Source organism: Alexandromys fortis, unplaced genomic scaffold, assembly GCF_014885135.2.
Source record: "Alexandromys fortis isolate MF-2015 unplaced genomic scaffold, M_Fortis_MF-2015_v1.1 scaffold_26, whole genome shotgun sequence".
NCBI classification, from domain to species: Eukaryota; Metazoa; Chordata; class Mammalia; order Rodentia; family Cricetidae; genus Alexandromys; species Alexandromys fortis.
Genome location: NW_026067894.1, coordinates 11,493,627 through 11,557,243, shown reverse-complemented (window position 1 = coordinate 11,557,243; position 63,617 = coordinate 11,493,627). Strand labels below are relative to the sequence as shown.

General features: G+C 54.4%; 1 protein-coding gene across 6 annotated transcripts; it reads left to right on the top strand.

The window, feature by feature from the left end:
- The first annotated feature begins 15,323 nt into the window (after positions 1 to 15,323).
- Adgrb2 (adhesion G protein-coupled receptor B2) lies at positions 15,324 to 52,464 on the top strand. Of its 6 annotated transcripts, none has more exons than XM_050154385.1 (30): positions 15,324 to 15,475; positions 21,901 to 22,714; positions 34,891 to 34,974; positions 35,257 to 35,421; positions 36,604 to 36,768; positions 37,419 to 37,583; positions 37,667 to 37,834; positions 37,911 to 38,012; positions 38,151 to 38,257; positions 39,124 to 39,318; positions 39,395 to 39,463; positions 39,541 to 39,649; positions 39,988 to 40,321; positions 41,054 to 41,159; positions 41,332 to 41,375; positions 41,614 to 41,740; positions 42,215 to 42,318; positions 42,414 to 42,516; positions 43,389 to 43,539; positions 43,719 to 43,788; positions 44,155 to 44,221; positions 44,363 to 44,448; positions 44,748 to 44,846; positions 46,809 to 46,980; positions 47,280 to 47,375; positions 47,647 to 47,686; positions 48,358 to 48,977; positions 50,933 to 50,968; positions 51,344 to 51,439; positions 51,984 to 52,464. In XM_050154385.1, exons 2-30 carry the CDS (start codon positions 21,916 to 21,918, stop codon positions 52,167 to 52,169), a joined length of 4,665 nt encoding a protein of 1,554 aa, XP_050010342.1. In that variant the 5' UTR covers positions 15,324 to 15,475; positions 21,901 to 21,915; the 3' UTR covers positions 52,170 to 52,464. The 6 variants fall into 6 exon arrangements, with proteins under 6 accessions (XP_050010342.1, XP_050010332.1, XP_050010368.1 ...); XM_050154375.1 differs by having other exon boundaries at positions 51,341 to 51,439; XM_050154411.1 differs by lacking the exon at positions 36,604 to 36,768 and having other exon boundaries at positions 51,341 to 51,439.
- The last annotated feature ends 11,153 nt before the right edge of the window (positions 52,465 to 63,617 follow it).

Genomic DNA, 63,617 nt, shown 5'->3' with positions numbered 1-63,617 from the left:
AAAAAAAAAAAAAAAAAAAAGAAAAGAAAAAAGAAAAAAAGAAAGAAAGAAAGAAAAGAGAAAAAGAAAAAGAAAAAAGAAAGAGAAAGAAAGGAAAGGAAAGGAAAGGAACCACCCTTTCAGATCAGCTGAGTTTATTTCTCACAGACCAACTGGTACCCTTCCTTTCATGCAGTTTTGTTTCTCCTATACAGCAAGCCTTCCCCACCCCAGGTGATTAAAGATTCTTTGAGAACATGTCTTTTAATGTTTGCATAATATTCTCCTATATGGATGGATCCTAATTTATCTAACCTACCCTCCACCCCTAGACATTTTTGTCAGCTATGATTTTTCACAGTTATAAATACCAGCCCTGAATGTCCTTGTGCATGGCTCTCTCCTTTATTTTTTAAACATCTCTGGTTAGTTCTTAGATTGAGCCCCTAGAAGTAGACTAAGGGGGTGAAGAGGTCTGTGGGTTTTTAAAGCTCTGGATACCCACCGCCCAGTGACCTTCCAGGAAATCAGCTCTAGCTCCCCTTCGTCCACAGAGCCGGGATTTCAGTTCCCGTCAACACACCGCAGCCGTCTTTAAGAAAACAAAAAAAAGCAAAACAAAAACCTGTATTAATTTCAGTCGACGGAAACAGGTATTGTCCTGTTGTTTTAATTTGCATCTCTTTGGCTCCCGGTGAGATGAGCCCTTTGTACTCCTCCCTAGCAGGCGCGCGGAGCAGGAACTGTAATTACATCTGTACTCCCGGCCTCTGCCACGCCCTCCTCAGCTCGGAAGACTAGAGCAGGAGGGGGGACTGTGTTCCTGGATTACCTGGTGGAGGGGGATGACTGATACTCTGCCATCAGCCTGGCCTCCAGCCTAGCTTAGCTCTGAGACTCGAACCTAGAAGACTCCCCTCACCTTTGTGGGCCTGGGTTTCCTCACGGGTTTGAATGTGGCCTAACGTGATGTTGGAATAGGTGTGTGAACAGCAGCCAGTGTGTCAGGGAGAGACCACGTGAGCTACGGGCTTCCCCAGTGAGGAAGCAAGGTGTAAGAATAGCTAGTTCCTTCCTTCCAGAGACTGGAAGGTTCTCCAGTGCCTCTTGGTTCAGAGGCGGGCAGGCATATAGAGAAAAGGGCACAGGCGAGACTTGGAAAGGCTGTGGCAGCAGACGGGCCTCGGCTCAAATTCAGCCAAGACAAGGCGGTCTGTGTCTTTGTGTCGAGCCAGGCGCAGCTCTGTTCCGATCATCAAGCTTTGTGTGTTGTGTTCTTTTTAATCTATTGCCTTTGGCTGGAAGGATTTAATTACTATCTTTGGTGCCCATGGAACAGAGAAGGAGAGTATCTTTCCCTGGGTGGCACAGCATCTCTTCAGAAGCTGGCCCTCTGCCACAGGGAACATCTTGGAGGCAAACCTCGGCCGGGGTGCCCTCACCCGTTCTGGCTCAGGACATGTTCCAAGACAGACACGCACAATTTCTCTGCACATTACCAACCTAATGATACTGTCGTTTTGAGTCTGGGAATGAGGAGAAATCGGCTTTTCCTCGGTAATTAACGTGAGTGATGGGCCCTGAGATGGAGCGTTAGCCCCCCAAGTGAGAGAACGAAGATCTCAGGAAAGTCAGCTGGGTCATCCCCCTGCCTCAAGGAAGGTCTGTGTGCTAACTGTGGCCTCTTCCTGCACTCCGCCCCCCCTTGCTTTTTGGCCATCCCTCCAAGAATCACTAAATGCTAAGACAGCCCAGAGTTCTTCCTTAAGGCTGCCCACAGTCCTTCATGCTGGGGTTCACATTCTGCTACAGCCCCAGGGGAATTGCTGTTACTTTGGGGGAATCCTCAACTATAGAGATCCTGTGGGGGGGGGCTGCCACACCCACTCAATTTTCCTATGTGTTGAAGATCTGAACACCCTTCCATGGGCGGGTACCTTATTCAATGAGCCGTCTCCCCGGGCCCTGCAGGGATTGGTTTTTTTTTCCCCCTTCTATATTTACTGATGGCTGAGGTGAAATGCCTGGGAGGGAATGAGTGGAGGCGGCTCCTGCAGGCTTAGACAGTAGTGGGCAGGGGCTGGGAGCTGACCTGGCTTTTCTGAGAGAAACTTGGCTGTGCCATTTGCTCTGGAGTTCTGCCTCAGTGTCCCCACTGTCCTCAGGAGGATACTCGGAGACCCACTCACTGTTTTCTTCAGTCATTTGCTGTCCTCAGTGCTGGGTGGATCAGAGGTAATCACATCAGCTCCATACTTTGGCCCTGAACAGCTCAACTCCAGGGACTCGGGGAGCCCAGTGCACAGCTGCACAGTGACCAGGATCCAGTGGACCTTGAGGAGGATGGGGGGGCAGCTGGAGGAGGGGCCGGGAAGCTGCACTTGCTGGCGAGAAAGGGCTATTGGCAAACAGCCTGGGCATGGGGGAGCAGCAAGGGCTTGGAGGGGTACACAAGCCTGGCCCCATTTGTACATGGCATCCGGTTCCTGGAGCGCAAGGGAGGATGGGAGGAGGGACGAGAATGCTGTAAGTCCCCAGGGGTCAGATAGTGGAAATCAGCCATGCAGAGGGTGAGAACTTGAACTTTATTCTGACAGCACCGGGGAGCCATGGGGGATTTAAACCAAAGAAGAATACAGTTGGGTTTGGCACCAAAGTGTTTAGAAGAGACATGGGTAAGAATGGGTGTGGGGAGTGTGGGGTGGGGGTGGGGGCAGGGAAATGGCTCAATGGGTAAAAGTGCTTGCCATCCAAGCCTGACAACCTGAGTTTGGATTCCCAGAATCTATACAAAAAGCTCAATGCTATAGACCACATTTGTTGTTGTTGTTTTTTTAATTTTTATTTAATGTGCATTGATGCTTTGCCTGCATGTATATCATATCTCCGTGAGGGTGCCAGATCCCCTGGAACTGGAGTTACTGACAGTTGTGAGCTGCCATGTGGGTGCTGGGAATTGAACCCGGGACCTCTGGAAGAGCAGTCAGTGCTCTTAACTACTGAGCCATCATCTCTCCAGCCCATAGTTAACATTTGTAATTCCAGCATTCATGAGAGCTGGAGATAGGAGAATCTCCTGGAAGCTCACTGACTAGCTAGCCTGGATTATATGGTATAGCAGCAGAGACAAGAGAGACCTCAAAGAGGGGGAAGACGAGAATCGGCTTTGGAAAGTTGTCTTTGACCTCCACATGCCACGTGCACATTGTGGCAACACACAGACACACAGACACAGAGACACACAGACATAGACACAGACACACACACAGAGATACAGACACACACACAGGCTCACACACAGACACACACACACAAATACACACACAGACACACACAGAAACACACACATACACACAGACACACGTGCACACAGATACACACAGACAGACACACACACATACACACATACATACAGACACACATACATACAGACACACACACAGACACACACAGATATACACATAGATACACACAGACAGACAGACACACACACACGCACACACAGACACACACAGATACACACACACTCCAGTGTATAGTAGTAGAAGCACAGCTATGGTCTCCAGAGGTTGGGTTAAGAGTGGTAAGCTATGGGGCTGGTAAGATGGGAGACTAGACCACGATCCATGAATCTGAAGCTGGATCACCAGCAATCACATAGCCTAAGATGAGCCTCAGCAGCCCCTTCCTCCTCCTTTGGATCCTCAGTGGCTCCATAGGCCTCTAAGAAAAATGTCCTGTAACGATGATCTCCATCTTCCTCTAGACCTCTGATGTCTTGCCCCCTCCATCCTACACTCCGGTCAACTGTGCTTCCCATTAGTGTTGAGTGCTTTGGACCCACTTCAGGGTCCAGGCTTCTGCTCACATTCATTATTGTCCCCTCCCCCACCCTACCCAGCCCGTCTTCCCTCCTGCCTCCCCACCTCCTCCACGAAGCCTGCCCTGCCCGTTCAGTTCTTTCCGTATCACAGGCCTGGGTGGACAAGGAAGCCATCGCCAGCAGTTGCTTAAGGATCCTAAAAGAAGAGCCGAGTTCTTGTTCGGGGTGGGATAGAAAGCTCCAGGCTCCTGGGGTCTTGGGGGGCTGGGTGGGGTGAACACTTTCATCCGCTATCTTTCTCCCCAGCCAGTGGAGCTGTTGTTATTGCTCCAAATTAGGCACCAATTTGCCCGTGTAATTGTTTGCTAATTGGCATGAAATCCTGATGTAATTAGTTGGGCCCCTTATCTGGGAGCCTGGGGAGTCAGAGGCAGTGGGGGGCCCCTACAGCATGGAGGGTCTAAGAGACTGGGGACAAGTTTGAGAGAGGAGGCCCTGGGCTGCCTTCGGGGCCAATGCAAACAGTGACAGAAATGGTGAATCTCATAGATGAAAGGGCTTTGGAGAGGCCAGCACTTGGTGCCCGTCTCACAGATAGGGAAACTGAGGGCGAGGGAACCTCCCGGAAGCTGGTGGCAGAGCTGGGTCTGACATCCAGGTTATTTGTCTATAGTGACCATAGCTGAGGGGCAGGGTGGTAAGAACAAAGGCTTTTCTGGCCTCAGTTTCAAAGGCAGGGTCAGGTGGCCAGGGTAGGGACTCCACCCTCTGGGTAGGGACCCCACCCTCAGGGTAGGGACCCCACCCTCACTAATGTGCTGGATGCAGCGCTTGGCAAAGATGCTGAAGTTAGAACTGGAGGAGCAATTGGGCCCATGAGGTTCAGAGAGTTTCTCCCTAGGGTGTGAGTATTGAGAAGTTGGGGCCAGGAGCCTGCATTTCCTCTTCCCCTGCCAACTGGTGGATTCCCTGCCTAAACCCTAGGCTCCTGCCTCTCTCCACCTCTTTGGAAAGGGTCTTGGAGAAAGCTGGAGCTGGCTCCTCTCGGCCTGGCAGTGCCTGCTTTCCAGCATCTCTGGAGCTGTGCGGGCTGTTGGCTTCCCATTGGTAGTTCAAATTGTCTATCCTGGGAGCATCGACACCACGAGAACTGGCAGATGCTACAGAGCAGAGCTCCCAGCTGTCTGTATCGGCCCTGGACAGGTACCAGTGTCCTTCAGGACCAATCCGAACACGAGGACCTCTTCCCAGAGGTCCTGATCACACTCTGGCGGGAAGATCTGGCTTAGGTATCACCCCCAATCCCAACAGCAGGGAAAGCAGGCTCAGAGGTCACTCGGGGAGTCTTAACTCTTAGGTGGGCTCCCCAATCTAAGGTTTGATAACAACTGAAACATGAAGCATAGAGGATTCTGCTTCAGCTGGTGGGCAGACTGGCTCTGATGGCCGGATGAGGGCAGCAGGGAACTTCGAGGCCATCTAGAAAGGTCTGCTGTCAACAACTTGGCCTGCTTCTCTCTCTCTCTCTCTCTCTCTCTCTCTCTCTCTCTCTCTCTCTCTCTCTCACACACACACACACACACACACACACACACAGGAAGAGGCTGAGCTGGTCCTATCACTTTGTCCCCACCAAGCAACCCATCTTACAGTCGACTCTTCTGCCTACAGTCACTCCTGTCCCCAGAGGTCTCTGCATCCGTGCCCAGGAGCCCTTTTCTCTTTAAGTCCTATCTTTCCTACCTCTGCTGTTTCCCGGTCACTGTCCCTTCGATGTCCTGAAGATGCCTCGATGCAGCAAGTCCAAAATAGAAAGATCGACTTCCCAGAGCCTTTCCCCATCTGAGTAAATGGCACACTCCTCCCCAGGGCCTTTGCACCTGCAGTTTCCCTTATTTGGACAGCTCTTCCTCCCTCTCCTCCCTCAGGTGTCTGCTTAGATGTCACCTTCTTAGAAACAACTTCCTTAAGAACCTTCCCCAAGCAGCCCCCCCCCCACCGTGCGCCATCACTCCCGCCCGCCCCTCACCTGCTTCGTTCTTTTCCTTGGCCCTTATCACACGGGCTCCATTTGCGAGCCAGCCCTTTACCGCACCAGCGCTCCAGCCCCCCTTTTTGTTTGGTTTTGAGACAGAGCCTCACTCTGCCGCTCCTGTGGCCTAGACCTCTCTGTGTAGACCAGGCCGGCATGGATGTCCAAGAGATCTACCTGTCTCTGTCTTCTAAGTGCTGGGATTAAAAGGGGGCGCCACCACACCTAGCCCCTACTTGTTTCTTATGTCAGTGTGTGTGATGTGTGTGTAAGCATGTTTGGGTATGTGTGGGAACATATGTGCTTGTGGATGCATGTTTATCGTATGCATGGAGCAACCCGAGGCTGACAGCGGGGGTCTTCCTCAGTCACTCTCCACTTTACTCAATGAACCAAGGTTTCTCAGTTAACCCCAGAGCTCACGGAGGGCTACTGTACTCAGCCAGCTTACTCAGAGAAGCCTACCTCTGTTTTCCCCTGCTGCTGCAGTTACAGGCAGGCTCAGCACTTGCCTTGATGCTGGGGATCTGAGTGCTAGTCCTCACATTTGCAAGTGCCTTGTCTACTGAGCCATCTCAGAAAGAAATTCGGCTGTGATCCAAAACAGTTCAGAGTTCTCCTTTGCTTTCCGATAAAACCTAACCTTGGGTTTTGCTTATAAGTCTCTCCATGACGTCTCTCCTGCCGAACCTTGCTTCGTATAGACTTCTCCAAGTGGAGACTGGATTTAGGTCTGCCCTTGCTTCCTTCCCTTGTTTGAGTTCCCAAAGCCCAGTAGACCACATGACAGAGTAGAGGGGCCGCTGAGTGCCTCAAGGCTGCCCTGTGTGCTGAGACTTTGAGCCTTGGCCCTCTTCTTCCTCGGAGGGATCTTAGGACCCTGGGGTGGGGTAGGGTAATCAAATGACTGAAGTCTATACATAGTGTGGCCTGGGTCTTCTGGTGTGTGTGTGTCTGTGTGTCTGTGTGTTTGTTTGCACTCTTGTGTATTTTGGACTCTTGTGTGACCATACAAGATGTCAGCGGTGCTTGGGAATTCTGTGTGCTCTCTGGGCACATGCACACAGGTGATCAATGACACTACTCCATCCCACAGAGTGGTCCTTCCTGTGTTGTCTGTGCAGTCCCCAGCACAGTCAACGTCAGCAAAGATCTCACAGCAGTGAAGGCCCATTGCCGAAGACAGATGAGCTGCCCCATGCCCTCAGCCAGCAAGGTGGAGAAACGAGTGCCAGGCGCCCCTCTCACTAACAGCCCATCCTCTCCGGCTGTTGCCTCCCAAAAGCCCATTGAGCACCCATGGGTCAGTGCCCAGCCCCTGGAGGAGGGGTGTGCCTAGGGTTGCTTTCTATTTGATGCCCAAAGAGGGCAGTGGCGAGTGTGGCTCTGGCTGCTTCTTGCATTTGTTCCTGTACTTCCATGGGCTTCAAACCCATCGCACACTCACACTCACCAGCCCAAACACTCGAAGACATACTCAGTGCCACAGAGACCAAACACACTGGATCCGGGACCCATTCATACACACCCATGTCTATAGATGTGTGCCAGCACCAACTCAGGACTCGAAACAGGAATGTGTAAAGACACGGGCGCTCACGGAGACCGCATGCCCAGAATCACCGCTGACATGCCACAGACTGTCAGGGGCATCGATTCCGCAGCAGTCAAAAACTGAAGTCTCAGTGCAGTGCCACTCTGCTCCATGCAAACAGGGACACAGGGTCACAGAGGGACCGTCACAAAGCATGCTTTCACCCAGACACACACCACATTTGCACACGCACAGTTGTGGATACACAGTGGATCCACACAGCTAACCAGCATGCCCACCCAGCCTCCCTTGGAGTCCGTGCTGCCTTTGAAATTCAAATCCTCACTCTCTCCCTCCACCCTGTGGCCTTGCTGTTGGCCCCAGCACCCCTGCTGCCAACCCAACGAGCGACTCAGAGCTCACTGTGTCTGCCAGCCCTGAGCCAGTGGAAATTAAAATTCATTCCAGGGGAGATCCAGCACAGCACGGGGTGCTGGCAGCCTCAGGGGTGGGTCCCTTTATGAGCGGGCAGAGGTGCAGGACACCAGAGGAGAAGGTGTCCGTCTTTCCCAGTGTATGACCTTGACTCAATCTGGTGGCCAGTTGTGTGTCAGAGTTCCCACAGAAAAGGGACCTCTGGGGAAGGCAAGTGCAGAGCTAACTAGTCTAGCTGACAAGTCATGGCCGAGGTTTCAGCCCCAGGGGGAGGGTGCTTCCCAGAGAACTGTTCCACAGGTCCCTGAAGGGAAGAATCACAGGTCTACCCGGCACATCTACAGATGCGCATCGCACACGTACTCACGTCCCAGACCTTGGCACCTTCAGGCACATACCAAATAGTGTCTTATGTGAGCCCTACTGGAAGACTCTTGCTTGTGTCATGAGGCTCACACAGCGAGACTGGCAAAGATGTATACTGAACCCATTTGATACGTCGGATCCATGCCACACCCTGACTCACTAAACACACAAAGACCTGTAAAACGCTTTCTTCATACACGTGTATACACATCCAGAGAGAGACAGATAGACAGAGACAGAGAGACAGACAGAGGAAAGGGGCTGTGAGCATGCAAGGGGATGGAGGTGCCTGTGAAGAAGCTCCCAGATTCTGGTCCAGGCAAGGACTCCCTCTAGAAAGATGGGGACTCTAGGCAGGTCTGGAGGGCTGATGCATCCATCCATCTTGGCTTCCCTGGGTCCTCTCCCCTGGGCTTTGTACCTTCTGTATCCTGCCAAATGGGTTTGTGCCAAGCAGGACACAATGGGCAGAAAGGGAGGGTGGGGACACATAGGGAGTGAGGGCACTCACTCATGCTGCTGAGCCCCTGTGGGGCAGACACTATGCTGAGTACTTTTCATTTACCTTAAAAGAACCTGCAGAGCCACCCTAAAATCTCCATGGGTACCCCATATCACAGATGAGAAGACTGCCAGAGGCAGACAGGATCCACGTCTCTACCTCATCCAGGGTTTGCGCAAGACCTTGCTTCAGCCCTGCCCTGTCCTCATCCCTCCTTGTCACCTCCCCCAGAGGACAGACCAAGCACCAGCTGTGGAGAACGATTTATTTCGGGATTAGAGTTGATCTTCCCAAGAAGACCTGCTCCCTCAGGGTGACAGCCTTTGGAGGCCTTACTGGCACTGGATCCCGCAAGAAGAAGCTGGTGACTGGATTTGCGGACAGGTGATCAGAACTGGTGAGGGTTACTGAGGAACAAGGTACAGGAAGGACCACTGACACCCACACACGTCCCTGGCAAGTCAGACCACACACCCCACCCACACACTCCAGGAGGACAGCCATCCCCTGGAGTATAGCTGTCACTGCTGAGTGCAGGACTGGGCCTTCTGCCTCAGTCCCTCGTATAGCCTGCTCCAGGCTGGGGGGTGAGACCTATGGAAGGAAAGAGGAGGAAGGAGAGGTTCCTGAAGGTTATGGTCAGAGGGGGCGGGGCTCAGAGTGCCTGGCTAATCGAGTGTTCTGCATATCGGAGTGGGAGTGAGTGGGGCTGCGGGTACACGAGTAGGTGGTTGTGTGCGTCAGTGTGTAGGGGGAGAGTCTGTGTGTGTGGTGTGCCTGGGTGCAATCTTTGTGTGTGTCTGCCTAGGCCTAGTACGTCAGGAGCTTGGCTCTTGCTCTGAGATCTGTGCTGTGTGTGTCTCTCTCTCTGTTATATTTGCAGGATGGCTAGAATTTCCATGCGTCCCTTTTTCCTGTCTGTGTGTATATGTGGTGTAGAAAACACGTGTGTACAGCGGCGGGGTTTGTGTGTCTACTCAGAGTCTGGGTGAATGTGATCTGTGTGCACAGAGCCGGGTTTGTGGGTTGGCCAGCGCTGTGTGCAGACTAACATGGCATTTCCTTGCATTCTGCTCTTGCCTGGAACGGTTGCCAGGGCCAGTCCTTAAGGCCTGAAGGAGGAGACTGTGGGAACAGATTAATCAAGGGAATGTTTGGGCTGCCTCATTTGAGGAACTGTGTGGGATCCCTGACCCCAGCTTAGATCAATGGGTGAGGGCATAGGTTGATGCGTGCCCTCTAGACCAGAATAATGAGGCTGGGGGGCTGTATCCAGGGGTTGCATGGGTAGTGATATATACAACTGTAGATCCCTGACTGTGGCAGTGTGTGTGTGACGGTCACCTGCATAGATAGTCATATGCATGTGTGTCTACACAGACCTGGAGGGGGAGAGGAGGAGCGAGGGTGGTTCTGCAGGGAAGAGAACACGGTCTTAGAACTTAGAACACACGCACACGCATACGCGAACACACGCACATGCACACACACAGAGTCCAGAACACAACCATGCTGACAGCTCCCACATGGCAACTCATACTTTGGCTTTCCTGGACCCTTCTCCCTGTGGGTCCAGCTGATAGGTTTTTCTGTTGTGGAGGGGATTGGGAAGGGGTCACGTTTAGGACCCAAATTCTGAATCATCTCCATGTCTCCAGTATCTAGGCCAGCCCTGGGTCTTGAGTAAATCTGAAAGGAACTTACAGTCGTGCAGATGAGTCTGTTTGGGCACAGCACCATGCTAGGCACCTGGTCCTTGTCACCTCTGTGACTCTGATAAGTTCACGTCATTATTTCTATTTCACAGAAGGAAAAAAAAAAAGGAGCCTGGGAGTGCATAAGTGACCTGTCTAAGATTGCACAGTTAGTGACTAATGGAAGCTTCTTGTGACCCCAGACTCTACTATTTCATCCCACGTGAAAGGGAGACATATGTCTGGGGAGCACGGGTCAAGGGTCATCGCTCAAATGCTCCAGTGGAGCCAGTTTTCCTGACTCCCTTACTGAGTGAGCCTTGTGCCTGCTGTATTGCCGGGTGCCAGGGGAGCCAGCTGTGAACTGACAATGGCCTGTCTTCATGGGAGTCATAACTTACAGTTGATAGGCAAGGAGACAGGGGATGTATTACAAACAAAAACCAAGCTTCCAGAGTGCTGAGTGCTACAGAGAAAATTTGACTGAGGCATGGCATGGAACAATGGGGTGGGGGCGATTTTAGAGGTGTAGTCAGGAAGGTAATATGGAAACTGATCAGAAGGGGTGAGCCGTGGAACTGCCGGGGAGCAGTCAGAGGCTTCAATGAACATCGAGAAGGTCATGGGACCAGCTGGGACTCGGCGTGTAGAGTGAGATGGGTGTGGGGAGGCTGACAGGGACATGCATAGCTTGGGACGATAGGAAGAGGAACATGTGTTTTACATTGAAGAGATGGTTCAGTGGGCCCAGGAGAGTGTCCCAGCTTGAGAGAGTTAGGAGTAGGAACCCCGGGGTGTGGTCTGGGAATCTGCACACTTGGACTCTGTTGGTGGCAGTGGTGCTGTGGAGAGTGGGTACATCGGGGATATTTTGGAAGGTAGAGGAAGCCGTGAACTTGCTGATAGACTGGGTCCCAGTGCCTAGATGGGAGCAAACACTCAAAACGTATTTGTTGGATGAATAATTTAAAAAGAAGCCTCCTTGGCCTCACATGTACCCTCTCGTTTGAGACACACATGATGGCCACCCAGGACCATAAAGAACTTCTCTATCCCTGGGGTCAGAGAATGGGCGCATTGTGCAAATGAATTGTACATAACCAGTTATGGATCCTCTGGGAAGATCTGGAGAGGGGACATCTAATTCCTCCCTTCTCCCCCCAGTCTCCAACACCATAAAAAAAAAAAAAGAGAGACAAACACCCAGCCCAGATTACCCAAGAACCCAAAACCTGTTTAGTTAGACATACAGGACTCCCTGCAAACAAGAAGACAGTCTGTCTTTCACAGCATAGCCCTCCAGAACCTATTAACCCCCATCCCCCGTCCCAGCATGGGGGGGGGTTAGGCACATGAGCGCTAGGACAGATCTGGGTGAGAAGATTGTTGAACAGATTTGGGTATTTTGGGGAACATGTGAGTTCCTTAAAGGTGATGCAGGTGGTTGTGGGATTGGAAGAAGACTTTGGTACCCTGGACACGGGTGACCCTGGAATGCCTGGCTCAGTGGCAAAGGGTGAGTAAGGGGCTGAGTGAGGAGCACTCTGGGTCTCCTCGACTGGAAGGAAACCTGCCTAGGCTCTGGGCCAAATAAATCATTGGGAAGGGAAGAAGAACATTTTCTCATCTGTTTAAAGGGCAACGAAGCATAGCAGCTCTGGCCCAGCGGGAGGCGAGGCAGAGGCCAGGCGGGCGAGGCCAGGAAGCTCCCTTTCTTGACCCTCATCCTCTCATGAGCTGCCCTCATGGTCTTGGCTTTGACGGTGTGCTGCCTCCCAGCTGGGATATCGGTGGTGGTTATTCTTAACAAAAATACGAATTCATTGCAAATAGGTATTGTAAAAGGTCTCTCCTCAGGGCCCAGCACTTGCTAATTCACACTTTGAGCCTTCCCGAATCCCAGGCTGAGATGGTTTGTGGTTTATGCCATTCCACAGATGAGAAAACAAAGGCCCAGAAAGCCGAAGGGATTTTCTCAAGGTCACCCAGCATAGAGGGTAGAGTAGGGTAGGAAGCCTGGTCTCCTACTGTCCTTGTGTGTTTGGTCCCCTTCATCTCATTAGAGGTTCCAGAATTGACCCTCATGGGGCACGAGAGCTAGGGGGGTCACTGTCCTTTGCTCAGAGTGTGAGGATACAGGGGATGGCCCTCTACTCTGCCCAGGCCTCCTGTGACTGAGCTCTGGATGGTGTCTCTTCCCAGGCTGTCTCAGACTCAGGCTCCCTGGGGGAGGAGGGGGGTCTCTCCTGGGGCTAAGATGCGTTCTTCTCACCCCCGCCTGGGCTGTTCAGAGAAGTAATTTCTCCTCAGCCAGCTGGATTTGAATATGGAAACAATTTGTAATTACTCCAAGTCCTCCTGGGCGGGCGGGCAGGCAGGCAGGCGGGTGTCATTATCACCAGAGTGAGTTTGGAAGGGCAGGGACTCCTGGAAAAGCAGGTGGCAGAAGCCCTGATATAGGGAGAGCCTTCACAACATCTGTCCTAGTCCAGACAGCTCTGTTCACCCCCTGACAAGTCCTGCTGTTTTTTACTCGGTTTTACCTAACTTCTTCCTGTGAGCCCCAGGGGTACGGAATACCAACGACTCAACAGTTCCTCTTCGCATCCCACCATGTTTTTCCTAGGGCATGAGGTCAAGAAGCCAGAAGACTATCAAGGTACAGAGAAACAGATAACTTACATCCCTGTCTATGCGGAGAGGGCCCCCTTCCATCACTCCTTACCCAGCTGGAACTCTCAGAGCAGAGGAAGAGGGTGGCTTTGGAGATCCAGCTGCACCACATCTGTAAGAGACCTGCCTGTGTTTCTCTTGGTGCTAGGTCTCTGGCATGCAAATGATCATGAATATTCATAAAGAGGGTGGCGGACTCAGTGTAGGGGAGGAAGGGGCTGGAGCTCTGGAGGAAGGATTGTAGACTTCTAAGGATTCGTCCTTGCATTCTTGTGGGCAGTCAGTGTCTTGATCACTTTCCCCACTTTTGTCCACTTCCTCAAGGCTCCCAGCAACTCTGTTGCTTCTCCTAGGAGCCAAGTAAGGAAGGATCCCAGGATTCCCACTGTATCGGGTGGCTGTCAGTGCTTTGCAGATGGCTAGGACTGCCTGGTTCAGCTTTCACAGTGGCAGCTGAGCCTTCTAACTATGCCAGGGTATGTTTGAGGATGCCTGGCAAGATTCTGGGAGCTCTGCCTGCCAGTGCTAGGCCTAAGGCATTGGCCTCCTCAGGGCTCCCACAGGCAAAGGGAATGTGTAAGCCCAGACCCCCCTCCCTGTTTCACATAGCCTCGTAAATTCCCTTAAGGTGACTGCTGAGATTCCTTCATCACCCCTTATTACCTCCTTCCATTAAAGTGGATAATGTCTCCCAATCAGTCACAACAAATGTCACCAGGACTGCTTCAAGGGGAGGGACAGAGGGAAGGTACAGGGGAAGTTCTTTGCCTCTTTCTGGTAACTCCTCTGGGAAATTCTCATCTTACTACAATCTGTAGGTGATAAAACTTGAGTTACAGGGGAAAGGCGAAGTTAGCAATGGATGGGCCAAGGACCACCTTGTTTTTACAGACTGGCCCCCGCACGTGGTGTGCCAACCTTCCAAAGTATGTCCCGAAATCATTCCACCCTCATTGCAAAGCTGCCCCCTGCTGGCTTCTCTTTCCCGAGTCATCGGGTTAACCTACTTGTTTTGGCTGCTGTGGCGTGTCCCCAGTCGGCCCACCTTCCTGGTGGCAACAGGCCCAGGCCACAAACCTCCTGACCAGAGGCCCTGAGCCATGGACATCCCTCTGGGTACCGCCTGAGCTATGTGGGCTTAAGCCCCACCCAACTGTTCCTGGGCACAGGGCCAGGATGGGGTGGGTCTGTGCATCTCTGTGGCTTCTACATAAACAGATGCAACACGGGGGCGCCCCTGGCACAGAGAAAGGCACTTGTGGGAGACGAGACTTGGGAAAACATGTAACATACTGCACACGTGTAGCATCCCCGTGCCTAGGGACATGCAACATCGCAGCGATTAACACCAGAGTATGCAGTAAACATGCCACACTGCAGGGTACATGTGTTATTTCTACATACGAGCGTTCTGCACACATGTAGCACCTGTGAGCTTCTACACATACAGTATTCTTAAGGCACAGGGAAAGAGCAGCATGCATTCAGGATTGAGCGCATGTCAATGCACTATGCATATGTGCAGCATTTGCATGCACCCAGCCAGGCAATATTGCAGTGCACACGCAGGGCACCTGTATGCATATGCAAAGTTCAGTGCACGAGTGGCACCTGCATGCACAGGGACAAGCAATATGCGCTGCATATTGGGGAGGGGGAGAAAATGTTTTAGCCTCCCCAGCTCGGGAGACCCTGGCTGCGCTAGACGCCACTGACTTGGGGTATCGCTGGAGGGGTATCGCGGTTAGGCTCACTCTGCGGTCCAGGCGGTCACGGGCAGGGCGGGGGCTTACCCCGGGCTTCTCCCGCGCCGGCGCCTGGGGCCCAGGGTGAGGAGGGGGAGGGCGCGCTTGGCTCGGCTGGCGCTGCTCCCCCTTTAACAGGAGGCGGCGCGCGTCGCCCCCGCCCCCCGCCCCTTCTCCCGCGGCTCCTCGCGCCCGGCCCGGCGCGCGCCCCCTCCCGGGCCCGGCCCGCGCAGGCGCCGCGTCCCGCCTCGGCCGTCATTCGGCCCGGCGCGCGCTGCGGGCAGCGGCCGGAGCGGCCGGAGGAATCCGGTTCGGTGGCAGCAGCGGCGCTGGGAGACAGAGAGGAGGATGCGGCACCGGCGATCAGAGCCTGGGGCTGCGGCCGCCGCCCGCGAATAGGAGGCGGCGCGCGGCGCGGGCGGTGCTCGGGGCGGGGAGCGGGGGGCGGCGCGGCGAGGAGGCGGCGGCGGCAGGAGCCCGCGCCCGGCCCGGCGCCCGCCCGCCCGCCCCGTGCAGCTCCGCGGCGCCTGCTCTGCACCCGCCGCTCGGCGGAGCCGGAGCCTCGGGCCTCGGCGCGGCTGCGGCGAGCTGCCCTGCGCCCGGCCCGGCCCCCGCCTTAGGGATGGCAAACTTGCGCCCCGCGGCCGCCTCCACCAGCGCCGGCCCCCGCTCCTGCTGCTGACGGCGCCCAGGTGAGTGCTCGGCCCCAGACCCCAGCCGGCCCCGCACCGAGCCCTCGCGCGCGGTCCCGAGTTTCCGCACCAGCCCGCACTCGGGGTGCTCCGCTTGCCCATCTCTGCTCAATTCTCCGGCCCGACCTGAGTCTGTCCAGAGCTCACTCAACCCCTGTCTTAGAAGGGACTCCCAAGCCCTGGGAGGAAGCCCCCTTAGTCTCCCGCGAGCCCCTTTGCTGCCCCCTCCCCCAGCCTGGACCGACCCCTTGCCGTCTGTGTCAAAGTCCCCCACCTTTAGAATCCTGACCCAGTCTGACACACCGCTGTCGCGAGTCTTGCCCTGTCTCGGCCAAGATCCCGGCAGTGCGCCCCCGGTCTTGATTCGAGACCCTCTCCAACCTGCAGCTCGGCTGTCCCCCTCCCCCATCTCCCCTCGTCTGGCAGCCGGACTCTGGACCTCTCTTTCACTCTGCCCCTAGTCGTTCCGGTCCCCAACCATGTCTGTTACTGCCCTCCCCCGCGCCTGCACGGCCACCATGCTTCCCCTCTATTTCTGCCCCGAATACCCCTTCCCCCATATCTGCCCAGAGTCCCGCCTTCCCTTTCCAATCTCTGCTGCAAGTCCCCTCCCCCTCAGCCTGGAATTGGGGCCGTGTCCCCCTTGCTCCTCCAAGATCCTTTCCTCAGGCCGAGGTCTCCATCGGACCCTCGGCACACTCCCGCGTTTGTCTTTGGCCGGAACCCCCGCCTCCCCCATCCCTATCCTCCCACCACTGGTCTTAGAACCAGGCACCAGACGCACTCTTCTGCAACCCCGGGGTCTGTCATGATTTGGGGGGCTGTGGGCTGTGAAGTTGGCGACCACTCCTGCAGTCGGCTTGGTCCGAGGGCACAGCCGCGGGAAATCCTCCGCGCCACGGCTAGTGCAGAACCGGCGACCAGTCTGTTGCCCGCGGGGGGGAGGGGCGCCCGGGCCGAGAGATGCCGCCTGCCTACCCGCCTTGCCAGCTGCCTGCCCGGCCCCTGGGCGTCCTCTGGCGCCCCCTGCCCGCAGCCCGGGACCCACCGCCCCTTCTCTCGTGGACAACCCCGGGTTTCCGCAACCCAAGCGTTAGGTGTCTGCGGGACTGACGCTGGGAAGTCCCTGGGGAGATGAGGTTGGTGGGCGAGGCCAGGTGCCCAAACACTGGTTGTACGGTTACCTGCTTTGGGGATGGAGAAGGATGGTGTTGGATGGAGGACTCATCCCAGCGGCAGGTCAAGAGCCCTTTGAGCACCAGGCACGGTTGCTTCTTGGGCTTGAGTAGGTGTCCTTAGGGAGCTTCTGTCTGTCTACCCCATCATATTCCTCACAAGATAGAGTCAAAGGTAGAGTCTATTCAGCTTGGACGTGAGGAGGCTGTGAGCAAATCGACCTGACTCAGGACAGAGCAGGCGCTTGGAGAGTGGGGGTCAGCGTGGACACCGCACTGGGTATGCCCTGGTGATGTTGGGGAGATGAGGGACCAAGACTGACAGAGGCAGTCTTCCTCTCCTCCCTTCTGCCTCCTCACTCCCCCATTCTGTCCTCTCCTCATCTTTCTTCAGGAAGGGATGGGTCTCGTTTAGGGTGTGTGTCCGTGGCGGGCATTTCTATTGCACAAAGGGAGGGTCTAGTTAGTCTTTGCTCTCCCCCGCCTATCCCTCACTATTGAAGGTAAGTAGCTGACACTCAGTTTTTGATCAGATGATCTGGGTTCAAAACCTGTGTTACCTGGCCAAGCTCCCTAACCTTTCTGAGCCTCAGTTGATCCTCTATAAAATGGGTCAATGACCACTGCCTCCTATAGTTGCTGGGGAATGAAATCAGATTGTACCATGAAGTGCTTATAAATACTCGATAATGATGTCTTGTGCGGGTTGCCTTCAAAGCCAAGGTCAGGTCCCTTGCTACTACTAATCCCAAGGAGGAAACGTAACAGTTGTAACTCTTTCACCTTCAGAATAATAAAGGCAGAAAATACCTTCGTCCCTTTAACCCCCTAAAGGTCTAGGAAGCTTGCGACTGCTAGATTCCCCCCACTTCCCTCCTGGCTCCGCAACCTCAGGATCCTCCCTGGTCATAGGGACAGCAATGAAGACCAAGCCAAGGGCTCTGAGGTCTAGATTCAAGTATAGAGGCTGGGGAAGTAGACTCAGTATACCGAAGAGACAAGGCGCTCAAAGTCAGGCAGCTCGTTAGAGGTGGCCCATATGGAAAACCAACCACTCTGAGATACAGAACCCTTGGAGATCAGACATCGTCAGGAACTTTCTAGGGTAGTTAGCGCTGCAGGTCAGAGTTAGGGGCAACCTGGCCCGAGAGCCATGGAGTTTGTAGAAGCCTAGGGCTGACGCGAGTGCTTCAGTAGGAGGAAAGAGACGCGAACCCGTGTCGTTGTGGTTGGTTATTCATCTTCTGGCGGTGTGGCCGGACCTGGGTTCCATCGGGGAGTGGCAACCTCCGAGCTATCCTCCCGCCGGGGCAGCCCTGACTACCGGGGAACAAAAGCTTTCGGTTCCTGTAGCAACCGCTCCAGCTGCTGCAAAGTTCCGGGGAGGCGGGCGGAGGGTGGCTGAGTCACCGCCCCCTCCCCTGCCACCCGCGCGCCCCCGCCCCTGGGGGCCGCCCCTCGTCCCCGTCTGCTCGGCTAGCCTTTCCCTCGGTGTGTGCGGCTGGCCTCCTGAGCGTCCCTCTCTGCCTTCGGTCTGGGATTGGCCTCACCCGGGGTCGCTCGCTCCTTCGGTCCCGCCCCCCTAGCTCGAGAGGCTGGATGGAGGGTTAGCGCCTCCCTGGGTGCCAGCGGAGAGGGGACCCCGAGCACCCTGCCCCCAGCTGGGAACACGGGCGGAAGACCCGGAGGCCCCGTGGCAGGCATCGGTGAGGCTGAGGATGAGTGACGGGCGCGCGAATTGGAGCTGCCAGGTGGATAAACGCGACGGATGTGCTTGTCGCCGGGCCTCCTCCCCCGCACTTCGCCCCTCCCCATCCCCGGGCCAGAGCGCTCGAGCCTCCGCATCCAGTGTTCGAATTCACAGCTGGTCCCTGGTAGACAAGAGTCGATCTGATCCCGGGGACCCCTAACAGCCGACCCAGAGGTGCCCCACCCCCTGCTGATCTTCACCCTCCACTCAGGCAGCTCAGTTCTTGGGTTCCTTTTTTTGGTGCAGATGGAAGCCCGAGGCTGGGCAGACCTGTGGGGTCTTTGACGATCCCCATTCTCTCCTGAACCTAGGCAGAGAGGAACTCGTTGGAATTCTTGGGGCGCTTAACTGAGAAATGGATCCCTTAGACTGAAACTACTCCAGGCTGCTCCTCTCCCATCTCAGCCCAGAAAGGTCCTGAAGCCTTTTGACCCTTTCCACCAGCCTTTTCTGACCCAGGAAGTTCTGCCTTAGAGCGGACCTTGGTCTCTACTTCCTAGCTTGTACCTCGAAAGGGTCTGTGGTCTTCCTGGCTTTGAGGTGACAGAGCCACTCTTGGCTTCCCCTGGCCCAAGGCCTTGGACTTTAGGTGAGAGGATTATCAGCATGGTCCTAAGAGACCAGGGACAGAACTCATTAGGCCAGGTCAGGCAGCGTGTTGGAGAGGCTAAAGGAGAAGAAGCCATGTGCCATTCCGGGCTAGTGATGGCACTCTATTCCCCAGAGAGGGAAACTGAGGCCCAAGTAGTTATGCATGGCTAATAATCACCGGCTGCTTGGGAGGCCGGGATCCTTTCCAGACTTCTGCCTGGGAGCAGGCTCTGGGTCAGTGCTCATAGGAGGACCCGTCACAGCTGCACACCTCAAGATCTTGAATAAGGTCATGGCTGTGACCCAGCTTCAGTTGAGTCTGTCCCTTAATGTGAAGGGTAGAAATGTAAGACGCTTGCCCTCATCCTCTGTCTCACAGTGATGCAGGAGCTATGGAGCAGTGAAGGCCATGCCCTGAGGGCAGGGGAGAATCCTGGGAATGGGTCTGAAGAGACTGAGTGGACATGGGGATTGGCCAGTGTGTACAGGTGGCTTCCTTCCGGAGGAGCCAGACTTTGGCAGGGACCAGTTTAGACTTAGTGTTTCTTGATGAACTGGGAGCAGCAGAGGTCTAGGAGTTGGGATCAGGGCTCGTGATTCCCCAGCTTTAAAAGCATAGGTAAGAGGCGGTTCTGCCCAATACCTAGCTGTCATATACCGTGTCAGGGCCAAGCACCTGTGTGTGTCCACGTGTGGGAATAGACACATCTTTGTATGTATGCAGTGGTCTGATTTCACTGTGTGTGTGGTGTGTGCACCTTTGAGTACATACGAGGTCACATGCTGAGCTTGCCACATATCTGCATGCATGTGTGTCTTCATATGGAGAACACTGAATGCTTATCTGCACACACATCTGTGCATGTGTGCTGTTGTGTATGTATGTGTCTCTGGGCCCAAGTCTGTTGAAGCTCAGGTCTGTTGAGGTATATATATGGGGAAAAGGTTCCCTGCCTTGCTCTAGGTGGGGGAGGGGAGGCCAGTTATAATGAGCCCCCACCTCTCCTCTGCTGAGCTGCAGCCATGGCCTGAATTTTGCAGCCTGCTTAAAAATAATTGGGGGCAGCGGGGGGGACTGGATGTCACTCATCATCAGCCTCTGGCTTCGCCGGTTACCGCAGCAGCCTGGGTGGGCTGCACAGTTTGGGACAGGCATGATTGCAGCGGGGAAGGCCAGGGCTCCAGTGCGCCTTTTCAGCTCCTCAGAGGAAGGTAGGATAGTCTTTGGAGGAGGGTGAGGCCGCTCCTCTTCAGTGAGTGAGCCTTTCCAGAATGGTTGGGGAAGGATGGGTGCCTGTCTCTGACTGGGGCTTGGGCTTGGCTCAGTGGCGCCCCGTGTGGGGAAAGTCATGTTGGAAGCTCCATGCATGCTGCTGCAGGATTGGAGTACTGGGGTTCTAATTTCTGTTCCCTGCTCCTGAAACTATTTAGAACAGTCCTGGGGAAAGGTATCCCCAGGGAGCAGCTGTGTCTTAGAAAACTTAGCCACACCTGTGAACTGTCCTATGGTTGTGATTTGAATTCCCAGAAGGAATCACTTGTCCACTTGTCCTGAATCCCAAGCAATAAGCTAAGGGAAGGCACAGGAAGCTCTGGGTGGGCTTGGGGGTGGGGAGCCGAGGTCCTGAATTCCAGTCCTAACTAGTCCACCTTCGTGTGATCTTGAACAGGTGGCCTTATGTTTTCTCTAACATGGAAGCTCCAGACTAGATGGGTCCATGCTGGCCTGTGGGCTGTGTGGCGGCAGGGAGGAAGAGGAGGGAGGCTGTGTGGTTGCGTTAGAATTGGACGGAAGTGAGACTCATCTAGATTTGTACCCGTCTGCTTTTTGGGAATTGGGGTAGAAGCTGGGTGGGAGTGGCCGGTGGTTCTGCGCTGGTCTGACAGGTGGGAAGGTGGTTCCTGCCTTCCTGCCTTAGTGTCCTGCAGGGTGCACCTTGGGTCCTGTGTGTCCTCTGCCTGCCTGAAGTGCATTCACACTTGCTGGGAGATCAGCTGAGCATAGCACTTTGAGAGAAAGAAGCCAACAGACGGGCCTTCCCTCTTACGGCCTAGAGATGAGCCTCAAGGAGAGCACGCTGAGGGAGGCAGGCCTTTGCCAGGCCCGGGAAGCCAATTCTGTGGAGAAGGTGGAAAGAGGGGACAGTGATGGGAATTACTGTGCCCATTTTGTAGATTAGGAAACTGAGGTTCATGAGATTCATCCGGCCTGCAAGTGGCTGGCTGAGCTGGACTGATGCCCGTTGTCTCCCTCCTCTCCTCTTTCCCACAGCAGCGGTACCCATGACATCCACACTGGCAGTACCCTCTCTTCCCCAGGTATGGCTGGGTTAGGCACAGTTCCTGGCACCTGGCAGTCACTCCACCCCTTCCTCTCTTGTTCAGTGAAGGGAGTGAGTGAGAACATTGTTCCGGGAATAACCTTGAATCGCGCTGATTTATAAAAAAGCAAATGGTTGTCAAACATCACCACGTTGACTGCTGGGTTACACACGGCACTCCTCACAGCTGATCACGACACACCAACTGAGAGCGGTGGCTCTGGAGGATACAGGGGTGGCAGGGCTGGCTGAGTGTGGATGTCAGGATGTCAGGCCCAGCCGCCCCTGGCTGGTGGGTTGCATGGGGGGCAGTACTGAGCCACGGGATTCCAGCTCCTCCTGGAACTATTCCCTAAGTTATTTCATATTGCCCTTGTAGGGTAGATGAGATAGGCAATTTTATAGGATCCACGCGATAAGCACAGCCATTTTACAGGCAGAAAAACCAAGGCGCAGAGAGGTCATCTGCCTGGTCTAAGGTCATACAGATAGACGACCCCCCCCCCCCCTCCTTGCGATTACACTCTGGAGCCTCAGAGCACTTGCTGACTGACCCGGGGCTCCGCTGACCTCTGTTTTTTTCCACAGGGCAAGGGACATAGGATGACCCCAGCCTGTCCCCTCTTACTGTCTGTGATTCTGTCCCTGCGCCTGGCCACGGCCTTCGACCCCGCCCCCAGTGCCTGCTCCGCCCTGGCCTCGGGCGTGCTCTACGGGGCCTTCTCGCTGCAGGACCTCTTTCCTACCATCGCCTCAGGCTGCTCCTGGACCTTGGAGAACCCTGACCCCACCAAGTACTCCCTCTACCTGCGCTTCAACCGACAGGAGCAGGTGTGCACCCACTTTGCCCCCCGCCTGCTGCCCCTGGACCACTACCTGGTCAACTTTACCTGCCTGCGGCCTGGTCCCGAGGAAGCGGCAGCCCAGGCGCAATCAGAGGTGGGGCGACCGGAGGAGGAGGAGGAGGCAGCATCGGGGTTGGAGCTGTGTGGTGGCTCGGGCCCCTTTACCTTCCTGCACTTCGACAAGAACTTCGTGCAGCTGTGCCTGTCTGCTGAGCCCTCGGAGGCCCCACGGCTGCTGGCGCCCGCTGCCCTAGCCTTCCGCTTTGTGGAGGTTTTGCTTATCAACAACAACAATTCCAGCCAGTTCACCTGTGGCGTGCTCTGCCGCTGGAGTGAGGAGTGTGGCCGAGCTGCAGGCAGGGCTTGTGGCTTTGCTCAGCCAGGGTGCAGCTGCCCTGGGGAGGCCGGGGCCAGCCCCGCCACCACCACACCTCCAGGGCCTCCAGCTGCCCACACCTTATCCAATGCCCTGGTGCCTGGGGGTCCGGCCCCACCTGCTGAGGCTGACTTGCACTCGGGGAGCAGCAATGACCTGTTCACCACCGAGATGAGATATGGTGAGTCTGGGCTGGGTCTGAGTGGGGTGGGGCATCGAGGGGACCAACAATCGTCTGCGGGTGTCCATCCTGGCCAGTCCCGACCGTTTGCAGAGGACGTCACCTCTGTGCTCAGCCTTGTCCAGATGTAAAGGTCATCGGAATCAGATTTTACCTGAGCGGGATGCAGATGAGCCGGTGCTGGTGGTGCAGATAGATAGTTGGCCCGGGGAGCTTCCTGAAGAGGAGGGTGCTGGAGCACAGACCGTAGAACAGGTGACAGGCATAGCAGTGCTGAGGGCATCCCGGGCAGATGGAGCCCCAAACTGGAGTGGCTGTGGCAGACCCTGGCACTGTGAGTTGACAAATCTGCCTGGAGGCTGGAGTAGGCAGGGAGCAGAAGCGCGTTCCTGCCCACACAGGTCAATGATTTTTGGCAGCACCCCAGGGTCAGGGCGGAAGGAGGTGAGGGAGAGTGTGCCTGGGTGAAGAGGCCCGAGCTCTGAGATGCCTCGGAGGGCTGGACTGGCTCAACTCCCAGTGTCCCATCTCCCCCACTGGGCCCATGTCTTCTGGGACCAAGGCCGCCAGCTGCTGGCGCTTCTTGCTGACTGGGCAAAAGCTCTTGGAGTCCTCTCGCCTGCCTGCTCCCACACCCACCCCAGCTTCACAGCCATGGCCACCTCCCACTGCCCTGCTTCCTACAGCTTCTAGTCCCAGCTCCCCTCGCCAGCTGGACCTTCTATGCCTGGTGACCAGTGCCGAGCCAAGGACTGACTTAGGGGTCAGCGGGGAACAGGCCCCAGAGCTAGATGGATGGGAGAGAGGTAGATCTGGAACTGGTCCATGTGTTGGGAGGCCCTTTGCCTCTCTGGACCTCCGTTTCCCCAAATGTTGGTCTACCCTGGAGAGGATGGAGGATGCATGTAGATCTCACTGAATATTTACATGGGAGGAAGGGGGCTCATGTGAGGTCACTGGAGGAATCAGCAGAGGGCAGAACCTTCTTGTATCCCTGCTTTGGAGAGTAGAGCCCAGGTGCTGGACACTCTTTGACCGTTAGCATCGTTAACAAAGGCATTGGCTTCTTTGTAAAACTGGGAGGTGTCTTTGAATTAGTTAGAAAGGGAGTTATAACAATGGCTTCTCCTAGTGCTTTGCAGGGGGACTTTCTTGGCCTCCCCCATGAGACATCTGGCCATCATGCCCACATGGGCACGGTGAGCACCTAGTGGCCTGGCCAGCTTGGCCTCCAACAGCGGTCGATGAAGCCATCCATGTGACAGCCAGGCCGTGGGCAGGTTACGGGCCCTGGAGGCTGGCCTGGGATTTAGTGCCTGCAGGAAGAAATTGAATTTTGCTTCTTTTGTCGAACATCAGCGGAGAGCGCCAGGCGTATATCAGGAGGTTTATGACTCTTCCTGCATGGCCACCACCGCTGTCACTCTGTAGGGCCTCCCCCATTCTGCTCAGCTGAGGTCAAGTTCTTTTGTGTGGCTTTCGCTGTGGCCCCTCGGCCCAGTGGTTTGGAGTGGATGGAGCAAGGCTTTGCCCTCCTGGCTGGGCACTGGCTAGGCAAGCTGCCATGTGGAGCACAGAGCCAGGAGCAGCCAGCTGGGCTTGTTGAAGCCGGAAGCAAGATCTGGTTGGTAGCGAGGGCATCTTCAGGAGTCAGAGAGGGCTGATGACTGGAAGTGTACCATCAACAGAGCCCCCACGAGGACCCTTGAGTTTGAGCTGGATGGAGGTTGGATGGCCTGTTGTTCTTGAGGCTCTTGGCGCAGAGACCCCTGAGCTGGAGGTTCTGGCTGTTTTCGGACCTTGCCTCTGCTCTGCCCCTTGCCCCATTTGGCACCTGTTCAGGTGGTGGTTGCTCTGTGGGGAGCTGGCATGGGGAATACAGCATCAGCTGACATAAGTGGGCTGAACTTGCCCAGCATACTGGTACCCAGAGCTGGCTGGCTCAGCCCCTTCCTCTCCCCAAAGCAGGCAGGAGGCTCTTCCGCTCTGCCACCTCCTCCCTCCTGCCCAACCTTTCTGACGTGAGAGACGGCGGGTACACTACTCAGTTCATTTCACGTGCCAGGGCGTGTCTGCAGGTCAGAGGCGTTGTCAGGGCCCAGAGCACGCTGCTCTTCTCACCGAGACCTTGGGCCTCCTCCACACCATCCTCTATGCCACACCCTAGAATGCAGAATAGGCTGGCGCAAGGAGCTGCCAGACAGAGAGCAAGGTTTGTGGATGGTGAACAGGAAGAGACCCTCTGCCAGGAACCGGGACAGGGAAGGAAGCTGGGTTCCCCCTCTTTATGACATCCTTGAGAGGAGTCAGCAGAAGACAAAGCAGGATGGACCTAGGGTGGGACCAGACGATGAGGAGGTTAGGGGATGAGGAGGTTCCGGGCCGTGGGGTGCCTTGGCCGGCCTCAGAGCCGAGTGCGTTTGACAAGAGGGTACAGGCGCCTGTTAATTTCACGCAAACTGCCTTTGATAGATCTCTTGTTATTTTTGGTGAGTTGAGCCATAAATTTGTGCCATCTTGCTGCCGCAATCTGTTAAGTGTGGGGAGAGGAAGAAAGAGAAGGCAGGCAGGAAGGAGCCCTCAGAAGGCTGGCAATGAGGCTGGCTGAGGCCAGAGCTGAGAGGCAAGTCACAGAAGTGGTGCCCACTGCAGGGCCCAGCTGCTGAAGATGGGTCGCACTCCCACCCACTAATCCTCTGGGGCTGGGGACACTTGTACACGGGGATGGCTGGAAGAGCCCCCCCCCCCGCCCCGCCCCTTAAGCCCCCGCGCCCCATGCAACGCAACTACTTCCCTCCTCTGCCGCACAACTGTCTTCCCTCAGGGCACTTTCCCTCCCGGGCCAGATGTTCCCAGCCCACCCTCCCCATCATCGGCACTCTTTCTGAGGCATAGCCCCTGGGGACACTGTGGACTTCTGGGGGGGGGGCAAGGATGGCTTCAGATTCCTACCTGCCTCTGCCAGTGTGTCACTTGAGCAAGTCGCTGGCCTTAGAATCCTCAGACACCTCAGATCTCTCTGTGTGTCACCTTCCCAGTCTAGAGCCCGAGCCTCCAGTTCCACCTAAGCACCCCTTCCCAGTGTTTGAACCTTCTGTTGGGCACAGCTGTCCACTCTTTCCAGCCCCCCTCCATCTCTCGCCTGCCCACTCACTGACCCCCCTCGTTGTCCTTAGAGCCCCTATTTTTTCTACTCCCTACCTCTGCTTGGACTGTCTCCCACCCTTGGGATACCTTTCGCCCTTGGTTACCAGATCTCTCCTGGACAGGGAAGGAAGCTGGGTTCCCCCTCTTTAGGACATCCTTGAGAGGAGTCAGCAGAAGACAAAGCAGGATGGACCTAGGGTGGGACCAGATGATGAGGAGGTTAGGGGATGTGCATGTATGAGTTACAGCACCTGTGGGTGCTAGAGAGAACACCGACCTGCTCCACTCAGTCCTGGGAGTGAGGACGCTTGCTCCCTCTGTGCTCAAGTTCAGGTCTTCTGTGTTGGCCATTCTATTCTAGTGGTGGGAAATGGGGCCTCACCTGCTTCCTTGCAGCTCCTATGCTAAGGAGGAAGGTCCTCTCTACAGAGCAGGAAAGACGGAGGCCATGGCATTTGCTGGGGCTCCTGTCAGTGCATCCCAGAATTTTCAGGCCTTTTAGTACAGCCTGCCAATCTCTCATACACATCACTGGTTCTTTTTGTGTGTGTGTGTGTTTTTTTTTTTTTTTTCAAGACAGAGTTTCTCTGTGTAACAGCCCTGGCTGTCCTGGAACTTGCTCTGTAGACCAGGATGGCCTTGAACTCACAGAGACCTGCCTGCCTCTGCTTCCTGAGTGCTGGGGTTAAAGGCATGCGCCACCACCACCCGGCCCCCATCACTGCCCAGCCCTCATCACTGTGTCCTTATCTGTGGACTTGCTTCAGAACCTGGGTCTGGCTCTGAGTGAGATCAGAGGAGAGTGGGGTACACCCTGTGTACTCCTGTGTCGCAGGGTGGCTGCTGGTGCACAGTGACAGTCAAGGCCACAGGCTGAAGTCGCCCTGTCCTGAAGTGGACAAGTGACTTCACTGCTACATTGTCACCTGTGCAGTGAGGACAGAAGAGCTGTGCCCTGCAGTGCTGTAAGAGCTCGGTGTGGCACCTGCCTACGTTAAGCTTCTCTCCTGCTCCTCATGTCACAGGTCCACGGACTAGGCATGTTCTAAAGGAAAGAGGTTTATTTTGGCTCACGATTCTGTTCCAAGGTCAAGGGCCTGTGTCTGGTGATGGTGACCTTGCAGGCAAAGTTCCTAGGTGGTATATTGAATCTATCACATGGCAAGGGAGGGACCATGTGTGCCTGTGTCTCCTCTCTCTTAATTCTTCTTTTAAAAAGACAGGGTCTCTCTGGCAGGCCTGAACTTGTTATGTAGACCAGACTGGCCTCAAATTCACAGAGATCTGCCTGCTTCTGTCTCCAGGAAGTTGAGATTAGAAGTGTGCACCACTGTACCTGACTTATTTCATTGCTTAGGAAGCTACCAAGACTAACCCCAGTGACCTTCCCAAACCTTCTTCTTAATTCAAGTTAAGTTTGTACTCTTTTTTTTTTTTTTTTTAAAGACAGGGTCTCATGTATCCCAGATTGGCCTCAACCTTACTATATAGTTGAGCAGGACCTTGAACTGCAATCCTCCTGCCTCTGTCTCCTGGGCCTTGGGATTACCATGTCTAGTTTTATGGCAGTACTGGGGATGGAAGCCAGGGTTTTGCCATGCTAGGAAAGTCCTCTCCCAGTTGAGTTCCATCCCCACCTCCCTGTTTTGTTCTTGAAGCAGGATCTCACGCAGTCCAGGTTGGCCTCAGGCTCACAGTGTAGCTGGGGATGACCTTGAATTTACGGTCCTTCTGCCTCCATCTTCCTTCCACTGGGATTACAAGCCTGTGTCACCATGCCTGGCTCTGAATTTCCACCCTCTTTATACCTCACAACGGGGAATAAATTTCTATACACGAACCCTTGGGACACACACTAAACCACAGTGCTGGCCAATGAACAGTTGCCGTGTTACCATAATTTAGTGTTCTGGATGTCACAGAAGGTGGGGAGGGGGAGTGGAGGGTCAAACTATGAGGGAGTGGGAAGGCGGAAGAGGTGACTCCGAGGTGGGTTTTGAGGGGTGAATAGGAATTCACTAGCCTGTGAAATTTCTCCTTAAATTGAATTGCCTTTTAAATTTAATATATTATAAAGAGATTTCATATCGTAAATGGAAAGAGTTATCACTTATCTGAAAGAGAAGATAACAAAAGCATCAAGCACGGCGAAAACAAAGCGGCGGTATTAAATTCTAGCCTTCCGTGTTCCTGCTTCCTCGTTTGTTAGAAAGAGAAATTAGCACTGGCTGGATATGTGTGAAAGTCTGGGGCTCACGAGACTTTATCCTTAGTGCAGTTGGAAGGGCATCTGGCATCACTGGGAGGAGTTGTGCCCTTCAGGAAGACAACAGGCGCAGACAGGATTGTCCCAACAAGTCAGCTAGTTGTCCTAGAAGAGACCTAGAGGGAAAGGGCCATATCCCTGTCCACAAGGCCCCAGCCACCGCAGGCATCCTGCTGGCACATTGTGAAAGCCCCTGGAAGGGCCTTGTTAGCCGAGAGAACAGCCTGCCCAAGGGCGGAAGTGTGAACTAGCACACGGAGGAAGAAGCTATAAGGAGCAGAGCTGCTGGCTGGGAAGGGAGCCGGGGCCAGGACTCTGAATGCGGTCCCAAGCAAGACACACCTTGTCTGGGGACCTCATCCTGATGCTTGAAAGCAGCAAGAAACAGGGCATTGTGGAGGAGGCAGTCTGAGTCAGCTGTGGTCCTGGCTTTCTAGGAGGATGTAACCACATGGGGAAGTAGCAGGTATCCAGCTCAGGTGGAAGGCTGGGCTCATGGGTTCGTAGGAAGTAGGATTCCCCAAGGGGGCCTGGCATCCTGGCAGGTACCTGGCTTCATAGGGAGACCCAGTTACACTGGGCTACAGGGAAGAGCCTAGGGTTTTCAAAAGCCACCTCCCTCTCTGCACCCGTGGAGCCAGGAAGGCATGGAAGGCCACAACAGGGGGCTGGCTAGCTGGTCCCACCAAGGCTCTGGGGCCAGTGTGAGGGAAGGGTGCTGAGAGCCCTAGGGAGGACTCGCTTTGGAAGTCACAGCCTTCTCTCCAAGGAAGCGGTGGTTGTTGTGGTTGTCTTTAACACATTCTTAACGTAGAGGTCTTGGGTGCCCAACCATGTGGAGTCTGGGGAGCACAGCGTAGCAGGTGTCAGCAGTTGTAGCTCAGTGAGCTCAGGGACAGAGAGCCTGTGGATCCTGCCTACAGAGTCAAGGTGAGCAGAGGGTAACCCCTGGTGTCTGGGGTGGAGGAACCCCCAGGACAATATGGCCTGTGTTTACTGGAGGGTTTCCTTGGCTTGGCTGCTTGGAGTCCAGGCCTTCCGTGCCAGAGGGCACCGAGGACTGGGACTTCGGTATCACGGGAGCCGTGGGTACAGAGGACTGACGGCTAATGTAAGATGATCTAAGAACCAGTCCACAGAGAGGGGGTCAGCACACCCAAATTCCTGTGTGGCGTGTCTGGGACGGCTGCTCGGAAGGGGCCACATTTACTACATACTTGGCAGTCAGATGAAGGGAAGGAACAGAAGCATTCAGAGGAGAACGTATTTGTGTGATTGAACAATGGGGTACAGTGCCCCCTTTTTATTATGTGCGAGACAGTCCATATCTCTAATCCTCTCTCTGGAGACGTGGTAGGCGTTATCCGTAACTTCCAGCTGAAGAATCCGAAGCTCAGAGAGATCAGGTTTATTTGGGCGGAAGCATACATACAGCAAGACCGAGGCAAGGCTACAAGTCCCATATCTGCCTGTTCAGCTCCTTCTCATTGGTCCAGGCCATCTTGCTGTGTGCTGTGACTGTCCGTCTGGTGGGAAGGTGGGAACAGGACTGGAAAGGCCAATAGGAGCCAGAGGTTTATAGTGTAACCATAGCAGTGGGGAGCTACTGAAGGCCCCCTCAGAAGGGGAAGTCATGTGGCTGGAACGGGATCCCAAAGTGTCACTAGAAGCCACCAAGGAGAGCTAGCCCCTGATGGTCGCAGGGGGTGGTGTTTTGGGGAGGGGCTGAGCACGTGCAGGTGAGAACCTGGTGAATTTCCATGGGCATTAGGCAGGAAAACTAGAGAAGGTTCTGGCTAAGCTTCATCCTGTCAGAGCGGTGCAGCTCTGGAGAGGAAATCCGCGTCAGCCAGGCCTGGCTGTGAGCCCCGCTCACCTCTCTCCCCTGGGAACCTCATTTCTTATGAGTGAAGTGGGTGAACTGACCCCATGGGGACTGAGTGGAGTACTGGGGAGTGCCTGGTGATGGGTACCTGGAACTATTTAGTACATGATATTTTAGGGCTGGGGAGATGGCTCAGTGGCTGAAGTGTTTGCCTCGCAAGCCCGAGGAACTGGGTTTGGATCCCCAGAACCTGTATAAAAGCCAGGCATGGTAGTACACGTTTGTAATCCCTGTGATCTTGCAACAAAGCGAGAGGTGGGATGGAAGATTTCAGAAGCTTGCTGGCCAGCTAGCCTGGCACATCCGGTGGTGAGCATCAAGTGATCCCGTCTTAAACGAGCTGGAAGGTGAGACCTAACACTTGTAGCTGTCTTCTGACCTCCATATGTCAGCTCTGACATGCACAAACCCGCACTCACACATGCCAACATATATACACACATACATAGGCACATATCACACAGGTGGGACATTGGGATCATGGGGGCACTCACTCCTGTCTTGGATCCTCTTTGTCCTCTTTGAAATTGCCTGCCTCAGCCTCACGGTAAACCTACCGTGTTCTGGGCCTGTACATGCATACTGAATAAATGTTCCTGGCAGGAAATACCAGCTGGTCTTATCTGTCTTTGTCCCCTCCAGGGACAACTGGCTTTCCCAAGCAGGGAGATGAATTGCTGGTTACTCCTGAGGGAGGTGGGGTGGTGCATGGGAGGGAAGGCTGCGGGAGTAGGGCCCCTAGCTTTGCAGCAGCCAGCAGCAGGCTGTTCCCTCACCAATCTGGCCCTGCTCGGGAGACTGAGAGAGGGACCCCAAATCTAAGTTTGGAAAATCTTATTGCAAGTAGGGTGGACTCTAGAAGCCACTAGCTCACCTTTGGTTATAATGGCTGGTGAGTTGGTTGGGGGGTGTGGGGTCCACAGGGAACAAGGTAAGCCCACAACACACAAGTCAGATGGTCTTTGACATGTCTTGAGTTGTGGTTGACTGCGTGCCAGGCTGAGACCTAGAAATGGGCACAAGGTGTAATCGGAGCAGGACCCAGAGTGTCCTATGGCACTAGGACCGGTTGTACAGCATCTCCAGAATGTGGACTGTGATGGATGCTGGCCTTAAGGGCGGTCCCCGTGGGGGCTGGTGTTCACAAGGCTTGGTGGGGGACTGTATACAGCTTCAAATGGCTCAAAGGGGGAGGTGGGCAGTGCAGACAGAAGATGGAACCACGGGCTGGAAACATGGTTCAGTGGTTAAGAGCTCTGCCTGTTTTTCCGGAGGACCTGGGTTTTGCTTCCCAGCACCCCACATGGCCACTCACGGCTGTTTTATAAGCCCAGAACCAAGGGACCCAATAACTTCTTCTGACCTCCAGGTGCACAGACATATATGCAGACAAACTGCCCCACACATAAAGTAAATAATTAAAAGGATGGGAATGGAGCCACGTATGATGAAAGGGACATAGGAAAGGGGACCAGCTACTGCCTAGCAGCGGCCTATAGGGAAGGCTTCTGAGATGAGAGGTTATTGGAGATGGGGTTTGAAGGTTGGATAGGGGTTTTCTAAGAAGGTGAGGACTCAAGGGAAGAGGTTTGAGAAGATGTGTTGAGTGGGATCTGACGTGAAACGGTTCAGGGGGGTCACCTAGTTGTGGATTGTGGGGCAGGTGGGGTTTGGGCAGGATGATGGGGTGCTGGCTCAGGGGGATGCATTAAACTTTGAAGATGATTGTGATAATGGCTGACGGAAGCGTGGCTGCTTGCTGTAAGAAGCAGGTAGGGAGGCGGCAGGGTAGGCCCTGTAGAAAGGCAGGAAGGAGGCAGAGGTTCAGGAAAGATCAATGTTGAGGGTCAAGAGAGATGAGGCCTGCAGTGTCCCCAGGATTCAGCAGCAGTGAGGACGCTGGTGACTTTGTCAAGACCTGCTCCAGTAGAAAGATGTGGGCAGCAGTGAGACTGCAGTGGATCAACGGGGGAGGTGACATCCAGCCAGGAAGTGAGCGAGTGGCAGGTGAGAAAGCGGAGTGTCAGCTGGGGATCACTCAGCAGGATTGGACGGAAGCCCAGGGCAGCAAGCCCAGGGCAGCAGCTGGAAGTGTGGGGCAGGGAGAGACCCCTAGAACAGAGGAGGCCTGGGTCAGTCACTTGCTACAGGGAGAGGTTGCTGACGAGTGCTCACTGGAAGGGGACAGGGAAGGGGCCTTCTGGGAAGGCGGAGGAGGGGTGGCCACAAGTCAGGGCTGTGTACCCTAGCTTCCCCATTTCCTGTGAAGGAGGCTGTGGCTAAAGGAGTGGCTGAGGGGAGAGTGGGTCAGGGCCAGTGGGACCCCAGAGGGGAAGCAAGGAAGCCCACAAGGGCCTCTGAGAAGCCTGGGTGCCTAGCAGGCACAGAGCCCCAAACCTGTCACAGGGCCAGCTGGCTTCGCTCTAGGGCCTTCAGCAGCCTGGGAGTGGGTGTGGAGAAAGTGACTCGTCATCAGGCTCTAGGCTGGGATGGCTGAGCAGGCGTGACAAAAGAGCTGGGTACAGGGGACTGAGCAGCTGCTGCCCTGGCTCTGACACCTCTGGAGACTGCTAGAGTCGGTGTCTTAGTTAGGGTTTCTATTGCAGTGTTTACGAGATCATGGCCAAAATCAACCTGAGGCATAAAAGGTTCATTTCATCTTACGGCTTGTCCATTAGGGAAGCCAGGTTCGGTACTCACGGCAAGAAATAATGCCGAGGCCATGGGGGAACACTGCTTACCCATGCGCTGTAACTCCTCGCTGGCTCATTCCGCTTTCTTATTTATTTATTTATTTATTTATTTATTTATTTATTGAGATAGGGTCTCTTCGCATATCCCTGGCTGTCCTGGAACTCACGGAGATCCTCCTGCCTCCGGATTAAAAGCGCGTGCCACCATGCCCAGCTCAGCCTGCTTTCTTACACCACCCAGGGTCACCTGCTCAGGGGTGACCACCCATGGTGGGCCAGGCCCCCTCACTTCGATTATTAATCAAGAAAATGCACTTCAGACTTGCCTTCAGGCCCATATGACGGAAGCATTTTCTCAATTAAGATTTCCTCTTGTATATCTGGGAGGTTGGTGCCGAGTTGGCAAAAAATAACCGGCGTGGACTGAGACTGTATGAGGGCTCAAGGAAGCATGGCGGCTAAAGGGTGGCGGCGGGAAAGAAACTGAATTCCTGTTGAGCTTCCTTCGGGGGGTGGGGTGGGGAGGGCTTAAGGTTAAGATTCCTGAAGGCGGGATTTTTCCAGAGCAGTCAGGATCAGAGATGGTAAGGGACTGCCGAGAGCTGCACAGCTGGCTAGTGCCGGCTCCCAGGGCTCACGGTCCAGGTGACACCCGCGCTTCCGGTGGTGCAGAAGTGACAGGAAGTAGCTCAGGCCACGAGACTCACGGAGACCACAATGGATGCAGTGCTGGGGCAGTTCAAACCTGGGCTGTAGGTTTTCTGGAGATGGCTACTTTACTGGCCTGGTCAGCTTTCCCCGAGGTGCAGTGGCTCGACCGAGCAGCAGGGGGCAGGAGGAGCACAGCCCTCTGAGGTCCCGGCGGCTGCTTGGTGCTGACCCAGCTTTCTGAAACCGAAGAAAGAGATCTAGGAAAGAAGGAAAGCGATTCCTTCTCATCGAGGGCACTCTGTGGGCCGAGCCCTATCCTCTACATGCTCTCCCAGTCACCTGTCCAGTGTCCCTACTATGGGTGTGGCCTTCCTTGGTGCATTCCCGCTTGTCCGCACCTGAACCCCCAGTTTGAGGCTGTTAGCTTTGCCCTTACTGTAACAAAGGCCTGCAAGATCGGCTTATTAAAAAAAAAGGTTCTTTACTGACTTTGTGGGAAAGGCTGTTTTGGCTCATAGCTTAGAGGGTTCAGTCTGCTTTCCTGATGTTTGGGGGCCTGTGGTTGGATAGCACATCAATATGGGACTGTCTCTCGGGCCACCATTCATGTCCAGGAGTGGAAAGGAGACAAAGAGGGACAAAGGTCTACTTTATCCTTTCCTGTCCCCAGTAATCATAAGACCTACTGAGTGCTACCCAATAGTGCCACCTCCCAATAGTACCGACTTGAGGACTAAACCTTAAATACAGAGGCCTGTTGTGGATGCTGCAGCGGAGAGGGGCACAGGCTGTAGGAATCGTGTCTACAGCCGGGCAGGCTCAGACTTCCAGGCCCAATGGGGCTGCCAAGGCCTGGACTAATCCTCTATTGGGAGGAGGGCCTGTGGGGGTACAGGCTTCTGCTTGAGCACCTCCGCCCCGTCCGAGCACCCCCATCTCACGTGACCTAAGGCCTTCACATCATAGTCCATTACTGTTCCATGTTGAACACCAAGCCCATGGTCTGCCCCATGCAAAACGTGACCCAAGAGCAGACTTGAAGCGGCCAGGCTGCTTGTCTGTTACTCAGAGTCGGTCTTGGGATAAGAAACCGCCAAGCTGCAACCTCAATAGGATTGTGCACATCTGGGCAACAACAGCTGGGCTCGAGTCCTTAGTTCCTCACCTCACCATGGAAATGACGACCACATGTTCCCAGGGAGAGAGTTAGAGGAGATAGGTGTGGTCATGACTTGGAACAGCACAGACACGTCGCCAGAACTCAGTATGTTGACCGTTGCCTTCCAGTCCCCGTCCGGCTGAGGCAAGAGGTGGACAAGGTGGTTATGAGTCCTGTGTGGCCTTCTGAGCCTCAGTTTCCTTATCTGTAAAATGGTGGTGGTGGGGCAGGGGGCAGGATGTGATGCTCTCTCTGCATCGCCTACAGTTGGTTCCAGGCCCTCGGGCCGAGGACCAGCAAGGCTGCCCTCTGTACCACTGTGGCAGCACTGAGCTGGCTTTTGCTAAGCCCCTTGCCACCACCTCCGTGTTCCAGGTGAGGAGCCGGAAGAGGAACCGAAGGTGAAAACCCAGTGGCCAAGGTCTGCAGATGAGCCTGGGCTATTCATGGCGCAGACAGGTAACTCGGGCCCGCCTCCCTTCCTCTGTGGCGGTGGCCCGACTGTGGCGTCTGGTGGCATGTGTGCTGGCGTGTGCCTGTCTGTGTCTATGTCCTGGAGCTCAGTTATGTTGCCATGTGAAGCCTGTGGGTAGGGATGGGTTGTCTTCCAAAGAGCCTGCCACTCGGGGTCAGGGTAGGAGGGTCCCTTTGATGCCTACCCCCCATCTTCTGGTCCTTCCATGCTCCCATGCAGCTCTCTGGGAGGTGTCCCTTGCCGCCGACGCTGTCCCTCTCTCGTAGGCGACCCGGCAGCTGAGGAGTGGTCCCCGTGGAGCGTGTGTTCCCTGACGTGTGGTCAGGGTCTGCAGGTGCGGACCCGCTCCTGCGTGTCCTCCCCCTATGGGACCCTGTGCAGCGGGCCCCTTCGGGAGACCCGGCCTTGCAACAATTCAGCCACCTGCCCAGGTAGGCGTCCTCCTCCCTGCTCCATCTGCCAGCAGAGTCAGGTCCTGTCTGTTGACAGGGCATCAAACTGACAGCTTCCCCAACTGTTTGGTTGCCCCTCCCTTGCCTTCAACAAACTTGCCTGTCCCCCACACCATGCCTTACCCAGGCACTGCCAACCTGGCATGAAGCACTTGAGGTTATGGAACTATCAGGACACACGTCCGGGGTCTGCTTTTGGCACATGACTTCCCTGATGCCTCCATCTTGTAGTCAAGGCTGTTCTTTGCACATGGCTCCTCCACTTGCCCTTAGTCCTGACCTCAGCAACACCTCTCGCAGCATCCCAGCTCTCGGCATTTGCTTATTCTTTCCCTGCCCCCCCCCATCTTGGCTAAAGCATCGGCCCGCCCTTAGATCTAAGATATATGCCACTCTGTTTTTAAAATGAAGCCCTCCCTGATGGTCCCCACTTTGCTCTGGATTGCCCTTCCCCTTGGTTACCTCTGATAGACCGTTAGGCTTAAATCAGTTGGAACACGTAGGTACTTCAGGCAGGTACGGAGGAAGCGCATGTGTCTGTTGCGGTTAGCTGGTGATAGACAGGGCAGTGTTAACCAGTTCTGCTCGTGGCTTCCCTGGGATGAAGTGCTGGCAGTGGATTTAGAGTAGGACTTACCGAGGAAGGCTCTCTGGGTGTGGCAGGGGCTTGTGGAGCACCGGGACAAAGCTGTGTTCCCGTTTGTGAGCTCGTTGTGTCGTCAGTGTCTATGTAGAGGTCCGTGTCTGTCTGTGTGTCTATGCGGTTGGGGCTGGGAGGGGGCACTTCTGTTGCCCCAGGCCTGCCCTGTTGGATTCAGGCTCTGGGTCTGGGGGTGGGAAGGGAAGAGAAGGATGGATCTTGGATCCTTTCCTGGGTTTTCCTGTGCCCCCAGGAGAGGAACATTGGCTCCTCAGGCTGGTCCTGCTCACCCTATCCGGGTGTCCACAGAATCTGTCCTGTATGACCTGGGACCACATCCCCATAAAGGGTGGTTATCCTGGGACCCTAAGCCATCGGTCCCTGGCATCTTAACCCAGGGTGGAGCCAATGAGGAATGGTCGGAGAATTGCGGAATTCCTGATTGGTGGGCGGATGGGCAGGCACTGGCTGTGGGCGGAGCCAAGGTGCTGCCCAGCCACCGGCCACGTGCTTCCTTGCAGTGCACGGCGTGTGGGAGGAGTGGGGGTCCTGGAGCCTGTGCTCCCGCAGCTGCGGGCGGGGGTCCCGGAGCCGGATGCGGACCTGCGTGCCCCCCCAGCACGGCGGCAAGGCCTGCGAGGGTCCCGAGCTGCAGACTAAACTCTGCAGTATGGCCGCCTGCCCGGGTCAGTAGCGCCAAGGGGCTTCTAGGCAGGCGCTGCCCAGCCGGGTGGGGGGATCGGGAGACCTAGGGGAGGCAGTCAGGTCCAGTGCCCTGTCCCTGGGGGTGGGGGAAGGTGGGGTTCCCATAACTTTAACCATGCATGGGGAGACTGGAGAAGCATACCTGTTAGTAACTAATGGGTGGTGAAACCCAACCCTTACTTGGGGTTGGCACACTGTGACCCCATCACAGGGGGCCTGCTTTCCAGCGCCCATTCCTCCATGCCGTCAGCTGCCCTTGCTGTAAATAGCACTTTGGTGTCCATGGCACCATGGATGCAAGGCTGGGCTTATGTGTAGGCTAAGGCTAAGTTCAAAAGGTGCCATTACAGCCCGCATCCTCTCACACACATACGAACTCACCTCTGGGGCTAGCCCTTGGTGCTGCGTGGAAGGGTGTCGGTGTATTCCTGGAGCTGGTGACAGGCAGGCAGAAAGAGGCCCAGTCACCACCCACTCACTCCAGACCCTTGCATATGCCCAGTTCAGATGATCTGGCTTGGCCCAGGTCTGAGTGGCCATCACACACTGCCATCTCCCTGTGGAACTCTGCCCCGACTAGCCCTCCCACGTTCTGCTCAACGGCCACCCCTGCTTGTGTCTCCCCATGCAGTGGAAGGCCAGTGGCTAGAATGGGGTCCCTGGGGCCCATGCTCTTCATCTTGTGCCAACGGAACCCAGCAGCGCAGCCGGAAGTGCAGTGTGGCTGGCCCAGCCTGGGCCACATGCACAGGTGCCCTCACCGACACTCGTGAGTGCAGCAATCTCGAATGCCCGGGTGAGTGCTTGGTGTGAGGGTAGCAAGTGGTCGCCCTGGCCTTGGAGGCACCTATGGTCTCTCAGACTTCCCTTTTCTCACAGCCACGGATGGCAAGTGGGGGCCGTGGAACGCATGGAGCCTGTGCTCCAAGACTTGTGACACGGGCTGGCAGCGCCGCTTCCGCATGTGCCAGGCTTCGGGCACGCAGGGCTACCCTTGTGAGGGCACAGGCGAGGAGGTGAAGCCCTGCAGTGAGAAGAGGTGTCCAGGTACTCTTTGTAACCCTGGGTCTGGGGCCGTGAGTGTGAGCCCAGCTGAGCCCCGTCCCCTGCCCTGTCCCTGCAGCCTTCCACGAGATGTGCCGGGATGAGTATGTGATGCTGATGACGTGGAAGAAGGCAGCAGCTGGCGAGATCATTTACAACAAGTGTCCTCCCAATGCCTCGGGTGAGGGCAGGCAGCTGTCCCTGCAGACCCTTGCCCCACCTCCCAGCTGCCCACCTCTGGGCATCCTGCATCCCGAGATGTGCAGGGAGTAGGTAAGACCTCAGCCTTAATGCCCATCCCTGTCTCATCCCTCTGCAGGCTCTGCTAGCCGCCGCTGTCTCCTCAGTGCACAGGGTGTGGCCTACTGGGGACTGCCCAGCTTTGCTCGTTGCATCTCCCATGAATACCGCTACCTGTACCTGTCAGTGAGTGTGCCTCGTTGGGTTGGGGAACCGTATGATACGTCTCAAACCCTGGTAGGGGGTGGCAGGAGCTTGAGGCTCATTCATTTCCCCCATACCTTGGTATATGCTGTATTTCTGTTTTCTGGCAAACTCCTACTTAAATGTCAGGGCTTCTTAGGTATCTCTCTCTTTCCCTGGGACATACTTCTGGGTTCTTTACCCACAATTTTCCATCCTGTGCTTCTTAGACATGGAGAGTTAAGAATGCATTGGATACTGGGAATGGTATCACGTGCCCTTACCCTACACTGGAGAGGCAGAGGCAGGAGGATTTCTGAGTTGAGACCAACCTGATCTACATAGAAAGCTTCAGGACTCTCAGGGTTACTTAGAGAGACTCTATCTCAAGAAACCAAAACACAAATAATGCATTTAAGTGTGCTCTGTTACACTGGGAGCTCTTTGAAGGCAGGGACGAAGTTGAAGTTCCCAGGCCAGGGCTTGCATGGGGTAAGGATGGTCTCAGCAAATGTGGCCTGTGTGTTTACACGTTTCTGACCTAACTGTAATGATGATGTTTGCACTGAGAGCTTGTGTTTGAGAGAGCCTGTGTGTGAGGTGCTTCATTCAGAATGTTCAAGGCCCTTTAGGGACAGGGAGGTGCCCAGCCCCCCAAAAGCTTATTCTAAAGCATTTGCACATCTGAATTCCTCCTAAATCATGACTGACTCCTTCTTGGACTGTGTCTCTTGGGAGCCTCTCTGATTCTGTATGCCCCCTCTCTTCCTGGATGCACCTAGTGGGTAGATGGAAGGAGGACGGACCAAAGGCTGGTCCCGGGCTCTGATACTCCAATGACAGGGGCATTACACACATGTCACCTGCAGCTTCGGGAACACCTGGCGAAGGGCCAGCGCATGCTGGCAGGTGAGGGCATGTCACAGGTGGTAAGAAGCCTGCAGGAGCTACTGGCACGGCGCACCTACTACAGCGGGGACCTGCTCTTCTCTGTGGACATTCTAAGGAATGTCACTGACACCTTCAAGAGGGCCACCTACGTCCCTTCCGCCGATGATGTGCAGGTACTACTCCATGGTGGCAGGGTCTGCTGGGGCAGCAAGGTGGCCCACACCTCCTGACCTGTCCCTCTCTCCCCAGCGTTTCTTCCAGGTGGTGAGCTTCATGGTGGATTCTGAGAACAAGGACAAGTGGGATGATGCTCAGCAGGTGAGGGCCTCAGCCTCCCACCTTCTCTCCGCGTGACCCACCCCTGCCTCAGACCCGCACATTCTCTCTGTTCCCAGGTGTCTCCTGGCTCAGTTCACTTGCTGCGTGTTGTTGAAGACTTCATTCACCTCGTGGGCGATGCTCTCAAGGCCTTCCAGAGTTCTCTGATTGTCACAGACAATCTGGGTACAAGGATGCAGGCTGGGGGAGGGGGGTGCTAGATTCCACAGGACCGTATCTCCCTGGGTGAAGGGTAGTGTTAAGGGGTGCTTCTGCTTTGCTCTTTTGTTTACGAGTCTTGTTTTCCCTCCACTTAACCCCCATGCTACTCTTTCTGTCTTCCTCCCCTCCTGTGCTCCATCGCCCTGACGTTCATGTGTCTCACTTCTGTGTTGGTTCCAACTTCTTTGTGTTTCCCCTGGTGTGTGTCTCCCTCATGTCTGTCTCTTCCCCTGGCTGCCTCCGCCACCTCCCCGTCTGTCTCTGGTGTGCCCTGCCCACCCTTCCTCCGCCCCCGACTGCAGTGATCAGCATTCAGAGAGAACCCATCTCAGCAGTGTCCAGTGACATCACGTTTCCCATGCGGGGCCGCAGGGGCATGAAGGACTGGGTGCGACACTCAGAGGACCGCCTCTTCCTACCCAAGGAGGTGCTCAGCCTATCCGCCCCAGGGAAGCCAGCCACACCCGGGGCAGCTACAGCGGGCAGCCCAGGCAGGGGGCGGGGCCCAGGCACGGTGCCCCCAGGCCCAGGCCATGCCCACCAGCGCCTTCTCCCAGCTGACCCAGATGAGTCCTCCTACTTTGTGATTGGTGCTGTGCTCTATCGCACCCTCGGCCTCATCCTGCCACCCCCCAGGTGAGTCCACCTGCAGCCATGTGCCAGGAGGGGCCCCTTGCCTGGCTGTGGACGTGGTCACTTCTCAGGAACATCCAGGGCTGGAGAGAGAGCCCAGGTTAAAGTGTTTACCTCGGTTAAAGTGTTTACCTCGCAAGTAAGGATCCCAGGACCTCTGGCAAGGGTTCTCACCTTTCCTAATGCTGCAGCCCTCTAATGCAGTTCCTCATGGACCATAAAATTATTTTCAATGCTACCTTGTAACCATAATTTTGCTACGGTTATGAATGTAAAGATCTGTGTTTTCCAATGGTCTTTGGGGGTTGCAGCCCACAGGTTGAGGATCGCTGGCCTATGTAAAACAGCCTGGTATGTTGACATGTTCAGTACTGGGAAGGCAGAAAGAGGTAGATTCTTGGGGCTTGCAGGCCAGCCAGCCTAGCCCACTTCTAAAGTTGTAGGCCAGTGAGAGGGCCTGTCTTAGAAAGGGAAGGGTGGACGGTGCTTAAGGAACAACACCTGAGGTTGTCCATGTGCACACACCGGCATACACATCCGTGCGCATGCACAGATCCGCGGAAAGACGAAACACCTAGGCGGTTCCCAGAGGCTGTGCTGGTGTCTAGGACTTTGCCGTCTGAGATCTGTGCCCTCCCTTGGATCTTGGCCCTGGCAGTCCCCAGCCACGACAGATTAGAGTTTCCGAGTCTGAACACCTGCTGGCAGGAGCTGACCTCAGTCCTTGTCCCCTAGGCCTCCGCTTGCTGTCACCTCCCGGGTGATGACAGTGACTGTGCGCCCCCCCACCCAGCCTCCAGCCGAGCCTCTCATCACAGTGGAGCTCTCCTATATCATCAATGTGAGTGAGGGACCAGATGGGGACCCCGCAGATCTGCCCCCGAGGCCCGTCTCGGGGACGTGGTCTGTGCTGGTGGTGGGCCTGGCCTGTGTGGGAGCTGCTGTGGCAGAACAGATGACGGCCAGGGCCGGGGTGCTCCTCACCCGGACCGTACACATCTTCTGCTCCCCAGGGCACCACTGATCCCCACTGTGCCAGCTGGGACTACTCTAGAGCGTGAGTTGGGGCAACCCTAGATCCTCTCATCATCAGAAATGGTCTCCCACCTAGAAGGCCAAAGGGTTCCGTGGTGCCATCCCTGGTCTGAGGGGTCAAGAGCACGTCTTGGGGCTCCCTGCTATCATCTCATGGATGTAGCCTTGCCCTGGATTTCACCTCTCTGGGCAGTAGTCAGCAGTGGGTTCGGGGCTACAGACGTGGGCCCTGGGTTCATGCCATTTCTCCCTCATCCAAGAGATGCCAGCTCAGGGGACTGGAACACTGAGAGCTGCCAGACCTTGGAGACCCAGGCAGCCCACACCCGCTGCCAGTGTCAACACTTGTCCACCTTTGCTGTTCTGGCTCAGCCACCCAAGGACCTGGTGAGTGGGAGAGAGGTGCCTGGGCTGGTCAAGGCATCGGGGTGACCCCAGATGTGGCTCTGTACAGATGTACTTGGGGGATTGCACAAGGAAGGGGGCCTGATGTTGTTCATCGGCACCTGCACAGGGGTATATGGCAGTGGGTGAGTGAGAGTATGCGTGTGTGCATGTGTGTGTGTGTATGTATATATGTGTATGTATGTGTGTATGTATATATGTGCATGTGTGTATGTATATATGTGCATGTGTGTATGTATATATGTGCATGTATGTGTGTATATATGTGCATGTGTGTATGTATATATGTGCATGTATGTCTGTGCATGTATCAGTTTGTGTCTGAAAGAGTGTGGGTGTGTGTACATACATCTGCACACATGTGCCCTTCTGCACGCGAGGAGCATGCCTGTTTACATCAGATGGAGGGACTGGGTGCCCTACCTCTGCCCTCTCCCTGCCACCCATCTCCCACAGACCCTGGAGCTGGCAGGTGCTCCCTCGGTTCCCCTGGTGATCGGCTGTGCAGTGTCCTGCATGGCGCTGCTCACACTGCTTGCCATCTATGCAGCCTTCTGGAGGTAAGTCGGCATGTGAAGCGGGATGGGAGGTGGCCAGCTATCCAGGGTTAGGCAGGCAGCCAATGCCTCTGCCTCTGCCCACTGTGCCCTGTCAGGTTTATAAAATCAGAACGCTCCATCATCTTGCTGAACTTCTGCCTGTCCATCCTGGCTTCCAACATCTTGATCCTCGTGGGCCAGTCCCGGGTGCTGAGCAAGGCAGGTGCAGGCTCCCGGGGGTGTGTGGGGAGGGGCCTCAAAGGAGGGGGTGAAGGTAGAGAGTGCCTGCAAGTGAGGGTGGGTTTTCTTTTTAATGAGTTATTCATTTTTATTTCATGTGCATTGGTATTTTGCCTCCATGTATGTCTGTACAAAGGTGTTATATCCCCTGGCACTGGAGTTACAGACAGTTGTGAGCTGCCGTGTGGGTGCTAGAAATTGAACCTTGGTCCTCTAGAAAAGCAGCCAGTGCTCTTAATCACTGAGCCATCTCTCTAGCCCTGAGGGAAGATGTCTGTATGGGTGGCCTGAGGGATGGATATGGATGTGCTCAGACCCATGTTGGAGGCAGTGTGTGTGTGAAGGCGTGTGCAGGCATACGTGAAGACGTTAGTGTGTGTGTGTCCTCAGTAACGAGTGTTTGTATACATCAGGGAATGTGTGCATGTGTGTTGGGCGGGAGGCAATAGTCCCCCTGTCTCTGAGTCCTCCTTCGCCATCTGCCTGTGGATGATCCATGCTGACCGTCCCTCCTACCCTCCTTGGCCTTCTCTGCATAGTGCCAGCACAGAGACAGCCAGGTGTGGGGTTTTGCTCGGCCATGACGTGGCAAGTGCTCCTGTCTGTGCGTGGGTGGCCTGCCTGCCCGCCTTCCCGGATGCCTAGTGCTGTGTGCATGTCACCAGGCCTGTGTCGTGCTGTGTGTGGGTGCAGGAAGGCGGGGGTGCCTGGCAGGGCTCTTGGGGTGGGGGGAGGGCTCAGGTAGGCGGCTGGCCGTGCAGCGCCCAGGCCTAGCAGTCGGTGTGGGAAGTTGGCAGCTCCCACCCTGGCCATTGCTCAGGGCCACTCCCTCCTGTCCCCTCTCCCTGCAGGGCGTGTGCACCATGACGGCCGCCTTCCTGCACTTCTTCTTTCTGTCCTCCTTTTGCTGGGTGCTTACAGAGGCCTGGCAATCCTATCTGGCTGTCATCGGGCGGATGCGCACCCGCCTGGTTCGCAAGCGCTTCCTCTGCCTGGGCTGGGGTGAGCAAGGCCAGTGCTGGACTCTGCTGTTGGGCCTGGAGTGGCAGTGGAAAAGCCAGGGAGGTGCTACCTGGACACGGCCCAGCTCCCCGGGGATGGGGTTCAGCTGGCCTGGAGTTTGACAGGGAGGGTCCCCTGAGCACCTGCAGTCTTTTCACATGTGACCCTGCACTCCCCAGGTCTTCCTGCCCTGGTGGTGGCTGTGTCTGTTGGCTTTACACGCACCAAAGGATACGGTACATCCAGCTAGTACGTGTGCCTCCTGTGGTGAGGGTGGGGGTGGAGGGGTCTGTGGGGGTGTTGGGGGTATTGGCATGGGTATTAGGTCTTTTCAGGCTGAGGTCTTGACCCGTGCTTACTGCAGATCTTTGGGTAAATGTCCTTATCTCTGTGCCTCTGTTTCCCGGCTGTAAAAGAAGATGCTGGGATTGGGTCATTTCTAAGCGCCATTGCACTTAGGGGTCAGCTTACTTTTATGTCTATGGGATCTGATGTGACTCTTTGCGGGAAGAGGAAACAGACTCATCAGGACATGGCTGTGTTTCTCCTTGACTGGATGGAGACTTAGTGTCGACTGGTGATGTGGGCATGACTGCCTCTTTTCTCCTTCTCCAGCTGCTGGCTCTCCCTAGAGGGTGGCCTGCTCTACGCCTTTGTGGGTCCAGCCGCAGTCATTGTCCTGGTACGTACTCCTTTTGGCATCCTCTGGGGCCATCGTTTCCTTCTGCCTTCTCCCTGACCTTCAGCTCCCACCTGGGGTGTCCTTGCCCCGAGGGCACCTGGTGATCCTCTCTTCCCCGCTTGGCTCCACCCGGGCCCCCAGGTGAACATGCTCATCGGAATCATCGTCTTCAACAAGCTCATGGCTCGAGATGGCGTGTCAGACAAATCTAAGAAGCAGAGGGCCGGGTAAGGGGAGGGTCTCTGCAACTCAGCCTTTCTGGGAAGTGTGCAGGGAGGGGGAGCCGAGTGCACCTCGGAGACTCAGGGCTTGTTGATGCCAACCCAGGCTTCCCCGATCTTGGGGCATCAAGGGTGCAGGCAAGGTGGGCACCCAGAGTGCTCAGCCGCAGCCCCTCGCCCACCCTAACCCAGCTCTCTCTCTCTCGTCTGCCCTCCCCTCCCACCCTTCTCGGGGCTCATTCTGCCCCATCTCCCGGCTTCCCATGTGTCTCCCCCTTCTCCCATGTCTGTGCCACCCCCCCGAGGTCGGAGCGGTGCCCCTGGGCCAGCCTGCTCCTCCCCTGCTCAGCGTGTGGAGCGGTCCCCAGCCCCCTGCTCAGCTCAGCCTCGGCCAGGAATGCCATGTTAGTCGTGCCCCCTGGGGGGGGTGGGGGCGGGCAAGGGCTAAGGAATGGGAGGGCAGTGCCCATGGTGGGGATTGGGGGGATATGAGCCCAGTGCCCTGGAGAGCTTGCCCCCCCTCCCACACTGCTATGTGCTCTCTGCGGTTCAGCGCTGAGGTGGCTGAGGGCAGTGGGATGCCCTCCTCGAGGTGCTGCAGAGCTCGGCTCACCCTTCCCTCTGGTCCCTGTCCTAGCTCTGGCTTAATTTTCTACCCAGGCACAGCTGCAGACTTCCTGCTCTCACCACCAACCTGAAGGCCCTAAGAATCTTAGGCCCTTACAATGTTTGCGCTATTAAAACCTTCAAATTAGAATGGTGGAACCTTAGAATAAACCATCAGACGCCCGAGAGTGTTAGAATAACAGAAACACTCTGTCTCTCATGGAATCTGCCTTGAATTCCAGAGGCCTTGAATCTCACAATCAGAGCCAGCCATGGAGGAAGACCCCAACCAAGCAGCTAAGATTCTTAAAACCCTAGCTGTGTGAAAGTAGAAAGGCCTCGGGCCCAACCCTCCTACCAGGGCTGGAAGTCCACCTGAGTCACCCCAACCAGAGAGGGCACAGCTTTGTCACACACTCAGGGGGCCTGTGGAAGCGGCTGGTGCCATCATTGCAGAGCTCCGTGATGCTCAAGAAGCAGCAAGCTTCCTCTGCTTCGGGCTGCCACCTCCCTGTGCCCAGTCTGCTGAAGCAGCAGATCAAAGTGTAGACCTCAAACTCTGTCCGCCAAGTTGGTTTTGTGTTCCAGCTCCCTTGGCCCTGTCCAGCTGGGCACACTCCATTCTCCTCATCTGTCAGTTGGGACACTGGTCCCCAGGCCTGTTTGTTGGAGTTGTTTTGATCACAGTCTGAAATAATCTATGTCAAGTGTTTGGTGGAGGGCCTGGCAGAGCATCGCTGGTTAATCAATGGCAGCTCTCAGTCCTGTGATTACAGCCTCTCTGGCTCTTGACTCCGCCTCCGGGGCTTCAGAAATAGGGTGCCTCCACCCCAACCTTGCCTGGCTCAACAACCCTGAGCCTCTGTTCCCAGGACAGGTCTTGGCCCCCTGCCTGCCCATCTTTCTGCCTCAGCCTCTGGCTGTTTCTGCAGAGTGGTGTCACCTGCCCTGTCTGGAGCTGTGCCTATCTCTTCCCCCGGGGATCCTGGGCTTGGGTCAGAGTGGGTTTCCATCCCTTGTTCCTCGTGGGCTATAGCAGTTGTTGGGGGTGGAGATTAGTCCGTTGACCACGGCCTGTCTGCCTTTTGTCTCTGCAAGGAGGCCAGGGATGCGTAGGCTTGATTCTGACCCTAGCCACGATCCTTTTGCCCTGGGTTCTGAGCAACCACCAGGAGCTAGAGGTTCCTCCATGCCTCAGCCTGGCTGGGCTTTACCCTGTCTTCTCTGCAAGGATTTGTGCTGTGGTGTTCTCCACATTTCCTGCCTGTTCTTCCTGTCCAGGGGCCTTGTCTGTCTCATGCTCCTTCCTGTGGCGGTCATCTTTCTTTGTTCTTCCTCTCCTTCTCTCCCCAGCCTACTGTCTTGGGATCTCTGGGGATGTAGTTCTGACCTGTGTTTTTTTTTCCAAAGCTTCCAAGGTGCTTCTGTGCAAGCTGGGCCGAAGTTCCCCATGTTGTCTCTGCCTGCCCTGCTCCCCTCTCGTCTCTGCCTTCCTCACTCCCGCTTCCCAGTACGGTGCCTGCTTGTTCCCACCGTGTGTACCCGTCCCTCCCACCTCTCGTGGCCCCTGCTCTGACCCTGTGGTTCTGTCTTTGTCCTGTTTCTCCTCCAGTGCCTTGCCTCCTCTCTGCTTGGAAACACTCCTAAAACCCTGGAGTTTGGGGCCCTGCCAGTCCCCAAGCTGAGTAGAGGCCCCAGGCTCCTGCCACCCTGCCCTGTAGATGTCACTCTGACAGACTCTCTGCTGCTGTCCCTCTCAGGGCCTCACTCTGGAGTTCCTGTGTGGTACTGCCTCTCCTGGCGCTTACCTGGATGTCCGCTGTCCTGGCCATGACAGACCGCCGCTCCGTCCTCTTCCAGGCTCTCTTTGCCGTTTTCAACTCTGCGCAAGGCTTCGTCATCACTGCTGTGCACTGCTTCCTGCGCCGAGAGGTGCCTGGGCTTTTCTTGCTTGCCCAGCCCGTGCTAGGCTCTGGCTTCTCCCCGTTGTGTAGCACAGGGTGACCAGGGTGCTTCAGGCCCTTGGTCTGGGCACTTCTAGTTTGGGCAGCTTTGAAGGCCTGGGCCTTCTTTAGCTCCTCTCTGACATCCCAGTCCCGGTGGCATCACCTTCAGGCTCGATGCTTGTCTGTCCTTCTACTCCTGCTCTGGGTACCCAGGGTGGGAGACCTTGCCCACTATGGTGGGGGTATTATGGAGGCCTCGGGCCCAGCAGGTCCTTCCTGTTCCAGGTCCAGGATGTGGTGAAGTGCCAGATGGGCGTGTGCCGGGCTGATGAGAGTGAAGACTCCCCTGACTCATGCAAGAACGGGCAGCTGCAGATCCTGGTGAGGGAGCGGACCCTTCCTGCCATAAACGCTTCACCGTCTGCAACCCATCTGAGACAGGAACGGGGAAAGAGCCAGGGCTCTGCCATTGACTACAGGGTGGCACCGGGCAAACCCTTTCCTCATTCAGCTTCCTCCCTACAGTTTGAGTCTCTGTTGGGTGGCACCCAAGGAGGACTGAGGAGCTGGGTGGGGGAGGGGCCCGAGTCTCTCCCACTCTGACGCGTCTCTCCTCCCTCTGCCAACCTGCTCTCTCCCTCTCGACTTATAGTCAGACTTTGAAAAGGATGTGGACCTGGCTTGTCAGACAGGTGAGTCTGTCAGGTGGAGCTCAGAAGCCCTAGGCATGGCTAAGACAGGAGCCCCACACTCTGATGGGGACCAGGCTACCAGTGTCCTGCTTTGACATTAGGCAGGGGCAGGTTAGATTTTCATCTGTGAAGGCCAGTTACCACTTGCTTCTGGGCAAAAATCCTCCCTTCCCTAAGTCTCAGCTACATGCTTAGAAAGGAGAGAACAGGATTGTCTCGGGGCCAGTGGAAGGCCTAGGGCCTACGTGAATTAGGGGACATCGAGTTTACGGTAGGGGCCTTGGCGAATGTCGGCTGCTATGTTCTCCCATCACTTGAGTGACTTTCACCGGCATCTCGTTGCAGTCCTTTCTCTAAGAAGGTGTATGCTTCCTGGGGAACAGGGAAGAGCAAAGGCGCTTTGACAGCCTCAGGGTGTGGAGTGGAAGTTAGGTCATGTACCAGGGCACTCATGGGAACTCAGCCTTAGCTTTCCTCCCCACATCCCTTGGGCCTATGAGCCAGTTGTCTTCCTGGTCCCTCTTGTACACGAGAGAGTACCAGCCACCTCCCGAGAACTTAGTTTCCCTCACTGCCCAAGCTCTGAAGCTTAGTACCCACCCAGACCCGGGCAAGAGCGTCCCAGGGTCTCTTCCTTAGAGCTTTGCTTTCCTTCCCACTTCTGTCCCCAGTTCTGTTCAAGGAGGTCAACACTTGCAATCCATCTACCATCACTGGCACTCTGTCCCGCCTGTCCCTGGATGAGGATGAGGAGCCCAAGTCTTGTCTCGTGGGTCCTGAGGGTGGTCTCAGCTTCTCACCACTGCCTGGGAACATCCTAGTGCCCATGGCAGCCTCACCAGGTCTCGGGGAGCCACCACCCCCTCAAGAGACCAACCCTGTATACATGTGCGGGGAGGGTGGTCTGAGGCAGTTGGACCTTACATGGCTACGGCCGAGCGAGCCAGGCTCTGAGGGGGACTACATGGTGCTGCCCCGGCGGACTTTGAGCCTGCAGCCTGGTGGTGGGGGCACAGGGGGTGAGGAGGCCCCAAGGGCCCGGCCTGAAGGGACCCCTCGGCGGGCTCCCAAGACACTGGCCCACACTGAAGGCTACCCCAGCTTCCTGTCTGTGGAGCACTCAGGTCTAGGGCTGGGCCCTGCCTATGGGTCTCTCCAGAACCCATATGGGATGACCTTCCAACCACCTCCGCCGACACCCAGCGCCCGCCCAGTTCCTGAGCCAGGGGAACGCAGCCGGACCATGCCCCGAACAGTGCCTGGCTCCACCATGAAGCTGGGCTCCCTTGAGGTGAGAGGGCTGTGGAGAGTGGGGAGGGAGTCTACCTACTGTATGCCTGAGACCATATCTGAGTCATAGACCGCAGCCAGGAAGGGACAGCTGTCATCCTGCCCCAGAGCATCACTGGGCTCATACTGAATGCATCCCTCCTTCTATGGGGGCCCACAGAGCTCAGCGCCAAGGACACTCTGGAGTGTCTGAATACCTCAGATGGGTGAAGCTTCATGAACTCACTCACCAGTGCTCTGGTACCCACTCTGGGGCGACTGGTCAGGATGAGCCCTTTATTAAGGCAGCTGTGACTCAGATGCCCAATTGGTAAGGAGGAGACTGAGCCTGGGCCTCTGCGGCACATGGATATGAGTCTGGTCTGGACTTTTTGACTGACAGCGGGATGCTGAGCACAGTGCACGGTCTCTCTGAGCCCCGGCCTTCTTGTGTGTAAAGTGGGGTCACCACAGAGACCTCTGTTATTGTTTGGAGGATGAGATGACACAAAGCCTTTTAGTGTGGAATAAGTAGAAAGTGCTGGGAAACCGGAAGATGCTGTTATCACAGAAATTGGCTCTGGGTGCTGCCCTCGACCTCTGATGTTTCCTCTGGACTGCCCCCTGCAGATCATCCCTGGGAACGTGCAGATTAGTAGAAACCCCAAGTAGAACTCTAGGACATTCTAGAACTCTAATTGGAGGGACGAGGGGGGATGTGGATGAGGAGAGAGGTTGGAGCTGCAGCGTATACACAATTAGCTGCTTGTGTCTAGCCTGGAAAAGTTGCTCTCTGTCCTCTGCACAGAGACAATTAAGTTAGCAGCTAGAGAGGTCACAAGTTTAGCTTTGTGCCTAAAATGTTCCTCGAACATTTGGTGCCAGCTCCTGCCACAGATGGCAACAAAACAGGAAGGCGTTAACAAAGACAGAGAAGACGACAAAGAAAAGATGGCATCAGTGGTGGGGAGGCAGTGTGCTTAGCACTGGGGTAGGTTTTGTTCTGTGGGCACCTCCCCGTGGTTGGACCACTGGAGAGGGGCCCGTGCCAGGCTTCTGGTGTGGGAGGTAGTAATAAATGTGGCAGGAGCTTGAAGGGTCTAAGATGCTGTCCAAAATAATATGGTCCCAGTGGAGGTGCAGGTTGGGTCAGCTATGCCTCTGGAGCACTGTGGGTAGGGAGAGCAGAGCTGTCACCTGTAGAAAGAGAGTTTTGGCTAGGGGTGGACAAGGTTTAGTGATGGTGGAGACACAGAAGCTGGGAAGGAAGGAGGGAAATCAAGAGAGCTGAGTCAGGGTTGGTCTTAGGAAACCTACATCATGGTCTTGGCATCACCTCCAAGAGTCTGGGGCCAAGTAGCCAGTCCCTCTTCCTTCCCTTCCTGGGTCTCAGTTTCCCCATCTCACTGTGATAATTGGCCTGGCTCTCATGAGTCCTCCCAATCCCAGCATTCTAAGACTCCGAGGTCTCCTTGGGTAGCATTGGATGTCACTGAGCTTGTTGGGACTTTGATGGTGGTCTTGGCTTGGTGAGGCCAGAAGAGTATGAGGAAGCAAGGAGTCAAAAGAGGCTGGGGGGGGGGGAGCAGATAGGCTGGGCCGGAGGAGGCCAACATTCTCTTTGCAAGTGCAGGATTCCAAGGAGCCGGGAGGCGGCATGGAGCAGGAGAGGAGGCTAGAATCCAGGGCACAGAACAAGCATGGGCTGTATGATCCTACGTAGTGGTGTCCCTGCCTCTTCACAGCTGACCTGTGTTTGCATCCATGTGTGTGTGTGTGTGTGTGTGCTCCCAGTAGGACATCTCAGTACATATATGCACTGCAGATCTCCGCTGCTGGGCTGTGATCCCAAGGGCTAGCTTATAAGATAACAGCTCTCAACTCTAGGGTCTGGGTGTGGGGAGGTGCCATAGAGTCCTGGGACCCATGGGTCCTTGGGCAAAGCTCCTCTCCCATGGCTTGTTTGTTGCTCCATAGCGAAAGAAGCTTCGGTATTCAGACTTGGACTTTGAGGTGAGTGCTGGTGCTGGCAGGGGGTGTGTCCCCAGAAGGTCACATCCTAAAACTACCCCAAGCCCCATTGCAGAGCCCAATTCTGGGTCACCAAGCCTCTGGATTCCCTGGGATCTCATCCACTATCCTGCCCACACCCATTACTCTGGGGCAGAAAGGGGGAGGCAGGGAGGGATGGAGGGAGAGGGAAGGAAAGAAGGAAGGGAAGAAGGAAGGAGGGAGGGAGGGAAGGAAGGAAGGAACACACACTAGCCTTGCCCCAGGGGGGCAGCAGACCCAGGGCAGAGGGCACTGAGTGTGTCTACAGTGCTGCCCAGAGGAGCGCTCCTCTGACCCCAGAGGAGCGCTCCTCTGACACCAAGTGGCCCCTAGAAGGTGATGCACACCCGGAAACGGCACTCGGAACTCTACCACGAGCTCAACCAGAAGTTCCACACTTTTGACCGTTATCGTAGCCAGTCCTCAGCCAAGGTGAGGACTCCTCTGTGCCGCCCCTGCCCACAGCACCAAATGCGTGATTCCTGATGTGGTGCCCTGACACACAGTCCCTGTTGGGAGAGGGAGATGGGGTCGAGTGTGTCTTTGGGCAGAGAGGTCCACGTGTTGCTGAAGTGCTCCTGGGCTGGAGGGGTGAGGTGTGCTCTGCGGGGCTCCTGCCCTGCTCTCCTCACTTGCCTGGGGAACCACAGCTTGCCTCACCAAGGGCCTGCCCTGCCTCCCTACCATAAGCAGCAGTTTTAGGGTTGCATGGGGGTGGGGAGGTGCCACAGAGAGCAAACACTAACAGGGTTCCCTACAATTGCAAAAGGAGGCTGCACAGATGGGAGACGTGGCCTCAGGAACAACCACTGCAGTAGCAGCCAGTGAGGGTCAGAGGCCTAGCAATTGCATTTGACTGTGCCTGACACCTGGTCACTCAGGGACGCTGGGCAGCCTCAGCTCTCCTGGGACATGCTTGGTTTGCTCTGTACAGTGGATGCCAGGGTACCACAGGCTCACCCTGCTCCCTCCACAGGAGAAGCCAAGCCCTGGGGAACGTCCTAGCCTGTCCCAGCATAGAAGACATCAGAGCTGGAGCACCTTCAAATCCATGACACTAGGCTCACTGCCCCCGAAGCCCCGAGAACGGCTGGCCCTGCACCGGGCAGCAGCCTGGGAGCCCACAGAACCGCCAGACGGCGACTTCCAGACAGAGGTGTGAGTGCCACGCCGGACTGCCCACTGCACAGAAATATATATCTATTTTCACACTCCACTTTGGAACTACCAGGAGCCAGCGCCCCTCCCCCTCCCGAGGCTGGGCAGGAGGTGCAGAGGACTCAGCCTGGCTGGGGGCAGCCAGACTGGCAGGACCTGAGGGGCCAGGGCCCCTCTTTGTTCTCAGAGGTCCCTCAGCCACCCACTGGAGCCTCTTCTTTGCCCCAGCCTGTCTGTCCCTGTCCTGGGCTGGGGAGGGGGGAGGGAAACTTTGTTGGGAATAAACTTCACTCTGTGGATTTGGCTGCTGTGCAAGTTTGCTGCCCCTAAGCAGAGCCCAGACCTGGGACCCCAACTTTGTCCCTCTAGCTCCTTAGTTGTGTAATGGGGTCAGACCAAACCTGACTGAGAGGGGCTAGCTGCATGCTGATCCTGACCCTGACCCTGACCCTTGCTCTATTTGTACACAGCCCTTACCTGATCTGGGCAATGTGGAATGGACACCCTGTGACTGAGTGATTGTCCCAATCATGGGTGCCTTTCACTAGGGCAGAGCCCAGGCAGCTTGCACTGGGTTACTGTCGGAACAGGATCTTGGGTGAGTGTTAGGAACACTGCACACATGTCCCCAATTCTTTGAATCATCCCTGCTGGAAAGTTTGCACATTTAGTGGTTACAAAATGAAGTTAAGAGATTGGAAGCAATGTGCTCAGGGACCATGGGCTAAGACAACCTGTGCTCACACCCAGGCCTGGTGAAGGTAGCATTTCAGCTCATCTTTTTTGGGACTAGACCATGGCTGCAGCAGAGCTGTGAGGAGCCAGAATGGGGCAGAGCCTCTGGTGTGGTATGGGGCCGAGGGTGGAAAAGCAAGGCTGGCTTGGTGGTGGAGAGCGGGGCTCAGGTTCATGGCTGGATTGTATTCTTCACGGATCTGAGTTCCTGGGCACCAGGACAAGGGGCATGGGACCAGCATATGGAAGGTCTCATGGTGCGTGCTCTGATTCATCCAAGCAGGCAGCAGCTAAAGATGCGGCAGTGGCTACAGGCATGACTGGCTACCCTGGTCAGTTAGTAACATGAGCACCTGTGGACCCCCAGGGGCCCTTGGGGGAGCTGAGGGAGCTGCTGTGGGAATTTGGATGGGAAGACAGGAAGAAAGGACTGCCCACTGGGTGTGTTAGCAGAGCTGATGGCCACAAACTGGCTGGGGAGAGGGGTGTGGACCACATTTCTGATTCTGCAGGCTTCAGCAAAGGCTTCTTGATCCCGCTGGAATCTTGTCTGAAGCAGTCCCTAGTCAGAGGAGGCATGGGAACAGAGTCCTCCCAGGACTGTGCTCCTAACCCTATGTATCCTGTCCCCTCCCCAGGTATACAAAGTGTTCACTGGGGCACTGAGTTCCAGGCAAGTGTTTAAATTCCTTGTTTTACAGATGAAGAAATAGAGGCTCAGCGAGTTGGAACTTTCCCCAACTCCCCAGTTTACCAGGGACACTGGGTTTGATCCCTGGCCACCAAGGGAGATGGGGGAGGGGGGAGGAGCCCAGCCTCTCACAGCTTGTGAGTGACTAATTGGGATGTGGTGGAAAGGGCGTAGAACCTAGTACAGCCCGCTAGACACAGCGAACTTTGCTCACTCAGGAATACACACGCAGGACAAGGACAGACGTGGGTGTATGATGCTGGTCGTGGGTGATGGGCTGAGTCTCTGAGCTCCTCACTCCCTCCCTGCTTGCTCCATTTCTCTTAGGCAGTTTTTCTTATCTCCTGGGCCAAACAAGGCCTCCCCCCTGCCATCACTCTGCCTTGGCCCCAAAGAGGAAGACATTTTTTTTTCTCTTGAATTCCAATTAGAAAATGTCCAAGGAAGAAAAATTTTTGATTGGTCCCAGGCACTGTGATTGGCAGCTCCTTCAGGAGCCCTGGTGAGAGAAACTAGTCTCAAAATGGGGGGGAGGGGGATGTTTGTTCCTAGAAGGGTGTGGTAGGGTTGCACAAACAAATTCCTGTGTCTGTACCAGCAGATCCCACTTCACATCCTTGCCAGTCCTTCCTCAGCTGCCCCCTGCCACCTCTAATGGATTTCTTATTGCCTTTCCCTCTGCTCCCGTTCCTTCCTTTCCAGCCCTGGGCTGAATCAGCTGTCACCTCCTGTGGGCTCTCTCGGGCTGATCTGTGAGGCGCACCCCTCCCGCCTCAGGGCTTGCTTTCTTCTCATTGAAATTCGGTCCACCTTGCTGACTCTGCTCCTTCAGCAGTTGTAGCTGCCAGCAGAGGCTCCTGGCCTTTTTAAGACCTACCAGGTCCATGGTCAGGGGCTGAGATTTGCTAGGTTGGGGCTGTGCCCCTGCCTGACCACCAGTCCCTTCTTTCACAAGCACTGGCCTGCCTTATGACCTTGGGCAGGTGGCTGGACACTGTCTGAATTTCCTTTGTTTTGAAGGGAGAGACTTGGGACTGAACCCAGAGCTTTTAGGCCTGTTGCCACTCAAACCAATTGCCCGGTCAGAGTTGAGCTCCCATCCTTGATAGGCCCTGATAGTCTCTTTGCACTGACTTCTAACACTCTGCATGTCTTTCCTGGACTTGAGTGTCCCGTCATCATTTGCGTTCATCACTTGGCGTTCTTTGCCTCCAGTCTCCAGTTCTTGGCATTCATGGCAACATGGATCTGGCAGTCCGTTGCCCAGCACTAATGCCATGTGTGGTCTGAGAATCAGCCTAGACGGCAAAGCCCTCAGCTGTTTCCCAGCTCTCCTGACCTTTCCCTCACCTCCATGCTTTTCCTTCCACCTTGCTCTTGCCTACTGAATTGGCCAACTCCATCCTTCCCATCTGTGATGCTGATGCTGTCCCCGAGCCCCTGGGCTCAGCAAACACCCCTCATTGGGTCCCGACAGCTGTGTGCATTGTTACTGTTGCCATGATCACACAGAATGGCTACCATGTTTCACCTGCTTCAGGCATGTGCACTCAGTCAAGGAACAGAAAGAAGACCTCAGCAGACTTTTAAGAGGATGGAATTTATGGGCCGTGGTGGCGTATGCCTTTTATCCCAGTGCTCAGGAGGCAGAGGCAGGAGGGTCTCTGTGAGTTTGAGGCCAGCTTGGCCTACAGAGCGAGTTATAGGACAGCTGGGACTACACAGAGAAACCATGTTTTGAAAAACTGAAAATAGTTTAAAAAAAAAAAAAACGGAATTCATAGAGCTTGCTGACCTCTGCTCTCATCTACCCCACAGATTTCGAAAGGGACCAAACCCAAACCCTGTGTATTAGACAAGCATTCTAAAATCGGCAAGGGTTGTGGCTCAGTGTAGAGCGGTGGGATGGTGGGAGTGAGGAGGGAGGTTGGGGAATGTTTTATAGGCAGGAAGTGCTCCTCTAGCTGTCCTTGGCCCTCTAGGATCTTTACACACACACACACACACACACACACACACACACACACACACACACACACACACACCCGGGAGGTGCTGCCCGTGGTGCTGAAAGGAAGACCTAGGTCAAGCCGGACAGGCCAGTCCTACCATTCTCCTTACCTTGCAGATGTGGGGCTTCTAGAGCAGACAGCATGCCTTCTTCTACCCAGAGAGGCCCTGGAAATGATACATCCTGTTTAAAATGTTCAGATAACCAACCTTTTAAAGAAGCCCGGCATGGTGGCTCACAACAGTAATCCCCCACAGGAGGCTGATAGAAGATTACCATGAGTTTGAGGGCAGCCTGGACTAAAAAAAAAAAAAAAAGAGAGATTCTGTCTTAAAAGACAAAGTTTTAAAAGTTGAGAGTAACTGTAACTGTATATTTAACACAATATATTAAAATTATAAATTTTTTGAGACATAGTTTCAGGTAGCTCAGACTGGTCTCAAAATTGCTAAAAAAAACTTTGAACTCTTGATCTTTCTGATCCTTGTCTTCATCTTCCAAGTGATAGAATTAAAGCTATGTGCCATTATAATGTGCTTGGACACCTTTTTTTTTTTTTGAAAAAGAAAAAAAACCCATAGGATTAATATAAAAATTACCAAGAAAGTTTGCTTTTATTTGTTTACTTTTAGCCAGAATAGGGTCCTGCTAGGTAGCCCAGACTGACCTTGAACTCACTGTCTGCTCACACCTCACATATTCTTTCTCACTCTTGGGTTCCCGTGTGTATTTGTCACACATCTCAATGCATCATACACATTGCTCACTCAGTGCCCACAGGTGGCTGGCACCCATCACGTGGCACCGCCTAGCATAGACAGAATAGAGACCGTACCTTTGGGCAAGTCCCTATAACATCCTCTGAAAAGGAAGAACCGTACTGTGTCGTGCCCCGCTGGGACCAGGGAGGCACCCAGGAAATGCTGTAGAATAAGTCCCTGGCACAGTGCATGCGTGAAGGAGGTCCCAAGTCAGTGTTCATGGAACCTGGTGTCCTGGGGTCTGGGCAGGGGCAGAGGTGGTGGGAGGAGGTAGGAGAGAGAGAGTCCCGAGGACACCTGTGGGCTGGGATCTGACTGTCTTGGGGGCAGGAAAGGGCACCCTTTCTCCCAGCATTTACCCTGTCTTTCACCTGAAACTTCAGATCCTGGAAGAAAGCAAACAAGTTGGGGCTGGTGTTTGAATGCACGCATCAAAACTCAATTGGGTTTAATTGTCTTTCATTAGGTACCAATTAAAAGGAAATTAAGTGGCCTGAGGGAAGACCCAGGGCAGTTGCTGCTGACTTCTGCCTCTGGCCTCCTTTTACTCTGGGCTTCCTCCTGCCCATGCTGGCTAACTTCGTGGTAGCCATGTTGGGGTTTTCTAGAGCTAGTCCACAGTACCTCCATATTCTTCCTCTTGCTCCCTTCGGGCCACCTGCTCCAGTAAGATCACTGACCTCTGAATTCCTGAGGATGCATGCTCAGTGTGTAGGGCAAGAGGAGTTCCACTGAGGGCTTGGGACTGGAGTGGGAAGGAAGCTAAGGAAGATGTGGACAGAGGCCCAACATGACGACATTTGTGTATTAACGGGGTTCTCTGGGTGGGTGGGAAGAGAGTGAGGGTGTCTTTAGAGGGACCAGCAAGGAAGCCATCCACAGGAGGGAGACTCCCTGGGGATTGCTGCTGAGGAGAAAGGTGGTCTCTCTGTGTGTCCCTTCCTGTGGATACAGTGAGGAAGGGAGTGAGGGCTCTAGGGTCTCTCTCTTACTCACCAGGCCACTGGCTTAGGAGCCCAAGAAGACCTCTTTCAGGGCCTGGAGAGATGACTCAGAGGTCAAGAGCACTGGCTGCCCTTCCAAGGTCCACAGAGTTCAGTTCCCAGCAACCACATGGAGGCTCACAACCACCTATAATGAGATCTGGTGCCCTCTTCTGGCATGCAGGGATGCATGCAAGCAGAACACTGTATACACAATAAATAAATCTAAAAACAAACAAACAAAACAAAACCTGCTTTGGGAAAGACAGTCATGAATTTGGCCTTGGACATGTTAACTTTGACATACTTAAGGGGAGACATCAGGAGACAGTAGGCAGTTAGACACACAGGGCTAGAGACAGTGACGTGGTTGGAGTGGGTTGCTGAGCAAGTGGGAGGGGAAGAATCGAAAGCGCTGTACACAGTTCTTGATGCAAAGCTTCGAAAAGGGGAGAGAAAACTCAAGGCCTGCTGTAGACGCTGAAGGTGAATTCTCTGGAGGGGGTATTGTTCCCCCACTCCCAACTCCCTGTCAGGTCCTACATAATGAGAAATAACCAGCCCTACCACGCTGAGGCAGGGTCCTGAAACCCAGTAATGGGGCTCACCACAGAGATCGATTTAAGCTCATTGGTTGGGCTGCAGGCCAGCTACAGTTCCTGGAGTGGGGAGGAATGGCATGCTGTGGGTGGGGGCCACTGACAAAGTCTGGGGTCTAAAGCTTGTGAGAGGAGGGTGCTGGGCCCCGTGAGGAGGCTCCTAGGCTCGAGGAGGAGGAACAAGTTCAACACGCTGCAGTCCCTGCTTCTGCTCCTCCTAAGCAGGCAAGAGCAGGGGAAATCCTCCCCCACAGGCCTCAGCTTCCCACAATGCCTACTCCAGGTTGGTATGTCCCCTTCTGCCATGGTGGCACTACACAGCCATCAATCCAGGCGTCCCTAGAGTCCACCAGGAAAGTCAATATTTAATTTGGGCACCATGTTAATGCCATCGATCGGCAGCCCCCTCACCTCCACCTCCTCGGGCTTGTTTGTCTCTTCCTGCTCACTGCCTGCTCTGGGCTGCGATGCTGGGATAGAGAGGAGGCTCAGCTCACTCTGGAGTTGGCTGGGAGAAGCTGGCCTGTAGGGGGTGCTGTTCTGAGACACGGTACTTCCTAGTCCCACTGAGAATCAGTGCTCTGCTCTGAGTTTCCCAAGGGGACAATGATTTGGGGGGGGGGGGGTTTAGGGGTGTGTCAACTTTTCTCCTAGCTGGGGACTTGGGTCTAATTCCCTTAGGGTTTGTATACAGAGTATATGAACCCACATGAAGCCCTGAGATGTGGGTTTCTCACTAGATCCTAGAGGGGAAATGGGAAGGGGGGCGCGATATTGAGCCTAGAGGCTCAGAACCCAGCAGCAAAATAAATAAATAAAAATAAGGAAAAAGAAGAAAGAGAAGGAGGAGGCTGTAGCAAGGGCTGGGGTGGTCTTCCCCGCACCTCCCACCAACACAGGCTCTTATGTAACCCAGGCAGGCTTTGATCTTACTACACAGACCCCTCCTGCTCTCGAACTGGTTGCTCATACCCATGTTTGCCTTTTCCCTGGTAGCAAAAGATGACCTTGAATTTCTTGATCTTTTGCCTTTGCCTCTGGAGTAGTAAGATTATAGGCCTGAGCTACCATGTGGTACTGGGGATTGAACTCAGAGCTTCCTCCATGTTAGATAAACACTTTACCAACTGAACTACATGTCCAGCCCCTCCACTTTGTTCTTGTCAGTTCTGTGACGTCAGATGGTGTACTGTACCTTATCACCAAGGACACTGCCAGGCAAGCCCTGACACCCTGGCCCTGGGTGACTTGGTGGGCACACATCAGCCAGGCAGCCACAATGTATAAAATTATGCTTTGATGAACATATCCAGAATTTTGCTATTGAAAATCCCAAAGAGGTTGTTTTCATTTCAGATAGATAAATGGATATGCTATACTTCATGGACTAGTGTGGCTTCCATCATGGACCTGAATGGAAAGGCCAAACTCTTCTAAATGGATAGGATATTTACATGTGTTCACCTTGTCCAGATGACCCCTCTCCTGAGCTATACAAGGTCTTATCCATAACTCATATAATCTACTCTGGGCCTCTGGGTAAGCTTTGGACTAGGAGAGTGTGACTTGGCCATTCAGTAAACATTGTCTGTGCTGGGCCACAGTGGGGCATTGATAACATAAAGATGAGGAAGATGGAGTCTCTAAGAAGGATACTAAGGGGAGGAGGCTGGGGAGAGCCTTAGACAGCCTTTCCAGGGACCTCTGATTGCTCTTTGAACGAATACGAGTCTTCTCTCTCAGTCCGAGAGACCTAGCAGGATCCAGTCCCTACCACTGCTCACCAGTGTGGCTATTGCTCTTCTCAGACTCAACTGTGGCTGCCTTAGCTGCCCCTGGAACTTGTTTTATGGTTTATCTCCTGCTAGGGCCTTTGAATTTGCTATGTCCTCTGCTCCAAAGACTTTATATTTCTTCATTGTCCTTGGTTCCTGATATTTTGTTGTTTCAGGCCATACTATGTAACCCTGGATGGCCTTGGACTCAACTGTGATCCTCCTGCCTCAGCCTCCCAAATTCTGTCATTGCAGATGTGTCAGATGCTCAGGCCACTCTTTGGTTTCTTAAATAATTTACTACAAACGACAGCTCATACTGGCAAGGATGCAGGGAAAGGGGAACACTTATTTATTGCTGGTGGGAGTGCAGACTGGTACATCCACTGTGGAAATGTGTGTGCTGGTTCTTTAGGAAGCTGGGAATTGATGTAGCTCAAGATCCAGCTATACTACTCTTGGGTCAGGACTCTACCTCCTACTACCGAGACTTGTCCAATCACATTCATTGCTGCTTTGTTCATACTAATCAGAAACTGGAAATAGCCTAGATGTCCATCAACTGATGATGGCAATGAGAACGTGGTACTCTCACACAGTGGACTATTACTCAACTGTTGAGAAAAATGGAATTATGAAAATTTCAGATTAATGGATGGAGCTTGAAAAAATCCTGAGTGGGCTGGAGAGATGGCTCAGCAGTTAAGAGCATTGTCTGCTCTTCCAGAGGTCCTGAGTTCAATTCCCAGCAACCACATGGTGGCTCACAACCATCTATAATGAGATCTGGTGCCCTCTTCTGGCCTGCAGGCATACACACAGACAGAACATTGTATACATAATAAATAGATAAATATTTAAAAAAAAGAAAAAAGAAAAAATCCTGAGTGAGGTAACCCAGATACCTAAAGACAATTCTTATATATTCTCTCTTATATGTGGATGTTAGCTTTCAAATCTTCCATTTGTGTCCTACAATCTGAATAACCAGAGTTTAGTTACCTGATAAGGGACTAGAGGAGAGGAGAGGTTCTCCCAAGTAAGGGGAAAATGAATACATTGTCACAGAGAGACAAAGGATTAAATGGGGAAGGGAATGGTTGAGAAGGGTAAACCAGGGAATGAGGAGGGACAACTAACCCTAAAGGGTGTCCGAAAAACTGTGTGGAAACCTACTGCTGCAGAGCATCCTAAAAAATACACATAGATGAAAGATCTAAATGGAATCACAAATTAATAACAGAATTCTGCCACCAAGTAAAACGTCTAGTGCCAGGAGTGGGTTACATCTTGTGGAGTTATTGGCTGAAAGGGCTCCATGGAAACTCCAAACTTCACAGGCTATTGCCACGGCTCTTAGTTACTCTCCACAACCTGATGGTAAATCCCCATTGCTGGAGACAACACTTACATTTGTTATCGACCGCAGAGAAGCTGAACTGGTGCTCAACATGAAGCTTCACCCCTACTGACCAGTATTCACGGCACACGCCCAGAGGAGAAAGGTGACCATCGGCATCTCCCACCTACAGTTTCTCCAGTCTACAACAGTGCCTGCCTGTAAAGACAGCCTGGCACAGTAGTGGCACAGATGATGCAGGTGTAACCAACCACTGTCTGATTGAATGGATGCCCACCCCGTGAAATGGAACCCATACCCGACACTGCTAAAATGGCCATGACCCTGAGACTAGATAGGTCACAGGCCTAAGGTGAAACCTCATACTATTATTATTATTATACTCATATTATTGCTATACTCTGTCATAGCAATAAGATGACTCCTAATGACATTCTGCTATACTCATCCACCAGCACCTCAGTCGGCTCCCGCCAGAGAAGCGTCTTCCTGTAGTGAATGGGAACTAACACAGAGACCCACAACTGGACAACGTGCAGAGCAAGAGACTTCGGAGCACTCGGTCCTAGATGGGACGTTTTCATCAAAGCCCTTCCTTCCCCCAAGGCTCCGGGATCTCTGTGGAAGAGGAGGTGAAGGCTTGTAAGAGGCAGAGGTGACGGATGACTCCAAGGACGGTGTCTTCCACGGATGCGTGGAACTCACAGGCACTGTGGCAGCATGCACAAGGCTTGCACAGGTTCAAACCAGACAGGGTCCCGGGACTGAGAGGGGGAGTTGACACAGGGTCCCACCCCTAACCAAGGGGGTATCTGCAATTGATTCCTTCTGGCAAAGGAAAGGTCAGTTTTCTCCAGTGGAGTTTCACTGCGTATATTAACCACACTTCAGGGAAGGCTCCTTCCCCAGGAGGAGATGACCAGCAACAAACTCATCGGTATTTTTTTTTGTAGACTTTTAATCTCATTTTGCTTTGTTTGGGCATCTTTTTGTCTTATTGGTCTTTTGTTTATTTTTATTTTCATTTTTAATTTTTTTTATTGTTTTTCGAGACAGGGTTTCTCTGTGGTTTTTGGAGCCTGTCCTGGAACTAGCTCTTGTAGACCAGGCTGGTCTCGAACTCACAGAGATCCGCCTGCCTCTGCCTCCCGAGTGATGTGGGAGTGATTTCTTACTAATAAAGAAACTGCCTAAGCCCCTTGATAGGCCAACCCTTAGGTGGGTGGAGTAAACAGAACAGAATGCTGGGAAAAAGAAGCTGAGTCAGGAGTTACCATGATTCTCTCACTCCAGACAGAGGCAGGTTAAAATCCTCCCTGGTAAGCCACCTCGTGGGCTACACAGAATATTAGAAATGGGTTAGGTCAATATGTAAGAGCTAGCTAATAAGAGGCTGGGACTAATGGGCCAGGCAATGTTTTAAAGAATACAGTTTCTGTGTAATTATTTCGGGCATAAGGTAGAGCTAGCTGGCGGCCGGGAGCTGGGGCGGCGGGGATGCAGCCCTGCCGCTCCTTCAACACCCGAGTGTTGGGAGTGTTGGGATTAAAGGCGTGCACCACCACCGCCCGGCTTTTTATTTTCATTTTTTGTAGGATTTATGTGTGTTTCTTGTTTGGTTGTTGTTTTGCTTTTGTTTGTCTTTTTAAAGAAAGAAAAAGAACATAAATTTAGGTAGGTAGGTAAGGAAGCAGGGAGAATCTGGGAGGAATAGGGGGAGAAAAAATATGATCAAAATATATTGTGAAAAGCTGTAGTAAAGAAGTTAAGGTGAATAAATAAGATTTATTTATTTTATGTGTATGAATGTTTTCCCTGCATGATGTATGTGTGCTACATGCCTTCCTGGTACCCGTGGAGGTCAGAAGAGGGCACCGGATCCTCTGGAAATGGAGTTAGAGATGTTTGTGAGCCACCATGCTGGAGCTAGGAACCAACCCAGGGTTCTCGGTAAGAATAAGTAATTCTTTCACAACCCAGAGAACCTAGAAAACAAAGAGGACCCTACGAGAGACACACATGGATCTAATCTACATGGGAAGTAGAAAAAAAAAAAAACACAAGATCTCTTGAGTAAATTGGGAGCATGGGGATCATCGGAGAGGGTAGAAGGGAAATGGGGAGGAAGGGAAGGGAGTGGAGAAAAATATATACCTCAATAAAAACAATTAAAAAAGAATAAGCATTCTTAGCCGCTAAATTTCTTCAGCCTCCTAACTTCCTCTTGATGCCACTTCTATAGTGCCTCCCAGAAGGGCCATGGTTGCCTTTGCCTCTTTGAATCATTAAAAACAACAATTATATGTGTGTTGTGTGTGAGCATGCACACACGCATGTGTGGATGTGCACATATCATTATGTGCGTGTGGAAATCAGTAAACAACTTGTGGGAGTGAGTTCTCTCTCTCTTTCCACAGTTTGGATTCCAGCATTGAACCAGGCAGTCAGGCTGGGTAGGGAATGCCACGGAGCCATTTCACTGGTTTGGAAGCATTTTTTTTTTTAAAGCACATCATTTTACTCTTTCCTCAGCACCA

Excerpts from the sequence above, each read along its gene's own strand:
- Adgrb2 (XM_050154375.1), top strand. The coding sequence starts at position 21,916 with ATGACCCCAGCCTGTCCCCTCTTACTGTCTGTGATTCTGTCCCTGCGC. Across the intron at positions 39,319-39,394 it reads CTTCCGCCGATGATGTGCAG|CGTTTCTTCCAGGTGGTGAG; the intron begins GTACTACTCCAT and ends CTCTCTCCCCAG. Across the intron at positions 42,319-42,413 it reads ATCTATGCAGCCTTCTGGAG|GTTTATAAAATCAGAACGCT; the intron begins GTAAGTCGGCAT and ends GTGCCCTGTCAG.